The sequence below is a fragment of the Triturus cristatus genome, chromosome 6 (assembly GCF_964204655.1).
Source record: "Triturus cristatus chromosome 6, aTriCri1.1, whole genome shotgun sequence".
In the NCBI taxonomy this organism is placed as follows: domain Eukaryota; kingdom Metazoa; phylum Chordata; class Amphibia; order Caudata; family Salamandridae; genus Triturus; species Triturus cristatus.
The window spans coordinates 1437517418-1437589506 of record NC_140589.1 but is presented as its reverse complement, the minus strand read 5'-3'; positions in this window follow the sequence as shown (position 1 = coordinate 1437589506).

Below are 72089 nucleotides of genomic sequence, written 5' to 3'. Positions count from 1 at the left end.
TGGTAAAACTTCCGAACTCCTTTCTCATACGTTTCAGGCATGACTGAAAATAGTCCTTCAAAAATCTTTTGGGGACCCCTTAAAGAGGAGATGCTCTAATGCTAACCATCCTTCACCACCATCTTTGTGGGAGTCGAACTCCAACAATAATTTGAACTCCAAAATGTAATCATTCCAATATTTTAACACATATTGCTGCTCCAGTGTCTCCAGTTATCTAATGGTTAGAGACTGCACTTCTCGAAAACACAATTTTAAGTAATATGGACATAAAAATATTAGAAGCATAAAATAATGAGTTCTAGTTTAAACTTAGGGCAAAAAGTGAAATTATTAAAGAATAATCAAAATCTGGTACAGATAATGCATGAATGCCATAAAGGCACAGTTTCAGAAGTGCAGATAAATGGATCATTGACAGAATATTGGAAAGAAAAATATTGTGTGGACAGAAAATCATGTCAAAAATATCTAGGACCAAAATATGGAGACATTAGGTGCAAATAGGTAAGTATAGATGGGGAACAGTGTTTACAACGGTGTCATTACATCGCAGTACCATTACAACGCGGTTGTTACAATGACCGCATTGTTAGTACGCAATGCATTCACATCGCAAGTCATTACAACAACTTGCGTTGGTGGCGCTGAGGTATTGAAAATTAATTCCAACACCTTCCCTACTGTCGCGCAAACTGGAGTAGGAATAGTAAATAATACTATTCCTAAGTCCAGTGCACCCCCTACTGCAAGTCGTTGTAATGACTTGCGATGTAAATTTATCTCGTACTAACAAAGCAGTCACTGTAACGACTGCGTTGTAAAAGCATGCAATGTAAAACATCGCTTTGTAATGTGCTATATTCGTATAGATTTACTCTTCCTAACACCACGTCTACGTACTTTGAATATATACATATCGTCAAGGTGCATATATGGGGAGTTATATACAGTAAAACTTTGCTTCCCTATGGAAACTTACCTTCACAATAGTTTTGTCCTCGATATTGTTGACACGATATTTTGTCCCACAATATTTCTGTTTCCGATATTCTGTCTAACAACTCAGATAAATACAAAATCATAAAACTTAAAAACCCCTAGTTAAGCAGCATCAAAGCAGTAATTCTAAGAGTAACACTCATAAAGTGCTGCAACTGCATCCCAATAGCAATTTTAAACAAAAGAGGAGCATGGTAAGTCACCCATACATATAATAAGAAAAAGAGTGGACACCAAAAGACAAAAACCTGAAAGTTTTATAAACAAGTCACAAAAGCTATTCACAGCTTCTGCAAATTCAGCTTGGTATAATTATTGTTAGGGTTGCACTGGAAAATCACAAACAACAATATAATTCTATAAAACATTAGCACCAACCAAGGTAAGAGAAGTCTTCCATGTGCTTCCTCCTCAACTGGAATCTGGAAATGCATTGCACAAGTGAAATATTTCCTAAACAATGTCTCATAGAATTAGCACATCTACACTAACACTTCCAGTGGAAGTCCTTGAAAATAATACTTTGGGTACATGATTGAAGCTCCATTCACAATACACGATTTCAAACAATGTCATAAATTGTTATTACATTGACACTATTCACTTGATGCTCCACAGCAGCAAGGGGAGGGATGGTTTTCAGCAGGACACTGATTGGTTGTGGGAATGAACAGGAGCAGGTTCAGTAAAACACCAGAAGCTGCGTCCATTTAAAAAATAATGTTTTTTACATGAAAATGTGGCATAACTATTCATAGCTTTATTCACACTTCTAATTGACCTAGGTAACTCATTCTAAGTACTCTATCATGAGTTCATCGGTTCCGACTCTATGCATCATTAAAAGCTAAATTATCAAACATTTGCACATTTTGCATACTTCGAAAATGCTTCAATATGCCCAAAACTGAGGTGAAAGGTAACAATCATGCAATTTTCATCCATGCAAATTCCAATAGATGTCACTTAGCTAAATTTGCATGATGAAAAATGTAAAGATATGGTAATTAATAGAAAACTTGGATGCAAACTCCCCTTTGCTCCCAAATCGGTATTGCACTTTGTATTGTAATGAGGGCTTTAGAGGAGCCATGAGACTCTCATGGAACAACTTGTTTTTTTAAATTGTGTTGTGCCTGTTTAGTAGTAGAGGACTCGGGAATGGACTAGTAGCTTAAGTTAGTCTAAATGTAGTTCCGCATAGTGAAGTGTGAACCCCACTTGTTACACTTTCAGGCCTGGCATGAGAGTGCATATGCATAAATATGATTTTACATTCATTGTGCAGATATAAGTCTATCATATATAGGACAATTAATATGCTGTACCAAGCATGAGTCTTTACAATATGTTAATTGTTAAAAATCTAACTAGAATGTGGATCTTGCAGTGGTGCCTGGTTTCATCCCACACCTAGAGAAACCTACCAACCGAAGACATTTCTGAACAGTAGAGCCTTGAAAGCGTCTCATGAGACTGCATGAGAATGAGCACATGGCAGAATGTTCAACAATCCCGCTCAGGTATAGCCTCCTCAGGTTGGTGAAGGCAGCTCTTTATTCATAAGGTAACTATACAGTGCCCGCTTTCAAAATTGACCACTCCTGCTCCCCTAACACAATTAGTTGCCTAAAAGCAGCATGTAATGTCTGTGTATTAAATATGGCACAATGAACATATGGATCAAGGTGATCATGTGTCCCGCACCTTTGATTTTGCAGTTGATGCAGTATTTTGGGCCAGCTTTCTTACCATTCATCCTCTGATAGACCTTTCGTTCCGACTGAGAGGTGAGGGGAGTTAACATTTCGTCAATAAATTTCAGTTAACAGTGTTACTCATTTGGCTACACAATAAAGACCAGGAATCATTGCTAGAGTTAAGAAGGTTTATTCCGAATTAGCGATCAAGGTAAGATACACAAATCTCAGCACCATGCTATAAAGATACAGAATAACAACTGGGAAACCTCATCTCCTAAAGATGTTTAGGCGTACTAGTAGTGAACAAACAAGAAGTTCGCCACGGCAAGACAAAAGATCAATTGTACGATCTGGTGCTTAGAGAAGAATTTCCAGCACTCTCTTCTATACATGATTAAATCTAGAATCTTCTAAATAAAAGTGCAATTAAGAGGATGGTTCATTAGTTTAAAGAATCTCAAAATTCAGCAAAACTTCAGAAAAACAGGAAAATGTGGAGAAGTTGGGGAAGTGAAGGAAGGTGTCAGCATTGCAGAAGCTCAGTCAAGAGTCTCCTTGGGTCAGGGGAATTTTAAGTGATTAGCCTAAGCCACACTCATCAAGAAACTAAGGGAATAAGCATGGAGGTCTAAATCTCTCAATGTCCAAGGAAAAGTGGCTCTAGCATCAGCCTGTGTATACTCTAGTTATTCTCACTATAATCATTCAGGTAGCCCCCCCCCGTGTTCGCATCATCTGAGATTTCATTGTCCTTTTCAAATCTTACGTTGTAAGCTGTAACATCTGTGAAATATCCTCACACTAAACAAGGAACAACATTGTCCTTGCTCAAGCAAGCCATGTTGTAACATTGCTGAACAGGACTCTTTAGTTAACGCTCTGGTTCTCCATGTTCTTTTGTCAAGGCCTTTTTCTTAGGCTATCTCTCTATCGCTCATACAGTGTTGTATCTATTCTCAAACTAACATTGTGTGTGAATACACCTGCATGGGATAAGTCATGAAAGCAGAAATGGAAAATAGTGTTTTGTGCAGAATGGAAAACAGGCCTTGTAAGGGCAAGTTTACACTAATAAATCAATGTGCAGATTTAATATGAGTGTGCACGTTTAAACACAAATGAATATAACTTGTCAGTACATTAAATTCATTGCATGTGGCATACAGTGTAACATTAGTGCACACATTGCATAAATTCATTACTGTTTCTTGCGTAATCACATTCTATATATATAAGGCACAGAGTGTTATGTATGAATTCTCAAACTCTACAGTGAATGCACTTCAATAATGAGATCAAGTGCAATATTTCATATTAATGTTGTTAGGCCATACAGAAAACATACGATAATTACACAATTAGGTTATGTATTTGTGACGTATAAAGGTGGGGTCAAAGCTACACTGTACCAACCCTCCTCATATGGCAAATCAAGCCATCACAGCTAGTATAATAATCTTTTATCAGATGAACGAATCACAATTTGGTTGTTTTCATCATCTTTCTTCTTGAATCCTCCAGAAATGTCATGTCATCATAGTTCATGCTTTGTCTATCCTCTAGTTCTATGTCTGCTCTCTTTCTCTTCACTCACTTTTTCACTGGTGCACTTTTGTATCCCTTATAGATTACAAACAATTATAATCCACAAATTACAATTATCACTAAACTTTCAAGAAGCTTCCAACAATTCTATTCCTTAAGTTTCCAAACCATCTGCCCATAGCAGAAAATGCTATCTCTACTGCATCCCAAGCACCTGTTGCTTCTAACCCTTTCAAATCTTTTTTTAAGTCAGCAATGTTCTTAATGTATTTCTTCAAGTCCTTATTGTTGTCTGGAATGTAAGTAAAACATCGTTTAACTTCTAACATCCGACACACTCCACCCTCCCTCACAAGAAAGGCATCCAATGAAAGTCGATTTTGTAAAACCATAATTCTGATAGCAACCATTTCAGTATCTATCCTTAAACATTCTCCAGCTGTATTAGTAGATAACATATAAACTACAGCAGAAAGCTTTCTAATCCTATGTGAATTACGTATCACTCCTACCGATCCTAATAGAGCACCAAAGATGTCTCCTACAACTTCAATAGTACTGGCACCTCTCTTTGTTCTCAAATGTTCTCCCCCTATTGGGTCATCAAGATGTCCCACATGGTAAATATTTGGAAAAACTATCCCTAGGTAACATGTTCCATACCAACTCTTGGGTAACCTGTAAAATGCATTCTTCCCACAAATATAATAAACACCAGGAAAAACCTATGAACTTCAAATGTATGATCACATTTGCAGTTTCCCACATCATTTGTATTGATTGTGGACTGTCTAATGAATATGCATAATTTCCATTTATGTTGCCAATCTAGAGCTAATGCTGGTAAATTTCCTACTAACCTATGCTCACTTTCCTCTTTGGCCCACTGGGGTACTTTCAAATGATTCACTGCTTTAGTCAGTATACCTTGTTGTCTATCTTCTACTGAATCTGCAAATTTATTTTCCATACCTGTTAAGGAACAAGTTAAATTATGTCTACAGCATAAGCTGTAGCTAATGCCATGGCGGGTCTAATGAAATGTCCCATGATTTCTGAGGTTTTAGCATCAGGCTGATGATTCAGATGCTTCAACACAGGAACTTCTGAAAATACTAAGTCATGATTCAAGTAATAATATTTAAGATGACCCTTTCCATAAAATAAGCTGAGCAATCAACTACAGGTAACTTCAAATGTCAAGGTGAGATGATGGTATGTAATTCCCTCAGCACCTGAAGCAGGCAACTGCATGCAAACGTAGCAATGCCTAGCATCCATAGTGTCAACATACTCATAAAGCAATTTAGAGTGCATGTTCAATGAATAAACTCCTTTAGATGCATTTACATGTAAGTCTTTTTCATCTATTGCAGGTAAGCTATTGTCAGTAAAAAATGGTGTTTGGGGGGCACTTGTAGATCTAAGCTCCTCTTCAGAAGAAGGATGGGGCAGACTCAATATTACAAGCAAGGCAATCGATACTAAAGTCACAACAAAAACACTCCTACACATGAGGATCTACAGTATTAGGCCCAGGCTCCATGAGTTCTCTGATGTTCTCTGATGTTCGACTGATTAAATTGAAGACTTCAGCACAGTCTTTTTCATTCGTTTCCACTTGCTCAAGTTGCAAAGCAAAGTTCAAATGTCTTTTCAGCACAGTATATGCAAATAGTCTTCGTAAGACTTCCTTATCCCTACTCCGTGTTTTTCCAAGTGACAACATTGCGATCCTTCAGCAGACTGGGGCCTTGGTACTCTTCTTAGTAGTTTGGGCTAATCTATTAAGTTCTCTCTAAGAAATGCTCAGTTCAAACTCACTAATGATCACATTCAGGATAAACTGACTTAGCCTATTTAGTGGCAATGCAATTTCAAAACTCAGTTCAGCCAAAAAGTTTGATTCAAGGAGGCTCAATTGAAAGCGAATTGTTATAACAAAATGTCCAAAATGCTATCACCCAATCACTGACAGCAAGATATATCCATTCAGGTGAGGAGTACCTCTGTCAGTATACTCTAGCTATCTTTGATTTCTTCACTGCTGGCCCTTCCTCATCATTGTCACTTAGGCCAGATCCTTCAGTATTATCTGGGATAGTGTATGGCACATGCATCTCAGACAAACTGTGCCTTCCTCTCTCCTTTTTTGTTGACCACCGGTCTTCAGACACAACTCGTGCTACTGTTGCACAGGCCCTTCATCAGTGTCTGATTCTGGCACTGTCAACACTATAGGATGGGTCCCTTCAGCCCTGACTTCAACTGTTGACTCTCTCAGACCCTCTGCAGTTTCAACTAAGTGCTGTCCCAGCTTATCGCTGATCCCCAACAGCTTGACTATACTGCACCCTTTGTCTCACTGTAACTGCAGGCAGTTCAGGGACAGGTGCTGTTATCTCATCAAGGGAGCAAGGGACTCTGCGAGTATGCGTGTATGCTCCCAGTTTGGGAGACCTTCACACTTCACAGCTGTTTTAGTGACCAAAAACACCTGGTACGGGCCTCCCCACTGAGGTTCCAATCACGACTTTCACATGTGCATCTTCACCATAATCCTGTCACTGGGACTAGGGTCATGGAACTGCTCCTGGTGCCTCTCCAACCTGGTGAGACACAGAACGCACCGTCAGCTAGTCCTTTGCAATATTCAAGAATCATGTCATCGGTAATATCCACAAGCGCATTTGCAGGTACAGCTGGTAGGCTCATAGCTCTGCCCATGATGATTTCATGGGAGACAATCCTATTCTCCTATCTGGAGTACCACGTAGTCTTATCAACACAAAAGGCAAAGCATCAAACCATTTCAGAGATGTCGAGGCACACACTCTAGCCAATCTGGATGTCAAAGTGCCATTGATCTGCTATACAATTTCAGAAGCCTCTGGTCGGTAACTGCAATGTAGCCTCTGCCAACTTGCAGTGCTGTGCACAACATCTTCATGACCTCATTATTAAAATGAGTTCCTCAGTCTGACTCCAGTGAAGTCAGGAAACTGAACCTTGGTATTAACGCCCTCAACAACAACTTAGCCACTGTGATAATATCACATCTTCTAGTCCGCGGAAGCTTTAAACCAATATGAGAAAATGCACACAGTCACTAGGATATCTGTCAACCCATTGCACACAGGCATCTCAATAAAGTCCAGTTGCATCCTATTGAAGGGACCTCCTAATCTCCCTATCTGACTCAGTGTTCCTGCTGTTTTTCTGCCAACATTTTATTGCTGACATACAACATATCTGTGACACAACCCTTCAGCCATCGATCTGACCCTCGGATTGAACCAAGTTTGGCTGAACAAGAGCACCATGGTGTCTCTACCTACATGTGCAAGTCCATGGTAAATCTCACCTTTGGAGGTAACAAGCAAGACAGGTCTTCCATGTCCTGAAATTCAAATATCATCTCTCATCTCTTTTGAATCAACCTGCTCTAATCCAGCCTTGCTGTCTGCCTCTGACTTTCTGCAACCTCTTAACTTCCTCCCAAGTATCAATTGTAGTTAACAACAGATTGCAATTTGTTTCATCCTGCTTTTTGTTCTGATACTCCCCACTAAAGGTACAAGCATTCAGGGCTCAATACCGGGCAGTGTCATCCGCAATCCTGTTGCCCGCAGTAACATAATCAGCGCACTTCACAGCCGCAATCTGGGCAGGTAGCTGTAATGCCTGTAACAGTTTATGGACATTCTCGCCATTTCTTATGGTGACCCCAAAGAGGTCATAAATCCACGTTGTTATCATAACTGTCCAAAGTCATGAACGACACCAAAGGCATACTGACTATCAGTGAAAATGGTCACTCTCAGCTGGTCTGAAACACAACATGCCCTTATAAGAGCAATCAATTTGGCCACTTGTGCAGAAAAAACTCCTTGAAGCCAGGAGGCTATGACCACACCTGAGACAGTACAGACTGCATAGGTAGGTTAAGGTATGGGCAACAAAGTAGCAGTGTTAAGTACAGTACATTTCCTCAAAGTGACGCTATCTGCACCAAGTATGACTTGTTCATACTTAGTGAGATGACACTTGGTAAGGTGTTGGGTTCTGGTGTGAGTTAACAATACCTTCACAGAATAGGGAACAAAAACTGTCAAGAGGTGACGCATAACAATGCTTCGGACTGCTCAATACTGACACCTTTTGATCCCACAGCCGGGCAGAGTGGCAGCTACTGGATAAAGTGTGGCAAGTAGGCCTGGGTGAAGTTTGTGGAGTTCTGCTACTTGGAACTCCGTGAAGTGACCCAAAAACTATGTCGAGCTACGCGGAGTTCCGCAAGTGATGGAGTGCGTTATGTCACGTGTTTGCACTGATTTTTATCGCTTGGTGTTTGTCCCATGCTGTAAAATCAGCGGGAGCTACACCACACACAGCACAAGAGGGTGCTGCTTTTTTCTGCCACTTGAGTAGATGTTCTACTCAAGTGGCAGCTTCTTCAATGCAAACAAGGTTTCTCAACGTGAGCTGTAGCATCCATCCACGACTGCCCGTGTTGAAAAATCTCAGTGGGAGATGGTCTGGAGTAGGATTTTCCTTTCTCGCTTTTGCCAACTTAATGTTGGAGAGTGCGAGCGAGGAAAAAACTCTGCTCGGAAGAGTTTTTCAGAACTCCGTGCTCTATGCAGAGTGCCGAGTGGAAAATTGTCCTCAAGTGAAGTGGAATTTCACGCCCAGGCCTACTGAAAAGTAGGCAATGGGTTTGCGATCATTCCCATGCAACCAGGCTAGCACTGAGAGAGCGCAGCCCTCCCTCTCACTGCAAAGCAAAACATTTATTATAATCAGGCATTCCCTGTGCTAGGGCACGGTAGAGACATTCTATGGTACTGGATCTTACACATCTCTGTGTGTCAGCCTCTGCAAAGGCTTGTCCACTGGGGAAAAGTTGAGAATCCAGTAGCCCACCATTTCCAAGAACATCCTACTTCTCTCTGGGTAGTTTGTGGATTCATTTTTAAAAGCTCTTTTCTCAATGTGTCCTAGGTACTAGACTTCTTTTCGACAGTACTTTAATTTGGTCGGGGACACTGTATGTCCATTCTCAGCTAAGTGGTTCAACAGAGCAATTGTGTCTCATTTGCAAGACTCTTGAGTATTTGATGTCGCCAACAGGACATCAATGTATTGGACCAGAATTGAGTGAATGGACATTACCAAGTACTCCAGTTTCTTCTTCAGTGTCTGGTTAAAGATTGGCAGACTCTCTGTACACCCTTTTGGGACTCTGCACCATGCCAACAGTGGCGGTTCCTCCGTTATGGTGGAGGAGAGTCGCCCCCCGCTGAAAGCCAGCAGAGGCAAGGGCAAATAAAATGATAATAAACGTTTTTATTATCATTTTAATTAGCGTCCTGCAAACTGAGCCAAAGGGAGGGCGGGGACAGCCACAGTTACACTGCAGCACCAGAGAGGAGGGGGAGTGGTGGCACTGCTAAATGCACATGATGGTTTGGCCAGCCCCAGAGGGCCGGCCAAACCATCATGCGCACTTTGCCTTTCTCCACCCAGCTGTGTTGTACAGCTGGGTGGAGAAACCAATACAGGCTCCCACTCTATGTCTGAGCGCCAAATTGTGGCGCTCAGACCAATCCCAGTGCTGCTCACATGCTGGGAATAGCATTCCTAGCATGTGAGCAGCACTGGGATTGGGAGTGGGGAGCCTGCGCAGTGTGCACCAGGTTCCTGACATGGGCGCGAGGATCGTGAGAAAGGAGGCGGCCATCGGAGCATGTAAGTGCAGTTTTATTTATTTGTATTTTTCTTCTTTTGTGTTCCCCCGCCCCACCACTTCAAGGTACCAGCGGCCGCTCCTGCATGCTGAAACATGACTGCCGAACCAAAATGCTGAGAGGAATTGGCTATCCTCGTGCAACTGTACAGAGAAGAATGTTCGGCACAAGTCAATGACAGAGAACCACTCTGCCTCACATGGAATCTGAAACAAAATCACAGTTGGATTCGGTAGCACAGGACAACAGTGGAGTTTACCTTTCGCAGGTCTTGGACAAAGCAATACTTTCCACTGAGTTTCTGTAAACCCATGATAGGTGAGTTACATGGACTCCCCATATTCTTTGTCAGAATGCCTTGCTCAATCATTGAGTCAATCACAGGAGAAATCTCAGCAATGGTTTCAGGGGTCAGATTGTATTGTGGGATTCTCGGGTACTCGGCATTAGGTTTCACTGTTATGCAGACTGGTTCAACACCCTTTATGAGACCTAGATTTTTCCCTGAAATGTCCCAGGCTTCAGGTAACACTATGGGGGAGATTTACAAAAAAAGCACACAACACAGCGTTGCGTGAGAGGGAGGGAGCAGGAGAGCGCCATATCTTCAGAGATATGGCTCTCTCCTCCCCATTCCCTTGATTTCAGCGGCCGTGAGTCATGCACACACCTTAGCGCCATAGCCATAGGGTGTGTACATAGGTTTTGTACAGGAAGGGTACCCTTCTTGCACAAAATACTATGCCTAGACACGATGGAAAGCTTTTCCTACTTTGTATGCGTGCTGCACAGTGCAGCACGCATGCAAAGTCTGAAAAACACGGAGAAATGAAAGCATCTCTCCTGCTAGCACCTCGTTTGAAGGGGCATTTACTTTTGGCACAAAACCATGTCTACAAATCTTTGTAAATATGGTTTTGTGTTAAAAGGCATGGGTGAATTCATGAGAACGCTCATGTTACACCCATGTAACGCCCTATCGGCAATAAGGAACGCAAAGCAGTGCCTCATGCTGCTTTTCGCTACTTTAAAGGTGCTTTCCAGTGAAAAACAAGTTTTGCACTGGAAATTAAATAGCAAAAAATCATTTTGCGTTGGTTATCATAGATTTTGTTACGCTAACCCAGTGCAAAATGTTTGTAAATCTCCCCCTTTGTCTCTTAGTTCTGGGGGGCAAATCATCTTTTGTCAACATGGGGTAAAGTTCAATCCCTGTCCTCTGATTAAGAAGTTTAAAGGCAATATCTTCATAATGAGTTTGGAATTCTATGCCGTTTGGGGTGCAGTATATGGAACAATTTAGTTTGCACAATAGGTCCAGTCCAAGTTGATTTACTAGACTGGAATCACACACCACAAATTGGTGAGTCTCCTCAAAGGACCCTATTTTGACAGATACTGCTTCTGAAATGGGGCTAGTCATTTGTTTGTTTGCAACTCCTACAGCTTGGATTCTTTTTCAAGAGGAGTAGATTGGGAATTTTTGCTGCTCTCACGGTAGAGCGGCTAGCACCAACGTCTAACAGGAATTAAATGGGATAACCATTCACCCTGCCTTCCACGAACTGACCACTCTGGTCTACCTCTAAGGATGCACCAAACACGCAATCCTCCTTCCCTCTTAGGCCCTGTCATTGCGACAGGTCTGAGATGTAAACCTCATCTGCCTGTCTCATGGAGTGCTTTTGGGATGTACCCTGATTCACAAAAGGATTTGTCTTTACATCGGGGACTTGGTTCGAATTGAATCTCCGAACATTTGAATTTTGTTGTGACATTGGGACATGTGGAATCTGCATTTCCTGCGCTTGGGTCACACTGTAGTTTTGTACTCTCTGTATTTTTATTTGCTGTGCCTGAACCATATTATTACCTTGAGCTTGCACAAGGCCACAATTCTGAGACTGATTTCCATTTGCCATAATCTCAGGGTTCAATCCATTCACAAACCTGTACACAAAATATCCCATGTCTTTAGACTCGATCGTCTCTGTTCCACTATACTGCTTAAATGCCTGCAACATTTCCTCATAGTAAGGATGTATTATTTCTTTGGACTCTAGGGCTGTTTGGCAATCTTGACCCAACCAATATCTTTAGGAGATATTTTTGATTTAAAAATTGTAATCACCTGATTATACTTTTTCATCTCCACTGGCGATGGAGCATGTGATATAGGATGTCTCAACTGCTCCTTTTTGGGCCAATCCACAGCAACTTTGCATTCGACCGACAAGTCACCTGAAACCACAATTTCAAATAAGGTATTCAAATCATTCCACAGAACCTTTGATATCTTTACAAACCGACCAACCCGTCTGTACCATTCCACTGGATTCTCTCTCAATTTTGGAAAATCATTTCTGAATGACACAAAGTCAGTCCTTCTCCAAGGTATTTGTACATAACATCCACCAGGCACTTTTCTCATGGAAGCATGTGTATATCCTCATCCTCTTCCTCAGTTCCAAACAGAGGTAATTCTATTCTAACTTTCTTTGGTTCAGTCAGTCAGTCAGTCAGAATACACTTTATTCGATTTTTAAAATCATAAAAGCCATAAAACATCAATATATACAATTTAAAAATACATAGCTCATGATTTAACACGTCAAGGCACAATCATCATATACAAAGATACAAATACAAAAATACAAATAGGGAGTGCAAGACAAAACAAACTTATATGGTCACACTTCACAATTTTCCCAGTTCATACAATTTCCATAGTGGGCAAAGATCTTTTTTTAATTCTGTATGCTGCTACCAAAAAACTAGCCACAGAAAATATAATGGGAATACTGCCAAGAGACTGCAGATAAACTAAAGCTGGCCTAACTTGAACAAACCCAGCTTCTTTTAAAATGGGTAACAGATATTTGTTCCTAGCAACCCTATAAAAACTGCAAAACATCATAAAATGCATGGTGTCCTGGATAGAGAAATCATCACATTTACATGGCGGGCCCCTTTTTTGGTTTGCTCCAAGACTGGTAGCAGCCTAGGGTATATGGGATTAAATTAAATCTAAATTTAATTAACAAATATCTATGAAAGGGCTTTGTTACAAAAGTAAGGTAAGGCTCTAGGGACGGAGAAGATAACAACATATGATGAGATCTGACTGATGTTTTTGTCAGTTCATGTTCCTCACGAGCCAGTCTCGCCTTTCCCATAAAATGTATTTTAACCCAATTAATATCCTCCTTCCTAATAGAAGAAGGTAAATTAAATAGATTGGGGCGTCCTAACTGAGCAAAATTGTGTCTCACGTACTCCAACCACGGGATTTTATTCATGTGATCGAGAGACATAACATCCTGCAAAATGGCATGGTTAAGGGATAGTTCATTATTTAACCATGTCTTCAGCCAGCATAATAAGGGAGCCAGTCTAAGCTTATCTGTTACATAGTCTAGACCCACTTCCCCGTGGATCGAGAAGGTAGGAGTAGACTGAGGAACAGAGAGAAGGTGTCTTAAAAACCTATTTTCCACTCGTTGCAAGGTTTCCTGGGTAACATACCCCCATAATGACGAACCATATGTAGCTATGGAGATACACTTAGCGTTATATATTTTTAAAATGGCCTCCATAGGCCTTGCCCCCAGCCTATTTATAAAACCCAAAAGGGCCGATGTGGCTCTCGCCATTGAGAGATTCTTTATATTGATCTGATGACCCCAGGTACCCCTCACATCGAATGTTACCCCCAGGTAGGGAAAAGAAGCAACCCTGGACACTACCTCGCCCTTACAAAAAAAGGAGATATTTTTGCCTTTACTACAGAGGCGAGTCGCCACCATAGTGTGGGACTTGTTGGCATTAATTTTCAGGTCCAGCTGGTCCATAAACACCCCAAATGAGTCCAACAAACGCTGGAGTGCCATCCCAGTACGGGCTAACAGGACTGCATCGTCCGCGTATAGGAGAGCAGGTATTCTTATCTCTCCTACACACGGCACGTCCCCCTCCACGGCCTCGAGATGTTTACCAAGGCCGTTTATATGGATGGTGAAAAGGAGGGGAGCCAAGTTGCAGCCCTGCCGCACTCCTCTCTCCGATTTGAAAAGGCTAGTACATCTTCCCTCATTTGTAACCCTTACTTTTGCAAAAGGTTCCTGATGGAGTGATGCCAGGAAATTCACAAGCGACTTATCAACCCCTAGTTCTAATAGGGCAGCCCTCAGTTTTGACCTATTCACTAAGTCAAATGCCGAGGAGAGGTCCATGAACGCCAAGAACAAGGACCCCTCCTTTGCAACTGTGTATTTAGATATTAACATGTGGAGGTTTAAGCACTGGTCCACGGTGCCCCTCTTTTCCCTGAAGCCATATTGCACATTTGAAAGACCTCCCCTCCTCTCGATGTTACCTCTAAGTTGATAGAGTAAGACTCTGCCTAAGATCTTAATAGCAGAGTCTAGGAGGGAGATAGGCCTATAACACCCCGGGTCGTCGCGCTGGCCCTTCTTAAAAATTGGCACGATGACTGATGTGACCCAGCTGCTAGGAAAGATGTTACTGATAGCAGCTGTAAAAACATGGCTCAGGACCCCTGCCCAAAGTTTTGGGGAATGCATATAGAAGTCGCCCGGAACCCCATCCGGCCCAGGGGCTTTATTTTTGGACGTCTCCAAAATTGCTGTCTCCACCTCCGCTGAAGTGAAAACTAATGAGGCACACTCTAAAGGCTCCCACCCATTATCGGTGGTGCCCAATTCGCTAGCGCCATAGACTCTTCTGAAGTGGTTAAGCCATTTTTCGTCCGGGATAACACAATCTATTGTTTTATTATCCACCTCTGAAAAAAAGGATTGATTCACCGTGGCCCAGAACTGAGAGCTATCGCGCAAGACGTCATTTGACATTGGTTTCTCCCACGCCATCTGCTTTATAGCTTGCTTTCTCCCCGTAATGGTAGCCTTATATACCTTTCTTGCTTTAGTGATCTCAGTCCTAGCTCTCGGTTTTCTCTTCAGAGCCGTCATTAGCGCCCTATGGGCTTTAGAGCACTTAACATCAAACCACCTATGCTGTTTTTCCACCCCCCAGGTGCGTTTAGTAATTAGGGCATCGGAAACTTGCGCACAGATACCTTTAAATGCCCCCATAACTTCATGTGCTGGGACACCCTCCTCCTGACAAATCTCCAAAAGCCCCTCTATTTTAGGGAGTAGATCCAGCATAAAGTTTTCGGGCACCACATTCGTCCATTTAAGCCTTCTCCTTGGATCTATAGGGCAAAGGGCTGGTCTCGGAATACTGAGGTGGGACTTGACACCCAACCGTTCACCCCATATAACTACAAGCAAAACAGGGTTGTGGTCACTGCGGATTGATACTATTGCCCCATAAGACACTACTCTAGGTAAAAAGTATGCGCTCAAAAAAATATAATCAAGTATAGATCCAGGGATTGATCCTTTAAAAGTGACAATTCTTGCGTCTTTCTCCGAAGTGCAAGCTTCATACAGATTGTGATTAGCGAGTAACTCCTCAAGGGCTTCACCACCCTTGGAGTGCTCAAAGTGGGGGATCTGTGGGGCTATCATATTCTCCTGGTCTGCTGCCACACACAAATCGCTACATGGGTGAACATTAAAATCACCTAATAAAACCAACTCATAATTTGTGTGATTCTTTTGACTAAACATAGAAAGGAAAGTGTCCAGGCAATCTAAGTGACCTGTTTCCATTTCTCTATCCCAAGAATTATAAAAATCAATAATAAGGACATTGCGGTTCACTGAGACAGACCATTCTACAATTAAAAGGTTTAATGAACCACTTTGTACCTGCCTGAATGTACCTTTCAAATTCAAAGAAAAAAAAGACATAAGACCTCCCTTCGCCCTACCAAACTTACTAGGGACCGCTGGAATAGAAAAGGTAATAAAGCCATCTAACCAGAAATCAGTAGAAGTATCCCAGGTTTCCTGGCACGCTATGATGTCATGGGCACTGATAAAATTTGTCCAGACTGCGTCTCCCCTCTTGGATCTAGCCCCTGCGATGTTCCAGCTAATCAATTTGCATACTTCAGGCCCACCAAGACTAGGGGTTCTAGGGCTAATGACTTGTACGGGGACTGGCTGTCAATCAATTTCCTCAATATCAGAAAGTGGGGAAAATCTGTTGTTCAAGGCCAGTCCCTCCACTTCCTGTACTCTATGCATAGGGTGTCTGGTCAGGACTGGCCAAGTACCAGGGTCCCTCACAGGGGTATATTGTGTCAATAATGCTGAATCTGGCCTGCCCGCTATATAACTCGTACACCCCCTAGCTTGCCCTAAGTAGTTGTCCCGGGAGCCAAAAGGTGGCGGTGGGGGAGGGTAGAAATAACCCAGAGGGATAGGTCTCAAACAATCGGTCCCTAAGATATCCGACCCATCCCAAAATAATCTATCAGCCAGGTCTGGGCGATCAAAGTTAACAATAACACAATCACCCTGTACTTTCTTAGTTCTTTTCCCAATCCACCCTACCCTACTAGCAAATATCACATTGTTAGCAATTTCTGACCCACCGCAGCTTGCCTCCGCACACCATGACCTTGCCTTAGTAATTAAAGCAGGGGCCGATTCACCCATTCCTTCAGCCAGTGGTGGTACGCCAATAAAGACTGCAACTAAGGGGGCTGCTTCCGGGGGCAAATCGATGTTTAAGTTACAACCCTTTAGCCCCCTAACTGTAACAATCCCTCTAGGATTAGCACCCCTCATTGGAGGTCTTCGCTTGGTCCCTACTGACGCTGAACTTAGGTCAGTACTGTTGTTCATTGAGTTTCGTTCCCCCTCCATATCTGAAACCCTCCCACAACTAGGTGGACTAGGGTCAGATATTTCTCTAGTATTGCAAGACCTTATGTCCCGTAACACACTTCCCCCTGCTAGTTGAAGGGAAATTGTGGAGAAGTCTTTAGCTAGTTTATCAATAATGGAACATTTTGTCAATAAACCATTAAGGCAAGTATTCAAGGTCTCAACGATGTCCTTCGCGATACCCAACAGTAAAGGCTCGATACGAGCTGTAAACAATGTCTCTAACTGGTCTCCGAGTGTGGCCTCCCGCACTCGGGCTGTAGTTGGGTTGCTCTCCACATTCCTTCTCCTTTTTTGGACTTTCTTAAGGACATGAGGTCGTGGCTGTGTGTTCTCATGCGACGTCGAAACCTGGGTATCGTCAGGTAGGAAGGGCACAGTGGTTGGGGTACATATTGCGGTTGGATTGGCCTGTAAAATAGCCCCCTCCGGTTCAGTTGAGGGAAGTGGGGCAGCATCAGTAGCATGTGCAAGCGGTAACAAAGGGGTAGATAGTAATCCCAGCTCTAATTCAGCATTAGCGATTTCCTTAGTAAGCACTCCCACCGCTGAGGAAAGATACGAGATGATGGACTCGGACTGTCTTGGCACCTTGACCTTTTTGGCTCCCTGGTCTGTAGTTACATTATGTTTACGCTTACCCATTGCGCGTTATCAGAGGGCTGGCCCAGCCCTGCCTCCTCCTGCCCACGACTGCCACAGACTGCCCGCCCTTTGCCCGGGCTTCGCCCGGCGCCGCCCGCGCGCCTCCGTGACGCGGAGGAAGCAGCTGGTGTTTATGCACCTCCGGGCACGCTCAGGCGGTAAGTGGGCGGTGCAGGTCGCCGCTGTGCAGACTGGGAGCTGTAGTCTCCCCCCACAGCGGCCATGCGAGGTTAGGAGCAACGGCGGCGGGGGAGAACTCACAGCGTCAGGGCCCCAGCAGTGAGGATGTCAGGATGTCAGCCGCTAAGGATGCATGTCAATCCGGCCCCAGAGAGTAAGTGATTGGGACCCCTTTCTTTCTTTGGTTCCTTTTTCTTTGACCATCTACCTTCCCAGCTATCCAGCTCACTCCACTTTCGAACATAGGCAATTCATTCTTTGATCTGTAACTTAATTCCTGGTGGTCTCATGTTAGCAAATTCTCTGTCATTGAAGCTTAAATGGTAACTTCTCTGTAAGGCTTTAGATTTCTGTAAGTCAATTTCATGTCTGTGAGCCAATTAAGTCAATCTCTCTTAGCTTGTCCTGCACGTCTAGTAATGTTTTTACACATGAACAATAGCTCATCATCCTGATAGATATTTAAGTGAGACATGTCAAGAGTTCGCAGTATCATCTCTTTCCAATTCTAATTTCAATTTAGCCACATCTAGTGTTCTTTCCCTTACTGGGACTTGAGTATCCCTTCTACTTATTCCAGGGTTTCTGCTACTAGTTGGGGTATCTATACCTCGGAACCAATCATCGAGTTCTTGTACAATAAGACCTGGGTATTCTGCTGGAGTATTAAGAATTATCTCTCTGCAAAAGGACCCACGATTTACATCAGGTAGTGAATTCAAAAGGGACATGTCTGAATTTGGCGAACCAATAGGCATTCCTGTCCTGGGTGACTGTTATTAACGCTTGGAGGCACATTCGTGTTAGGCATGAAAAAGGGTGAGATCTTTTGGGTCAAATTCTTTCTGATTCAATGGATGATCTGCACTAGCAGCACATGGGGTGTTGTGTTGAAACCAAAAGAATTTGTAGAATTTGTCTCATTGTCAAGCCCACAGGATACTTCCTAAGGTGCTCATTCCAATAGGAACAGCCAAAGTATGTGTAGTATTTCCTACCGTTCCAGGGTTAAACAAAGGAACTACAGGACCAATTGTAACAGGATCTGTGAGTGCATCTGAGACATTTAGAGCAAACAAATTTGAAGGAGCTGTCACTCCTGAACTTTCTCCCATTAGAATTTAGAATAGCTGGCACCGTAGGCACATCAAATGTTTCACAAGTATGTACATTTCTCACTAATCCAGTAGGGTCATGTATGGTGGTGGACGATTTAACAGAAATTTGGTTATAAAGTCCTCATTTGAATCGCTATCACTGTCCTAAGCTGTGTCATCTCTCCTTCTTCTTTTTCTTATCCTTTCATTTACCTTTCCCTTCTTCCTCACTCGTTAATGCAGGATATAATCTAGCTCACTCAATCATATCAGTTCTCCAAGATTTCTGTTCTGCATCCCATCTAGCATCCACACAAGTGCGTATGGCTTTCTTGACCCTTCCTTTAAATCTCGCTCTCTGACTAAGATGAGCTGTATGTTCCCAGGCATTAAGTGCTTCGTATTGTGTAGGTCTAGGAGGCAGTTTAATGTCATACAGCATCCTCCTTGAATGTTGAACAATTCTCAAATTAAATGTCCCACAAGGAGGAAATGTCAAAGGACCATCATTCTCAGAGATCTTATGTCATTGTTTGAGCCAAATACACATGTGAAGACCCACTTCTATTGCCATAATATGACCTGGTGTATCTTCGGGTGGAGGCTCTTCCCCGTTTCTAATGGGTACAGTCACATCTCCCTTCATTACTTCATTAGACTTTGTAGTGCTTTAAAGAATTTCATTTTCGATCAAAATATGCACGATTTCCAAATTACTTTTAGTATAAACCAGGAAATGATTTTTTCACCCACAGTTCTGTTTGGTGATCACAACCAATACCAGTGCAGCTCTCTATGATGTATGCAACCAATTCCAGCGTGGCTTTACATCAACCAACCAATACCAGCGTGGCACAATGTGACGTCAATCTCACTCCTTGCAGCAGCTCACCCACCCTTACAATTCTCATGTGCGTGTTTCTCTCAGCAAATTTAAACTCTTTAAGAGGTCTCTCGTAAGCAAGGGGGGAATTTCTTGCGACTCATGTGAGTTTTAAAAATTGAGCTTTTAAACCTTTAAATAAGTGATTTTACCTGACTGATTGCAGTTGCTCATTTGCACATCGCTGGTTCCTGGTGTGTCCTGTCGGACCCCTGCGATACTGCGTGTTGCAGGGTGCAGGTGAAGCTTGCTTCTTTGCCAGGCGCCTCACGACTGCCATTTTGGAGAGGTTGGCGGGCTAGTTGTCAGGGGGAGTATCTACATAAAAAGAGAGCCATGTCGCGGACGCACAGAGGTCTCTCGTAAGGAAGGGGGAAATTTCTTGTGACTCGTGAGTTTTAAAAATGGAGCTTTCAAATTTTTAAATAAGTGATTTTACCTGATTGATTGCAGTTGCTCATTTGCTCATTTGCACATCGCTGGTTCCTGTTGTATCCTGTTGGCCCCCTGCCCGGCCGGGCCCAGGGGCCAGAACCCCTGCCAGTTGGAAGTCCCAACAAAGGATCAGGTACTCAGCAGATGAGTTATAAAAACTATCACAGCCTATCTCTAATCTCTGTAATCATAACATTGGTGTAGATAGAAAGCCGCTAAATTGTGGGCATTGTGATAAGAACTTAACACCCACAACCTATACTAAAAATCAGGCGGGTAACTTGCAACTACTTCTACTAAACTGTAGGTCATTGACTAAACACAAATACGAGATTTACGATATATTGAGGGGAAAAAAGTCCAATGCCCTTTTCTTGACTGAGACATGGCTCAGCAAGAGCTCTACCCCAGATGTTCTGGGTACGCTCCCAGAAGGCTACAATATATTAAGACAAGATCGAGTGGGACAAAGAGGTGGTGGAATTGCAATAATTTATAAATCCTTAATGAAGTGCAATATGAAGGAAGCAAATTCAGAAAACTGTGGGGTGTTCCTATTTACACTTTCAGCGGTAGAAGATAATTCCATAGTGGGTTTTCTAATCTACCACCCACCAGGTCCAGCAGCCCAATTGATGGCGAGTCTGGGGGAGAAAGTGGTACAACCAGCCCTACGGTACAAAACATCTTTATCCTGGGCAACTTGAACATACATTTTGACAAAAAGCAGAACCTGGAAGGTCAATCTATATGTAAGGACCTTATGCCACTTAATGTAGTGCAAAAAGTGGAAACGTTCAACACAACAAGGAGGGCATATTCTAGACCCTATATTTACCAACCCTACGGTGACAGAGTTGGGAATACCATGGCCAATTCCCTGGTTAGACCATCACTTAGTTCCTTTTACCACACCCTCTCACAGACCTATGGCAGAGAAGCCAGTACAGAAAGTCACTAGTAGGAAATGGACCAGATTCAATCCCAACTCATTTGCACAGGCATTGCGGAAAAACAATCTTAAATTAGAGAAGGATGTAAACTTAGCCAATAGCCAACTTGAGACATGGATAACGGATGCACTAGATGAGATAGCACCGTGGAGCACCAGGAGCTCCAGGAGACATAAAGCATCGGCGCCTTGGTTTAATGTAGCGCTGATGAGAGGCAAAAAAGAGTGTATGCAGCACGAGCGCTCATGGCGTAAGGACTACTGTAGCAAGGCCTAGGAGAGCTACAAAAGAGAATTAAACAAGTACCATGCACTAATCTAAAAATAAGGTGCGACTTTTACACAGAGAAAATTGGAAGGGCCAGTAACTCCTCTAAAGAAATGTTCTCCATACTGAAGTCTCTTGAATCACGCGAAAATCTAAATAACGAAGCAATCTCCTCAATGAAAAGTTGCAATAAAGTAGACGAATACTTCGCAGATAAAGTGGCGATAATAAATGACGCTTTCCCAGCAGAAGCGCCTCAGGGGAAGAGCACAGCATGTAGACTAGACACTACATTCATAGGTGAGATCCTAGATGAATTTAAGGTACAGGAGCTAGAAGAACTGAAGTTCACAGCAAAAGGAATTAAATCAGGGTCTCCATTAGATCCTGCCCGCCCTGAGATATTGATGTAGGTAGGTAACCTCATTATGACATACATCTCTGAGCTAATCACATGCTCCTTTCAGACAGGAGAAGTTCCCTTAAAAGGGAAGCAAGCAATAGTCCGTCCATTAAAAAAAAATCTTCAAAAGATCAAGCAGTATTAAAAAATCTAAGCCCCATTTCGTTACTACCGTTTGTTGCGAAGATCGCAGAGAAAATAAAGAATAAGCAGCTAATGAACCACATCAATAAGAATGATCTATTGCACCCCTCACAATCGGGTTTTAGAGCAGGGCACTCTATGGAGTCAGCACTACTCCTGGCCACAGAAACAATAAGACAATATGCTGATGAAAGACAGACGGCTGCAATGATCCTGCTGGATCTCAGCGCGCACCTTTGACATTGTCTCACACGGTTTGCTCCTCCACAGACTAGAGGCATGTGGTATCAGGGGCAACGCACTGCGCTGGATGACATCCTTTCTCTCGTCGTGAAGTTTTCAAGTGTTACAACAGTTACACCTATCTAAGAGCCTCCCCCTGTCTCAGGGTGTCCCACAGGGATCTATTCTGAGCCCCACGTTATTTAATTTGTACGTGGGACCACAGGCTGAGCGAGTGGAAGATCATATTGTGACCATTGTGTCATATGCTGACGACACTCAGCTGTTTGTGATGCTGTCTCAAAACAGTGAACAGACAGCAATCCAATTCTCCAAGTGTCTGGAGGAGGTAGCAGCATGGATGTCTAACCATTGCTTGAAGCTCAATGGGAACAAAACAGAGGTGATGATTGTGGGCAAGGCCTCAACTATTTGGTCATCAGCTTGTTGGCCTGAGACACTGGGCCAACTACCCACCCCAAAAATAGAAGTGAAAAACCTCGGAGTGTGGTTTGACTCTAAACTGGCATTAGACAGCCAAATTAGGAAAGTAGCAGGGAAATGCTTTGGGACCATGAAAATCCTGAGAAAGCTCCTCGACCTACTACTGCCTAATGCTAGGAAAACCATAGTACATGCCTTGATAGCTTCTCTAATGGACTATGGCAATGTGCTTCTAAAAAAGGTGCTTCTAAAAAAGGGCTGACTAAACTTTAGCTTGGTGCTAAGCCTCCCTAGAAGAACCTTCACAAACAAAGCCCTAGCAGAATTGCACTGGTTGCCGGTGGAGAAGAGAATCTTTTTCAAGGCATTGTGCTACTGTCACCGAATTCTGTCAAAAAAAGGCCTCCGGTATCTACAACCACTGATAACACAATACACACCAAGCCGGAACCTAAGATCCAAAGGTAGGGCATTGGTGACTGTGCCGAGAATATTTAAAGCAAGAATGGGAGCACGCTCCTTCAGATATCTTGCAGCTAAAACGTGGAACACGTTGCCGGTGGACCTAAGAACAGATCCTTGTGAAACTAGATTTTGCAAACAGCTAAAGACATGGCTATTCTCAACAGCACAATAGAGGCATTGTTTAGGGACTAGGGGTTGTTATATGAGAATATTCTTCGCTTCCTTTCAGAGTGTCTGTTTTAGTGTGGGGACACACCGGTGGTGTAACCATGTGCTCTATAAATGGATAAAAAAAAAAAATACAAATGCTAGCAATTTCAGAAACAAACTGTCTGCTCCTGTAATGAAATTAAAGATTTTTATATGCACAAGAACCAGTTCGGAGCAACACTTTCCGACCTACTCTAACATTCACTTCAAATGAAACCGAGACCAGTGGGATTTCACCTAGTTTGATACAGTCCCTACCTCTGCTCTGAGATCAACTATACCAACCACACCTCACAATCACACAAAGATAAAGACCCTATCTCAATAATGATGTCGACAACATCTCATGACCAGCACTACAACACAGCAGACAACTACAACCAGTGTCTTCCACACTGACAATCTGACTTTTAGCCTCTATATCCCGAGATCTTAGGCCACGACGGACCCGATAACCACTTCAACTTCTCTGAATTAAGCACCACATTCACTTAATAACTTAAATCATCTCTACAAAACACCACACAGCCACTGTAAAATACCACAATCTAAGCATAAGCAATTGCAACGTACAACCCTAATAATATTCACACTCCTTCGCTGCTACAACTCATTTCTGAACTGCTGAAACCCCATCAATTCTTTGACCGGACATGGGCTTTTGGGGATTGGACTAGGTTTGGGAAATTTCTAAATAGGAAATAGGACACCCTAACTCCCTCACGTCAGTGGAAAATCATCCGATTTGCTACCAAGTTTATACAGTGCTTTGCGACAACCCTCTTACCATTCATCCTCCGATAGACCTTTCTTTCCGACTGAGAGGGGAGTTAACATTTCATCAATCAATTTCTATCAATAGTGGAACCCATTTGGCTATACAATAAGGACCAGGAATCAGTTGCTAGAGTTTAGAAGGTGGATTACAAACTTCCAATCAAGTTAAGGTACAAGAATTCTCAGCAACATGATATAAAGATCCATAACAACTGGGAAACCCAACCTCCTAAAGAAGTTTAGGCATCCCAGTATTAAACAAACAAGAAGTTCACTCCCCTCAATGCAAAAGATCACTAGTAAGATCAGGTGGTCAGAGAAGAGTTTCCAATCCTCTCTTTGATACATGAGTAAATCTAGAATCGTCTAAGTTGAAGTCCAACTAAGAGGATGGTTCATTAGTCTAAAAGATCTCAAAATTCAGTGAAACTGCAGACAAATAGGAAAATGTGAGAAAGTACAGGAAGTGAAGGAAGGTGGCAGCTTTGCAGAGGCTCAGTCAAGAGTCTCCTTGGGTCACAGGAAGTTTGTGTTTAGCCTAAGCAACACTCAGCAAGAAACAAAGGGAGTAAGCATAGAGGTCTAAATCTCTCATAGTCCAATGAAAAGTGGATCTAGCATCAGACAATGTGACTCCAGTTATTCACACTGTGTTCGCATCATCAGGGGTTCCAGTGTGCTTTTCCATTTTTACGTTGTAAGCTGCAACATCTGCAAAAACTCCCACACAAAATATGGGAACGACATCGTCCTTGCTCAACCAAGCAATGTTGTAACATTGCTGAATAGGATTCTCCAGTTAAAGCTCTTGCTCTACACGTTCTTTCTTCAAGGTCTTGTTTTCAGGCCCTCTATCGCTAACACAGTGTTGTATTTGTTCTCAACCTACCAATGTGTGTGAATACACCTACAAGGAAAAAGTCATGTAAATATAAATGGAAAGAGTATTTTATGCAGAATGGAAAACAGGCCTAGTAAGAGCAAGTTTAAAATGTTAAATTAATAGTGCACATTTAATATGCATGTGCACGTTAAAATACAAATGAATATAACTTGTCAGGACATTAAATTCATACTGCGTGTGGAATACAGTCAATCTTTAATACGCATGTGTAAGTATGACTACATTTTATATGAAATATAGGTGTAACATTAGTGCACACATAACATACACCCATTATTGTTTCTGGAGTAATCACATTCTATATATGTGAGGATGGTTTATTCATCAAGTCTTCAAAGAAAACCTCACTTAATATGGTCAAGGTACACAGTGTTATGTATGAATTCTCAAATTCTACTGTGAATGCACTTCAATAATGAGATCAAGTGCAACATTTTATATTAATGTTGTTAGGCCACACTGAAAATATGTGCTAAGTGCATGATTAGGTTATGTATTTGTGACGTATAAAGGTGGGGTCAAATTTACTTTGTACCACTATCATGCAGCCTAACTCAGATACCTAATTAAATGGTTTCAGGGAATAGCAGAGACACTTTGGTGCTTCATCACCCAGGACATATCAACTCGTCCCCTACGGGAGATGCCCTAGATTTCCCGAGCTGAACAAAGAGAGGGGCATATCATCAAGGGCTTTAGCTCTGCTTTTCTGGCTTTAAAAGCCAGAAAAGCGGAGATAAAACCAACGCCCTATCAGCAAGAGGGTGCTAACATGCGTATTCGCATGTTAGCACCCTTTTACACTACACCTACCTTTGTATCTCTAATGAGATGCAAAGTGGGCGTTCCTGACATACACTACATGTCAGGAGAGCAATAACGCGTCTTTGCGCTATCAGCAAGGATGCCCTTGCGTTTTAGCAGATGTTAGTTTTTGGAGAAAACTGCTGTTTTCTCCAAAAACTAACGTCTGCTAAAATCCTGACTAAGCCACCCCTAACATTGGGGGTTGATTATGCTGATACGACCACAGGGTCGTATCAGCAAGGTTATCGCCCTTTTGCAGGGAACATCGGTGGGAAACCAGCGATGTTCCCTGCAAAACGGCGATAACATCGCTATCTCTGGAATTTTTATCGCCCTGGAGCAGCGCATTGATGATAACGCGCTACCAGAGCGATAAAAAGCAGAGATAGCCAGCGATAAGCAAATTATCGCTAAGCACGGCCAGCGATAATTATCGCTGGCCGTTGCTAATATGGCCCTTAGAATCTACACCTGTACCGTCTTACTAGGGCCACTTTGGAAGTTAGCATAAAAAGGCAATTAACTTCATATGCTTTGCCTATCAACCTTTTTAGGCAATGCAGATTTCTCTCTGGCCTTAGAAAAAGCAATGTTTAAGGCATGGGAAGAAGGAGGGAGTGTCTGACTAGAAGTCCTGTTTGGCTGGGGTGAGATCATGTTTGTCAAGGAAGTGAAAGACCATTTGCGCCCCTGAAATGGAACGATTTAATTATAGGCATCTGAGGCACTCCACCCTTCAACCTTTTATCAGGCAAGGACGATTAAAGGGCTTACTCCATATGAGAAATGTACACAATCACTTGCAACAACGCAGCAGCGTATCTCTAAACTATATTGGCTACTCAACACAACAACAGAGGCACAGGTTCTCATTCCAGCTTCAATGAGGAAAGGAAAACAGTATTACAGTTGGCAGAAAACGGTGGGGGTGTGTGAAATAATTTCTAGGACCAATAACCATGGCAAACACTCACAGGGCATAGAGGTAATGTCCAAAATACAATATAGGTGGCCATGTACACCACACCTCTGCCCGTTAAAGACCAGACTGTCTGACACATGATGGATGATATGTGGTGGGAAAGCTAATCTGCCATAGTCTATAGAGTTGGCCAAACAAACTAGACTGTTAGACCAATGTTTGGAGGGTTTGACAAGATTGCGGTGAAAGAGACAGAGCTTTGCGCTGAGGTCATACTACTGCAATGCCCGTCTAAACATAAACTTTCCTCTCCACATACGCAGTGGGAATATCATTTGTTGGGCTCCTAGTGGATGGCAAACAAGTAATATTACCCTGCTGGTGTGGAGGACAGCTGCCAGTGATGGATCAGTGGATGCAGAAAACTTGACAACCACTTGTGAAATCGGTGTATAGTGCAATGAAAAAGGAGCATACATTATTTAAACTGTGGGATCCAGTCCTCTGATAGCTGAACTAGGACTATTGAGGGATGGCATGCCCAAAGAGAGTGCTGGGTCTTCTCGACAGAGATAAGTACTTGATGTAAGGCTCAAGAGATGGATGGTGATGCTCCTTCAAACTGCATGGTTTGGGGAAAAGTCACACAGGGGTTCGTAGAGAGGAGTGGAACTAGGTGTAGTGATATTAGGAGAAGATGTTAGATTGTTTTACAGGTAGGGATGTCCACCTCATGTTGTTTGTTTTAATTAAAAAATAATAAAAAATATTGAAACTAAAAGAATAGGCTCTAAAAGCAGTACTGAAAGGAACCTCACTACAAATCCCAAATATTTCATAGCGTTCCAGACAATTCTGATCCTCTTCATTGAGAAAACCTAGTAAAATAATTGAAGCTAAACAGTGCAATTTGTCAGTAAAATGTCCCTAAAAAGTAGTTAAAATGCTATGTTTTACAAGCAATTCCAATATTCAGAGTATGGAATTTGATATGGCCTCTTTTCATTTTCCAGAATGACTATAGCTCAGAATTTTAGATATAGGGACTTGATAATCTGCTTTAAACCAAGGAATATTTGATATTTTTTGTTTTCTTTCTGGACTCACTTTGGATTATTTGTGACAAAAGCAAGCTGGATTGGCCCTCTTGCAGTCTTCAATTCTGCTTCACAGTTAGTACTGGTAGGAAGGTAGTGCTTCGAGGGGCCAGTGGGTGTCCTGGGGAAGGGTGGACAACATTGGACACACTCTTTCAAGCACTTACTGTCCCCATATTATTACGCTATCCACCCATCCACCTAGCTCCTAAAAGGGGCATGCATTCTACATTCCTGCACATAAGATGTCTTTCCTTCATGTGAGCAACCTCCAGACTCTTAGAATATTGTGCCAGATGTTGGGTTTGTGTTTGGGGAATGCTTGATGTGTTCACTATTCCTCGCTATAAAATGTATGCTGGGCTCTTCCACAGTTTCTGGCATGTTGACAGCCTGCTTGGATTATATTTTTCACTTGACTGGGCTTCAAGAAGGCAATCAATCAATCAATCAATACATTTGTGAAGCGCGCTACTTACCCGTGAGGGTCTCAAGGTGCTGGGGGGGGGGGTGATGATGCTACTGCTCCTGCTCGAAGAGCCAGGTCTTGAGGAGTCTTCTGAAGGTTAGCAGGTCTTGGGTCTGTCGTAGGGGGATGGGGAGGGTGCTCCAAGTCTTGGCGGCGAGGTGGGAGAACGATCTGCCGCCGGAAGTCGCTCTTCGAATGCGGGGTAATGTGGCGAGGTCGGCGGAGCGAAGCTGGTGGGTGGGGGTGTGGAAGCTGAGTCGTCTGTTGAGGTACTCTGGTCCGGTGTTGTGGAGTGCTTTGTGTGCGTGGGTGAGGAGCTTGAAGGTTATCCTCTTGTTGACGGGGAGCCAGTGCAGGTCTCTCAGGTGGGGTGTGATGTGGCTGCGGCAAGGGATGTCGAGGATCAGACGTGCAGAGGCGTTCTGAATGCGTTGAAGGCACTCATGGGCAGTAACAGTACACATTGATATTAATGATGAAGAGATAATAGAAATATCACATTCATATATAATTGTGATCATCCATTATTGTATTCAGAATTCAACCAATTACTGACTGTGGAGGGATTGTACTACTGAATGTCAACATCAACAATATTGAGATTGAAGAATATAGACGGCAGAACATGGAGGAACACAATATAAAAAGGCAAGTGCATACAGTTAGGTATAGATTTACTGTTCTTCCACATCTCCATACCTTGAAAATATATGTACCTCATAGGTACATATATATTGAGTTAGGAATAGAGGATCTAGGCATACTTACCTGTTAATATATTTTCTCAATATTCTGTCCCTCAGATATTGTGGGGATAAGGCAGGGAAGAGGAGTGCTAAACAGGTGATGCTGAACCTATTGTTATTTAGTGCAAAGAAACATGTTTCACTGCATAAATAAACTTAGCATGCTAAAGACATATTCATCCTTCAACATCACTGAAAATTGTAATAACTGCAGCACTGTAAAGAGTGTTGTTGGTGAATCTCAGCAGTTGAAAGCATGATCCTTAATGGTCCCCAAGGACTTAATCTGAATCTAGCAAATAACCCAAAGGTGGGGAACAAATTAATCATTAGATAGTTATGGCTGGGAAATCCCTTTACCTTTGAAACCATTTCAAGGAAAGATGTTCATAGGTTAAAGCTTTTGGAATTTGTACAGTCTATGAACTTATATCAGATGAATGGAAGGACGAAGCCAGATGTTCACTATAGTTATACCAAATTGGCATTGTTCAGAAAATCAGTTTTAGATTACACAACTATGTCTGCTCCTTTTGCCATCTGCTCTATTGTTTCCAAACAATACATAAAGTCAAGTTGACCATTCAGCCCAGCTTATCCAAATGAACTTGTATAAATTTACAATGGAGAATTTTAAAATGATTGGGTTTCATTATGCATTAGAAAGAATCAGGAGGATTATATGGCATGGTAAAATGGGAGCGCAACTGCAGGTGTGGGGGGAAACTGTGCTGATGTGTGGAAGATCAGACTGTGATTTGAATTTCTCCTAAAATGCAATATATGTGGGAATACTTTGGAGATGCTGCAAAGCCTCTTTCGACCTTCTTTAATTTTCCTAGTTCATGTGGATATAGTGAAAGAGGATATCAAAGCTCAAATTTTTTTTTAGTTTAACCCTTCTACTTAGGAGAAAATTGAAGGGAAAACATATGTATTTACGGAAATTACCTTTTTCATAAGTATTGATTGGTAGTCTCTTGTTAAAAGTCTTCATATAAGTGCCTAATTTGAGATTTATGAACAAGGGGTGACACAGAAGGGTTCTGGCATTTGTGAAACATTAGGAGACACTTTGAGATGGTGGGGGGATGGGGCAAGGCAACTCAGTTTCCAAACAAGAGTGGGTAAGGCATATAAAGCTCCTATATATTTAAAGAGAACGTCACTGCTACTTTACATTATTTAGAAGGAATGAAAAACTGCAATTACTTCCAAAGAGGTGGAACGTATTGTAAGAGACTCAAAGACTGATGGTGCTCCAGCAACTATGGAATCCGGAATACTATATTTAAGGCTGATCCAGGATTACGGAGCCGGTGGCTGGTTCCCTTTGGGTGTAGGCATATGCACTCAGTCTGAAACAGACAGGCGAAACAAAGCAAAACAAGCATTGGCATAGCCAATAGGTCTCGCCTTTGGGACCTTATAAGTGCATAACTAAATACTTATAAGGTCCCAAAAGCGAGACCTATTGGCCTTGCCATGCGGCCGGGAAATTGAAAGTGATCGCGATCACGCTCAAACATCAAAGCGGCCGTGCGGCCGCTAAAGTGAAAGTAATCACGGTAAAGCGCGGCGCGCGCGCCCGCGCACATGCACTGTAGCTCTAGGCTGGCCTGGTAGCACTTTTTGGAGCCCTCTCAATAAGTCTTGCCAGACCAGCGCATGCGCTGGGTCAGGCGAGACCTAAAAAACTCACAATCTGAAAAGGACATTGGGGGAGCAAGAAGTGATCCATATGGCTATTGTTTGTTCTCACTGATCACTGCAGCTCCACTTGCAAAGTGGAAACTGTTCTTTTACTGACAATTTTCAGTGTGAGAATGGTTACTAACTTCCATGATCAATCAGTAGCTTTTCAATGGTTTGCGATTGCTACAATGGTCACAAATGATGGCCACATTTTCCTGTGACTAAAATTGAGGTAAGGATGCATTTTTATCATATTCTTTGCCTCGCAACTTGCTGGAAGTACCGAACTGAAAAATTGACATTAGAAGTTGCCAATGTGTTTACAACTCACAATGTCACTTTTGCACATTGCTCTGTAGCATCTTGTAATTGTTAAGCTTGCTGATTTTTGTGGGTTTGGAATTTCCAAAAACATTTTGACATCTGGCCCATAGAATTGAGTGAGTTTTGCCATGGTGGCTAATTTTTTTAATCCAATAGATTTTGCCGTTTTTGAGAGTTTTATCTATAAGGGGCTGCTTTCGATGACTTGGTCTTCATTCAGCGGTAAATGGTAGTGGCCAGGGACATCCAAAAGGGGGCATAGGGATCATTTTTGGGTATTGCCTACTCATTGAATGTGCTGTGCTGTTAGATGTATTGTTTATAATTCAGTGGGCTTACAACCCACCCACAGCACACTATTAGTTGTGTTTGTTGTCACTCTCATTTGCAATATTTCGATTGCTTATCTCCTGTAGGCTTCCGTTCCTTTCTTGTGTTAGCTGCTTTCTGGAGCAAGGACCACATACGTGTATTTTTCCTTATCTTGGTTCTTCCTTGTCTTTTTGCAGCACACTTTTTTTCTTTAAGCATTTTGGAATTATTCCTGGACATGCAATGTGCTTTCCTACTTTTAACGCCGGCATACAGCTACTTCTTTATGTTGATTTCACCCAATCTGCCTTCTCTATTGCCGCTTTAGTTACTAACAACCACAACTGTACTATTCTACATAAAATATTCCACTTTGGAAGTGGTAGATAAGTCCTTAGAAAATGAAAAACACATATGCCTGCAGCCATGGTGCCATTGCATGGCAGACCGGTCTTTACTGTTTTTTTATGTTTGAAACAGCTCCCACCATTGAGACGGGAGACATATCAGAGAGAGAAAACAGCTAACCCGGCAGCAGAATTTAGACTTTAATACACCAATTGACGACTTAAAGTATTTACTTCTCTATGATCATCATTAAGGCGCATCAGCTAAGTTTGCTTCAATCCTTATAGCATAAACAGCAATATGGGTGCAAGATGAATTTTGCTACATGTATCTCAGTGAAACGTTTACTTGATATGGCCACTGGTGTGCCTGGCTCCTTGGTGTGTTATCTGCAAAGGATCAGTAACATGTTAAAGGATTACGCCTTGAATGTTCTTTCCAAGTAATCTTTCCTCATATCGGTGGATTCCCCCTTTCCAAATAAATGGAACATTCCTTTTTAGCACCCCAAGTTAACCAGTATCACTCTGGCCTGTCTTCGTGCCTCCCCCACCTCACCAATTCAGTTTAACCCCATATAAAACGGAGAGCACAGCTTTCATTTGTGACCGTTTCTCATGCATTTAATTAGTGGCGCGGCAGCCTTAAAATGTAAGCAACAGGGAAAAGATTCTGTTTATTATGTCTTTAATCGCAGATTTTGATGTACTAAGCCAAAGCTACCTTCCAGCTGCTATGTCTTATTAATTTCAGGATCAAACGAGAAATTGCTAATTAGTGAGTTAATGAGGATAAGTTCGCATGAATATTTAAGTTTGCAATTACACAAGTTTCAAAGCAATTCAATACTTAATAAGACACCAAGTTGTTGCTCTAACATTGTGTCTATAATATTTTCTTTGTAAACACTTTTGAGAAGTGAACGCAGCATGTGTGGGGCCTTGCTTTCAGATGGAAATTGTGCCTACCATAATTGTAGTTAATGAAAGAGATGAGATTCTTTCCTCTGTATAAGGTCTTCAGTTGCACACTTCTTAGGTTGACATGGATCAGACATGAGGACCCTACAAAGCGCTGTTTAATCTGAGGGCATTTTTCATCACTGACACACTTCACACCTCATGCTACATTATTGATACCTTATGCTTTCATAGGCTCCATCCTTATCTGTTCTATTGTATTACAGCAGCATCACGGGCTGCAATCACTCTCTAGCCCAAAGCACTTTAAGAATGTCAAGGAAGTGTCTGCTCTGCTTGTAATGTCTATTTGGAAGAGTGTTTGGGGCATATTTACAAGCAGGTGATAAAAAATTATCGGCGCTTTTGCGGCCGTTTTCGGTCGAAAAGCGGCGATAATTTGATCGCCTCATTAGCAAGGCCACTCTAACGCGTGAAACCTTGCTTTAGCGTCAGGATTCCTAACGCCCAGCTTTGCATCTCTAATAAGATGCAAAGCTGGGCATTCCTGACCTAACATGACAGGAGAAATGTCGCTAAGCAACATTTCTCCTATCATCAAGCCCCATGCTATGAAGCATAGCGTCAGGAAAAGTAGCGATAACCCCTGTTATCGCTACTTTCCTTACGCCTGCTTCAGGACTGACTTAGCCATGATATCCTATGGAAGGTGGATATCATGGCTAAGTTTGTGAGTCCCTATCAGCAAGCTAACACCACATTGCGTGAGATTATCGCTGGGTTTCCAGCAGTTAGCGTGAGGATTTTTATCGCTAATAGCGATCTCAGCGATAAAAATCCACGTTACCCGGCGATAATTATCCTCACGCTAAGAGCGCTGAGCGATAATTATCGCTGGGTGTTGCTGATATGCCCCTTAGTTTGTTTGTTTAATTTAACGCGGGGCATGAGATTCAAGGGGAGCTCACATGTGTGTGGGCAGTCATGTTCCAGCACATTATTGCAAGAGGTGAGGTGCAAAGGAGATTGAGAGGGAGGATGGCAATATGTGTATAGAGAAAAGTACATGTTGTAGCCTGAGACAAGTTGAAATCAGGTTGTAAGGAATAGCCATGTCTTTACTTCTTTTTCGAATTTCAGGTAACTGCTCCCAATCCTTGTTTGCTTTGGAAAGGTGTTCCACAGCTTGCATGGGTGCACAAAAAGAAGCTCCAGCAATTGTGGAGCCTTCCAAATGAAGGTCTGAAGAAGAGAGGGGCCATTCCTCATCGAAGGTTCCTCCTTGATTCTAGAGTCTGAATTAGGATTGTAGGAAGATGGGCCTTACCATATGACCTTGACTATAGGGGTAAAGCGATCACATCGGCTCAAGTTTAGAACTTACCAAGCTGTGACGTTCTGGTTTTGTTGAAGTTTGCAGATTACGTGCCTCAGGAGTCCAGAGTAGAGCCCATTGGCAAAAAAAACAGATATGACAGTATTAGACCTCTTGAAAACTGTGCCCTTTGAGGGCAGAACAGGTACAGAAAAATATTGAGTTGGTATTTTCATTGTGTAAAAATCACTTGATTAATTTGAGTTCGGAGAGAAAGGTTGCACTCCACGGTCATGTTCAGGTTCAATACGTCCTTCAATGTGGTTGGGGGGAGGGGGGCAGTCTAACTTCTGCAGGCCAAACAATTATTGGGTTTTATTTTTGCTATGGTTTACATTTTTATGAGTTAATCGTCAGGTGGTGTGGCATTGAATGGTCTACCACCTAGAAGCCTTGGAGGAGGCCCAAGGTGTCCAAGTTAGAGGGCTTTTCCAGTTATTGGATGGCATGGGTATGTATCATCAGTGTCGGTATAAGAGGTGAGCTTCAATGGGTAGACGAGTATCAGGAGTGGAGACAGGTATACATTGAAGAGTATAGAGGTGATTGATAATCTTTAAAGGATACCAAGCTGATGGGTGAATGGTGCTGAGCGGAAAGGACACACAATGGCTTGGGGGCTGTCTGTGAGGTAGGACTTAATTCAATTAAGGGTTGTGCCCTGGATTCCTGTTTTGCTTAGCCTTTGACAGTGTACTTTGCTCAACAGCATAAAAGGCTAATGAGAGGGATCGAATACGCAGAGGGCGGTCACTCTGTTTGAATCAATGGTGTTTTGATGTCTTCCAAGATTGCAATTAGTGTAGATTAAGTATCTCTTCCGTATCAGAAGCCTGTCGCTCTGTCTGAGAGCGGGTTGTTTTGTTCAAGGAGGTTTGAGGTCTGAAAAAGAGCTGCATTTTCAATGGGCTTACCCACAAATGGTCTCTTGGAAATAGGCCTGCGATTTACTCAGTCCAACTGGACAAATCCTGTCTTCTTTAGGATCAGCTTGATGTAGAATCTTTTTAGGTGGCTGGTGAACACTCTAGTTGAAAACGATGATTTATTGATCACTCTGGGATCATTCAAAATATATTTCAGCTGTTATGAATATAACATTATACCTTTTCAGTAATGTAAACCTCTTACAGTTTCTCATTATTATATGCTGCACCATGCTTTGGTATACTATGCCATGCTATTCTATTGTATCCTAGAAATACTTATTAAGTGTACCAGCGCCTCTAAATTGGTTCCTGGTGCTCCTGATCTCAGTTTGACATACACAAGGCTGACTTTGTTTAATGTTCTATAAAGAGCTAAATCTGGAAAGGCATCTGAATGTTAGTTTGCACCTTTCTTGTACAGCCTAAGAAGAGATTTCCAAAGAAAGAAGGGCTGGACTCAAAATGATCTAATTCAAGATAAATGGGAAGAGGGTGCCACCAGAAGGCAACTGGCTAACAATCTCAAAAGTTAATATAGTATATTTTCTGTAATTTGGCCCCCAAAATAGAAACTCTGTGTCAAAGAATGCTATTTGGACAATAAAATTGCCTTATGTTAAATGAACTTCTGCATTAGGAGCCGTGGCAGACAGTGAGGACCTCCTTATTTATGATATCATTTAATAAGCTTGAAAAGAGGTCTTGAAGCAGAGTTATCAACATGCTGTATTTGATGAATATGCAGCAGTTCCTCGCTTCAAACAAGCAGTAACGAAATTGTGTTGTTTTGGAATAGTTTATTAATTGGGCTAACATCATAGAGGATTTTGATACATCCCACTTGACAAGTTTTGGAACAGTTTCAAGGCACATAATGCCAATGATTGAGACTATTCTGATAGAAACGAGGAAAATGCAGCTCAGATCGACTGGAGTCACTGGAGTAAAAGTGAAGCTTGAAGTATCAGAGGCACCAATAAGAACCTTGACACTGATGCCATCCACCACAACCATCGGATCAACAAGAACTGAGAGGGCAACACACTTGGTGCCCATACCTGGCCTAAATTCAACCTGAGAGAGGTCAGATGTTAAATCTCTTTGCACAGATGTGGAATTGTGTTTTACCTGCGCATGCCAGTGGCTTACCTTGAAATGGGAGGAGTAGTATTTCAAGACATTCAAGAAGTCTATGCCATCATGTATCTGGGTGATAGTCTTCAAACCTGGATGAATATCTTCTTGATGGTAATTTACATGAACACGAGGTGTGTGCTATATTTAAAATGTATGAGGTTCATTTACACACTAAGCAGTTTCAGTAATACACCATCACTTCTCAAACTGTTGCTAAACATAAATCCAAATTAGATTCAACATTTTATACACATCAGACTAAAAGAATTAAAGATTTTCATGAAGGTGATTATCCCTACAATTATTAATTACTTTGTGGAAGATTGTGCAGCCCCAACGTATCATAGTAAGTCATCCAGCTCACCTGGACGAAGCCAACTAAAGGGCTGTCACCTCAAATATATATATATATATATATACTGAAAGTTTCGCCACAAAGATCCCAGGAATCCCAAATCTCTTGGAAACCGGAACAGACGATAACAGACCCAGCTGTAAGTGCAAGTGAGTATTTTTATTCAAAGCTCAGCATGCCTGCCATGACGTGTTTCAGCCTACCAGAGGCCTTGTTCACATAGCGCCTTGTGAGTAGTATGCCAATATTTAAAGTGCAAAGTAACACACAACGTGATTCGTTGCCTACACCTACAATGGACATAGAAAAAATAAATATTTTACCATATCAAAATAGATGGCTGTTCGACATAGAGCACCACAATAAATAGCGTAAAAATACTTTTTGTTTAAGAACACTTAATATGTGCAATTGATCAGTATTTCAAAGTACAAGCAGTAAAAAAGATTTTATAAAAAACATTTATTTATAAAAAATCTTGTTTAAACATAGTGCAAACACTGTTGTGCAAAATACGCAAAGAAAAATACAACCCTAATGGGTTAGGATTCCCATGAAGAACAACTCAGGCTATTTGGTAACAAGACTAATGGCCCACCACTCAAAAATAGGACATCAAATGGTTGTCAACTATTTATAATGAACATGAGAGGGGACCAACATGTTAAAGAGTTTAAAAATACCTGATATAACGATTTGGTCACGGATCATGTGTTCACAGATTGCAATATCTGCTTAAATCACAGTATTTGTACATAAAAAAACTGCTAAGTATTGTAGGTGCTGCAGTCGTATATGTAAAAAAAACATCACTATATGCCCTGGTGGACAAGAATAGATCTATGTCCAGATAGAAAGTGTCAGTGCGAATAAAGTGCAAAAAGTGCATGTAATAAAAAAATGGTGTTGAAAAGTTAAAATTCAGGAGGTAGCAAAGAAGAGCGGCACTGGAATTAACCTATGGTAAGCAGCAGAAGCACGTGAGAGGGAGGCAAGATGGCGCCTGAGTGAGAGGTCGAGATAGCTTCACCTTGTGTGCCTCACTTCTGTGTGTAAAATTGTGAAGGAGAAGACGGAAAGATGGGCTGATGGGCTGATTGAGAGGACGAGAGGACGAGAGAAAGCGATGATGTAGTAAGGATTACGACCTTCAACAGAGGACTTGCAAACTGTTTGCTGCGAAAATTTTCTTGCGAGAATTACTTGCTTGCGCTCCTGAGCCTGTCTCTGTGCCTGAGTCCATATCTAACTACCCACTCGTTTGTCGGTCCGATAGCCATCTGCTGGGTGCCAGACATCGTCTTTTTTTCCATTTACCCATTTATTGCCTGCTCTTGCTGTCTATCTACTATCTACCATTTGCTGTCTACATACTACATACTGCCTGCCTGCCTGCCTGTACTGGGTTCTCGAAATCTCGGGAGGTCGGGAGTAGATGCCTATAAAGCAGGACAATCTGTGTTCCTAGAGAGTGATGCTAAAAGACAATAACGCAGCTGAGCTACGGGACACGATTCGCATAATCAAAATTACAGTGAGCGTAGTACGTGCAACTGATTAATGGTAACTCACACTTTCTTGGCTGCTTTTAAGGCTCGCGAAAGCTTGTGAAAAAGCTCCTGTCTGGAATCTCTGTGGAATCCGTGGTTTTTAACATCTCCCGGTGTTGAGCACGAGCAGCGGCTGGTTGGTGGCGTTGTGCTGCCTGTATACGTCCTAGCGTCATCGGCAGACTTGGAGCGTTCGCACTTATTCTTGCCCAGGCAGCGTACATCCTACGCGTCACGCGTCACGCACACCTACGAATCTCCTATTGTGTTGAGCGTTGTCAAGGAAACTCCTCGGCTTTCGAGCACTTCTGAATGTTCTTGACAGACCCAAGGAGTGGGGGAGAGATAACAAGGAAAAGCGTCGGTTCGGGATTGCAATCTTATGAACCTTTTGAACTCTCTGAGCCCTCTGATTCCACGGCGATAAAAAATAAGTTAAACAATTTATGCTTAAGTAGTTTAAGCTTCCTTATAAAAAAATTACATAAAAGCAACAATCAGAAAATAAAAAGGAGAAGGAGAAGGAAAAAGAAAGTCTGGTTAAACTGGGCAATTAAGCAGATAACCCCTAAGTCTTTCTTATCCACTGTGGAAGGGACTGACTCACTTATATTATCTTCATCAAAGGCGAGAAAAGTTAGAAGGGCAAAGAAGACAAAGGGGGCTGAAGGAATCGCAGTACCAGTTAACCGTACCAGGAAGGTACAGAACAGCAGCTCCATTCGGATACAGATTAAGATACAGATACAGGTAAAGACACGGTTCATACCAGATATGGCATCAGCAGCAGTAGAGGATGACACAAGCACTCTGACACAATATGAACTTATAGAATCTGCTGAGAAACACGTCCCTGTAACGCTTACTCAAATGATGGGCGATGAGCAAAACTCACAAAAAAAACAAAGAGTGTTGGACCCACAATTATTTGCAAACTCTAAAAAAAAATTGGATAACGTAGAAGGTGTACATAATGTACATGAGGCACATGATGTACAGGACGCTGGGAATTCTATGATTATTCAACCGATGTTAATATCGCCCATAACGCAAAAAAACAATGGGCGTCCAAAGGGACCGGAAACAAGAGGGTCTAAGGCTAAAGAGAATTATGCTGAAAGAAACACAAGACATAAGGTCCAAGAAACTCAAGAGCGAAATAAAAAAATAGAGAAACGTAAAGAAAAAGACAAAAATCTACAAAAAGAAAAAGAAAATGAAAATGAAAATGAAAAGGCAAAAGCGAAAAGTAGACAAAAAGAATGCACGGATGAGAAAAGGAAAGAGGCTAATTCTGATACGGAATTGTCAATTAAGAAAGCACAAAGACTCCAAGCAATCAAAAACCTAAAAGCGGCAGCTAAAATCACTGGCCAACCGATAATCTCTCAACCTAGAATATTTATTATCTTTAACCCTCTACCAAAGGATTGTTTTACTAAATCCGGAGATAACGATAAACATGATAAAAATTCTAATGATCAAAATAGCGATACGAATAGTCTGAGAGATGAATATACGGGATCTGCTGACACGGCGGGTCTTGGACCCCTAAATCCTGAGAAAGACACTGATCAACATCCCGCCTCGGGCAGATCAACTCTAGCACCCATTCAGAAAACAGAAGGGGCAAAGATCTCAATAACGGTAAACAAAACAAGAACTAAGCATCTAGTACCAAACAATAGCAATAAGGATCAGCTAACAGGATTAATAATACAGGAACTTGCCCCCGAACCTTCCTCAACTGAGACTCAATATCCGTTAACAAATAAAGCAACCACTGAGGAAGATTCGGATTCCGATCTATACGAAACTGGATTGTCTACTTCAAGCGAATCTAGTGCAATTACCGACACAAGCGATTTGAGTTCTGGACAAAGTGACGATGATTTAAACTCCCTTGATTCTCGTAAATCTGGCAAAATCAATTTAGATACAACCCCTAGGAAAAGATTAGGGAAAAAAAGGTCCAAACATCAAAGACATAACAAAGCAAACCACCATGAAAGTAATGACCCCGGTATTGAAACTGACATTGTCAAAGGAAAAATAGGCTCCACACGGAAAAATCCCTTTTCACAGAGTATGGATGAAAGGAAACAACAATATTCAGGCTTGGAAGAGATAAAAGGGGGGAACTCTAATTTGCAAAATTCTGGTCCAACAGCAGAACCATCGCTTGGTGAAATTTTGAGCTCAATTAATCATTTTCATAAAGATCTTAAGAAAGACAACCAAAGAAATCATGCTGCTATCGAAAAACTACAAGGTGCAATTAAGAAAGTAGGTAATACATGCACTGAGATTTCAGACAGATTGGTTTCTGTAGAAACACGTACAGAAAACCTGGAAACCGATGTTATTGATCTTCGCAAAAGAGAAAAAGAACATGATGGGATCATAAAAGACCTCATGCTTAAAATCGAGGATCATGAAAATAGATCAAGAAGAAACAATCTGCGGTTTCTTGGAATCCCTGAAGGATCAGAAGGAAACAACGTACGAGATTTCATGATCAAACTTCTTAAATCTACTTTCCCGGAACTCGAAGGTTGGGATATGGACAAGGAAATACAGAGAGCTCATCGATTTCCCTTGATGTTATCTAAATATTCTCAGAAACCTCAACAATATCCTAGAGCGATTCTAATTAACTTTGGGAACTTCCTTCTTCGTGAATCTATTTATAAATTGGCCAGACCAACATCCCAAAGGGAATACAAAGGGTTTAAATTCTTTGTTCGACCAGATTTTGCGCATTCCACCATAGAGAGACGATGGAAGATGCGACAATTATTTACACCCTTTGAAAAAATCGGCGCGACTGTTTACCTTCAAAACCCAGCGAGACTAAAAATAATTTATAAAGGCACTACGAGAAGCTTTATAAATGATATCCAAGCACAAGAATATTTATAGGAAATATCTGAGTCCGGACCAAGAAATCCTGTTAATCCAATCAAGGGGGAAAAAAAAAAATAATACAGACAGAAAATGACATTTATGTAATAATGCACCCTAAACTAGATTGTTCTAAATACAGGAGGGCCAATATGCTGGGAGTCTGCTATTGTAACATTCTATGAATCTAGAGTACAATAGAGCATATTCAGTTAGTAGATAGAGATGAGCTATTAAACTTTTCGTCACTCGTATTTTTAAGGGACACAGGAGTGGGCCACTTGGGGGCTGAATCGGGTGAAACACTCAGACGCCCACACTTGGGTACCTTGGCACCTAGGATGCCTCATTTGTTGGTGTGGGGGGTGGGGGGGTGTGGGCTGGGGAGAAGGAGTAAGAGAGAGGGGGGGAACAGGCACTCACTTAAAGGGAAGGAGAGCAGGAATCAATATTATTACAAAATATATAGTCAGCATTTAGAGATTATTAAAAAAGAAAAACACAGTAAATCTGAACGTGTCAGGAGAATAAAAAACTATAATGGCTAGACTCAACATATTATCAATGAATGTTTGCGGTCTTAACGATATAAAGAAAAGAAGAAAGTTTCAGAGGGTCTTAAAGCTACTGGGGCTGCTATTGTGTGTCTTCAAGAGACACATATTGAGGGGGCTCAACATTATCTACTCAAAACGTTAGGATACCGAATTATTGCAGCCACAACTCAGGGGACACGCACTAAGGGGGTCACTATCTTAGCAAAGGGTGGGGGAGTGAAATTCCCGCGAGTTGTAGCCGACACACTAGGACGATTTGCAATTGCCGAATGTCATATTAACAATGGGGAAGAAAAACTAACTATATGTACAATATATGGTAACACTAGTGACGATCCAGAGGTATTGATCCAGATTTCTAATGAGCTAACTCATTGGCCGCTACCTATGATTATTTGTGGAGATCTAAATATCCATTTATCTAATGAATGGCTTACGGATCAAAGGTTTATCTATCAGGGTAGGAAACGTAAAGTTTTTAATGCTCTAAAAGAAATGTGCATGCTCCATGGTTTAATCGATGGGTGTTCAACAAAATATCCTACAGATCCTGGTTATACTTTTTTTTCATTCCCTCATTCAACATAAGTACGTCTCGATTATATGCTTATATCCAACTCTTTGAGATCCAACTATCAAATCGACAAATTACCTAGAGTACTGTCGGATCGTAATCCTCTAATGTTCAGCCTCACGATTTTTCCAATGAGATCTAAAATTAATACATGGACATTTGAAAGAGCGTTACTTTATAATGATGCATATTGTCAACAAATGAGTACATGGATCCCGTTTTTTTTAGAGGATAATATTGGATCTACTTCAATCGACGTAGTATGGGATACCTTGAAGGCCTGTGTCAGGGGCGAAACTTTGAAATTCTCCTTAAACAATAATAAATGGGAAAAACAAAATATGGCATTGCTAGAGCAAGACCTACGAAGAGCTGAAGAGGATCTAACTAAAGCCATACAGGAAGGCAGGGCGATAGATAATGAGATGGGAAAAGTGACAATAGCTAAAAATTATATTTCCGCAATATTTGTTGGAAAAGCTATCGTTCGGGCTAACACCAATTTGAAAAAAATATATGAGCTCAACGAAACAGTGGGGCATCAGCTAGCTGTTAGAACCCGGGAAGAAATCTCATCCGCATTAATCAAAGAAATTAGAGATCCAGATATGGGCCTAAGATCTGAACCCGCAGAAATTAGAATGGCTTTTCAGAAGTTTTACAGGAAATTATACCAAGAAGACGACAACGATAGCGGGGACCCTAAAACATATTTAGATCTGTCAACTCCAAAATGTTTGCAATCAGAGGACCAGGAATTTCTAGATAGTCCAATCTCTTGGGAAGAAATATTAATGGCTATAACCGGCCTATCCAAGGGAAAAGCATCGGGCACGGATGGAATTCCTACCGAATTTTATGCTAAATTTGCCCCACAATTAAAGAGTATTTTAACATTACTTTTCCAACATATTTTTCAGGGAGGGAACCCACCGAAATCCTGGTCAAATGCTCAAATTATTGTCTTCCCGAAGAAAAATAAAGACGCTAAAGAAATGGGCTCTTATCGCCCGATCACTTTGATTAATGGGGATTCAAAAATTTACTCCAAAATCTTAGCAGCTCGATTGGCACCCATTATTCATAAAATTGTATTGGAAGAACAACACGGTTTTATTCCCGGGAGATCCACAACCGATCATATACAAAGAGTTATCTCCCTTTTTGATTACACAGGCGTGACAGGAAATTTCTATGGGCTGCCATGGCAAACCGCGGGATTGGAGAAATATATATACAGGCATTAAAACAACTTTATATAAACCCCACTGCCCGTGTTTTGATCAATGGGACTTTGTCTGATAGCTTCACCATCCATAGGGGTACAAGACAGGGATGCCCCTGTTCACCCCTTTTGTTTGCCATCTATATTGATGTATTTGTACAAAGACTAAAATTCAAAACTTTAATACCTCCCATTAAAATACGAGATCTAGAAATAAAATGCTTGTGCTATGCAGATGACATAGCTATTGTCACAAGCGATCACATCGAAGCAATGAAACATATAGAGCTAGAAGCATTGGATTTCGGCCAAATTTCTGGATATAAATTGAACTCCAGCAAAACCCAGATAGTAGTAAATATTAAAATCATTATGAATGATATGAGGATTGTTGATAAAGCAATATATCTTGGGGTAAGCATTAGTGCTAAAATCGAAAATATCGTGGATGACAATATTCAGCCCCTAATAATCCAAACTAAAAAAGAACTATCTCGGCTGCACAATCTACATTTAACTATTGGTGGAAGATCCAATGTGGTTAAAATGTTATTCTTTCCTAAATTCTTATATTTTTTTAGAACCATTTGTCTTGAATTCTCCCCATTAATTTTTAAAAACATCGACTCTATGTTTTCACATTTTATTTGGGGATACAACAAATCACGTAGAGCACTTAGATGGATCACTTTACCTAGAGAACGTGGGGGATGGTCATTACCTAACTTTAAATTATATTATTGGGCCACTGTACTAAAATACAGCAATAGCCTCCTAATGGAGAATTCAATGGGCCACAATACACCCACCCCACAAGAACTTATTCTGGGCGATGACAGTATCGGTTGCCTGTGGCGCCATATGAATGATGATTATTTCAAAAAAGTAAAATTTAAAACTATCTCTTGCATTTTTAAAGTATGGTGTAATATAAAAAAATTGATCGAGATAGGCCGATATTCATACTATACCCCCATATTTCAGAATGCGGACCTTCCCGAAATATTTCATGACATATTCATACAACGATGGACTGTGTTAGGTGTTAAACGACTTGGATGTTTTTTTTCTGACAGGGGAATAAAATCATTTGATGAATTAAAAATTGAGTTCCATTTGACAAATCAGGATTTTTTTAAATTTCTTCAAGTGAGAGATTTCTTGTGTAGGAAAATGGGTGGCAGTATCAAATTTCAGCGGTGTGATATTATAGAAAAATTGAGATTAGTCAAGACCCCGAGAATTGGGGAGATATATGCAGGACTAAATGCTTTATTACCCGACGATATGAACAAACATCTGACGAAATGGCAGACCAGACTGGGGGTCACATCTCAACTCCCCAGCGATGCCTACGATATGTCATTATCTCATTTAATGTCTATGAAACTTCAAGCGCAATTTTTCAAAACATTTTTTTCACTCTATTACACTCCTGAAAAAATAGCAAAATGGGGGACTGGGATTGGAACGTTTTGTCCGCGATGTGCCCTTCCAGCGGCAGATATAACGCATATGTTTGCCTCATGGCCCGCTTTATTCAAAGTCCTCTCTGAAATCTCTGACTTTCTATCAAGGATTTTACATTGTAAGATTCATATTGCCAATATAGAAGTAATGTTGGGTGTCTCTAATAACACATGCTCTAGTGAACAACAGGGACTGATTTTTGTTGGCATGGCCATCTTCAGGATGTGTGTCGCCTCAGCCTGGATAGATCCAATACCCCCTTCATTCTTTGAATGGAGAGCTCGGTTATTGGCGACCTGCAGTTTGGAGGTCGCCATATATAAGAATAAAGGGAGGGATAAGAGGAAGAAGGGTATGAAGATCTGGGCACCATTGATTACTTGGTCACAAGAAAATTGATTGTGGAAACGGGATGTTGATCTGTGGTACACAGCAAAATTTTGTCTCTCTTTCATGTTTTTTTTTCTTTATGTATAAATATGCTCTCTGCTAGTAAAAATGCTTTTTGATGTTCCTGTTCCTGCTCCCCGGGTGAGGGGGGGTGGGTGGGGGGGGGGGATGGGGGTTAATGTGATGTCTTTGAAAAAAATTAAAAAAAAAAAAAAGTTACAATTCTATGGATTCAAGGGACAAAGCCGATGTTTACGGATATGTTAAATTAGTGCAGTATTACAATGATGGGAGCCCTTTTATAGACATGTATAGAAATCTTCGCTGGAGTTTAAACCCAGTGGCGTCTTGGTATCAAGTTCAAGGATGTATGTTGTCTCCAGAGCTTGCAAGAGGGCTTCACGGTTGCCTCCTCGTCTGAGGGGCAACACTGAGTCGATGACAAAGTATTTTAGAAACTCACTCTTGTTGTCATGGTGTTCCTTGAAATGGCGAGCCACTGGGTAGGATGCATCACTCCCGCTGATTGCCCTAATGTGCTGGAGTATCCGTTTGTGGACCTGCAACTTGGTACTACCAACATATTGCAGGCCACACGGACACTCCAGGACATAGACAGCTAAATCAGTCTTGCATGTAAACATCCTATAGATTTGTCTTGGGGCATCACAGAAGGGGATCTTATATTCTGTTTTATTGACACCATGTCTGCAAGCTTTGCAGCTGGTGCATCTTCTGAAGCCCTTACTGGAATATAGCCATGATTTGTTAATGACTAGCTCAGGACTGGTTTTCACTAGTACAATCAAGCCACTTCAAGCCCAAATCGAGATTTCTGCCACAGATTCATAATGAAGCCATAAATGTTTTTGAAAAAGGCGTCATCCATGAATTTAAAAAACTAGAAAAATTGAGTAAATACAGACACGACAATCTCACCCTTAAACAACGAACAGCAATCAAAGAATTGCAAGAAAACAATGATATCATCATTAAAAAAATTGGATAATGGTGGGAATGTTGTGATCTGGCCCACACAAATGTACTTGAAGGAAGGGAGGAGACAATTGAGTGATGTCAATAGTTACGTGATTAGTAACAGATCTAGATATGATAAAAGCAATGAAAAGTATCAATCTCAATTGCTACAATGGAAACAAAATAAACTGCTATCAGAAGACGAATACAAATATCAAATATCTTAAATGTGAATATCCTAAGCTAGCGGCGATGTATCTGTTGCCCAAGCTACACAAAGGCAGTCTAATTCCACCTGGATGTCCCTTTGCTTCCTCGATTGGAAGTACATATGAAAACACTTCAAAGTACATTGATTACTTTTTGCGTCCATTTGTTCAAGCTCTTCCTTCGTATTTGAAAGACACTGGAGATTTTTTAAGACTAATTGAGAACGTAAAGTGGGATCAAGACGTGGCTCATGACCCTAGATGTCAATAGGCTGTATACATGCATACCGCATGAATCAGGTATTAAGGCAAATTAACATTTGCTAAGACAAAGGGATCTCAGTTATTATTTGTATACTAAAATGTTGCTAAGTATGATGCAAACATGTTTATCAAATAACTATTTCTTGTTTGACCATGACATCTATTGCCGTTCCAGGGAACGGCGATGGGAACCTGCTTCGCTCCCAGTTATGCGGGTTTGTAGCTAGGCTGGTGGGAGGAGCAGGTGGCTAGTAACATCAGGGCCTTTACTCAGAACGTCATTCTCTGGGCAAGGTATATTGATGACGTGTTCTGTATTTGGAGGAGGGAGAAAGAAGAAGCTCTGCAATTTGTAAATACATTGAATGACAATGAATGTAATCTGAAATTCACGAGTACTATACACAAAGAAACCATTGAATTTTTAGGTGTGGAAGTTAAGGTACATGACGATAAATTGGAAAACAAGCTGTTCCGTAAAGCTGCACCTGGAAACAGCTTGCTACATGCAAAGAGTTGTCATCCTAAAAACTTGATTCATGGTATACCTTAAGGCGAGCTCCTTCGAGCAAAAAGAAACTGTAGCTCAGAACAGGCCTTCCAACAAGAAATGCTAAACATGAAAAGTAGATTCCTGGAGAGAGGGTACCCCACTAAAGTGATAGAACAAGCCTGCACCAAGATTAAGGTAGTTAAGAGAGCAGAGTTATTAAAATCCAAACCTGCTGTATTGAATGAGGAACAACCTATATGATTTACAACGGCATTTAACAATCAATCTTGGCAAGTTAGTAAGAGTTTAAAGAATTACTGTCATGTTTTAAACACTGACTCTATGTGGAAAACCAGCCTAAAATAACTTTTAGAAAATGTACAGCTCTTAGTGACATGCTTTGCAGTAGTACACTTCAATAGGTGAGGGAATCCAGAGGCATACAGCGTTTCTTCACTTGTAATTCATGCAAAGCATGTAAGAACAGTGTCAACAAAAAAGAGTTTAGTTTGTCTAAAAATCAAGAGCCGTATGTCATCACTAAACATCTCACGTGCAAATCAGATTATTGTGTCTATGCACTTAGCTGCCCCTGTTCATTGGTATATATAGGGAGTACCATCCACCAAGTAAAAAAGCGAGTGTTGGAACATACTAGGGCCATCACGAATGAGGATAAGCAATATCCTATTGCAAGACACTTTAAAGATCTGCACAATAAAAATACTAGTCTTTTACAATTTTGTGCCCTAGACAGATTCCAAAATCTGAGAGAGGTGGAAACAGAATACGAGAATTAAGACGTCTAGAATCAAAATTGATCATTAAGTATGGCACAGTACATCCTTTAGGATTGGACAAAGATGAAGAGCTGTCAGTCCATTTGGGTTAACTCCGCTTTTGATTAATATTGTTAAAATGTTGTGTCACATTACAGAATGATCTTGTGTATATACTGGAAGTCAAGTTTGTGTTTTTAACTTTTCATGACATATTAGTGATATTATTATGTTTAATTTTTTAGGAGACGAAACTGTCAGCTCACCTTGTTGAAGAAAAGCAAAAGAGTCTATTGATATCGCCTGGCAATCAAAATAATGTGTAAATAATTATTTTTAGAACTTACCAAATTAGCAGTTTTTTGACAAAAAAGTTGAATAGCACATGGATGTAATAAGCCCACTAGGGCTGAGAGAGACAAATGTATTTTTCTCTAACAGGCAGAAAATAGCATTTTGCCATAGTAATGTATGCCCACATGGGCGTAATTGTAATTCAATGCGAACAAATTTGTCCGACAAAATTGGTCGAAGATACGGCTTGAATGTATAAATATTGTAAGATTGCACAAAATGAAGTTAAACACTAGTAGGCGATTTCTGAGAGCTTAAAAGTAAGTGACGGTACATCAACTTTACCGCTCGAAAATGGATGCCATATTTGTATGCTTCACATCAGGGTTTGGGACAGGTAATCCTACTTTAATTTTGATTATATGCACTATTTGTTTTCACGATGCACAAACTATCGTTGACCTGTGACCACGGTGCAGCAGCACCAAAATGCGTCGGGCGCTATGTTTGCCAGCTGTTTGGTATAAACCACGCTATATGGATTTGAGCTCAACAGTATTTTGTGATAAGCAAAGTAATTTTGGATGTTAAGTGAGGCTTGCGACCTCGCTTGAGCCCCCCGCCTTCAAGAGGCAGAGAGACCCGCAAACCTGTTTGGATATATATATATATATATATATATATTCAAACCACCTCCGATTCCACCGCAGAAATCAGACTCCGACACTTGGGTGAGCTTCACCATTCAGCTTAAGTTTATTAAATCAGCTTATATATATATATATATATATTACCTACTGGCGGTCGCCAGTAGGTAGTTATAGTTATGACATATTATCCATAGGAAAATCGTAACATTCTTTTCCCAATAACTTTGGCATCGGTTGACGAATCTTCGCGAAATTTTCAAAACTCGTGGGGCGCTCCAGTCAGCTCCGATCTTAAAAGTTTCGGGGTGATTCGGCAAGCAGGGGCCGAGAAAAAAGGGGGGTCCCAAAACATGTTTTCTCCATGTTAATTCCTATAGGAAACTTTAGACACAGCTACAGCCCGAACTGCTGAACGGAATTACACCAAATTTGGCGAGAAGGTAGCCCTTGGTTCAGAAAGATCCTTTTTTGTTAAATGGTGTAAATCCGTTCAATAGTTCATGAGAAATTAGAAAAAGAAAAAGTTTCAATATCTGGGCAGAGCCTAACGACACATCTCATCGTGAGATCTGATTGGCTGTCAGCACTTCATCCTGGAATTGCTGACAGCCATCTTGGGACCAATAGACATTATAGTACCCCATTGAAATGCATTGTAGTGAATTGAAGATTTTGAGGGTTATCAAAAGGAGAACAATAAAGGGTGATAACAGACTTTAGTTACATTAGAATTCATTTGTTGATGGTACCACAATAATTTCAGGAATTGTGGTCTGTTCTAAGGTGATTTTACCCTGTGAAAAACCTTCTGCTGGGATCTCATGAATCATGTTTGAGAGAAAAATGAAGCTAAAATGAGAGCATATTTTCTGTAAATTCACATTATCTTTCTCAGTCATGTGAGAATGAAGTCTGTCATTCTCAGGAAATCATGTACATCCAACAAGGGCAGAGACTGTCAGTTGATTCCTTTGTGTTCAACTGCAGCTTCCCAGAGTGTTATAAAGAACAACTAGAGCACTAACAGCCTTACTTATGACAAAAGTATGGCACACCTGAAGCCATCTTGATTGCAATAAACTAATAACACTTAAAACATTTAATTTAAAAAGGAACAAAATGATGGGGTTCATTTTGTCATAGAAATTATGGTTAGTGATGTAGAAAGAAAAATTAGGACATGTTTCAAGTGTGCTCTCAATTATCTTCCTGTTATATTTCAACAGGAGCAGCCTGTCAGTTGATGCCTTTGTGTTCAACTGCAGCTTCCCAGAGTGTTCTAAAGAACAACTAGAGCACTAACAGCCTTACTTATGACAAACGTATGGCACTCCTGAATCCATCTTGATTGGAATAAACTGGTAACACTTAAAACATTTAATTTAAAAAGGAACAAAATGATGGGATTCATTTTGTCATAGAAATTATGGTTAGTGCTGTAGAAAGAAAAATGAGGACATGTTTCAAGTGTGATCTCAAATATCTTCCTGTTATATTTCAACAGGAGCAGCCTGTCAGTTGATGCCTTTGTGTTCTACTGCAGCTTCCCAGAGTGTTCTAAAGAACAACTAGAGCGCTAACAGTCTTACTTATGACAAAATTATGGCACACCTGAAGCCATCTTGATTGGAAGAAATTGGAACTCTTAAAACATTTAATTTAAAAAGGAACAAAATGAGGGGTTCATTTTGTCATAGAAATTATGGTTAGTGCTATGTAGAGTGAAAAATTAGGACATGTTTTAAGTGAGATCTCAAATATCTTCCTGTTATATTTCAACAGAAGCAGCCTTTCAGTTGATGCCTTTGTGTTCTACTGCAGCTTCCGAGAGTGTTCTAAAGAACGACTAGAGCACTAACAGCCTTACTTTTCACAAAATTATAGCACACCTGAAGCCATCTTGATTGGAAGAAACTGGTAACACTTAAAACATTTAATTTAAAAAGGAACAAAATGATGGGGTTCATTTTGTCATAGACATTATGGTTAGTGCTGTAGAAAGAAAAATTAGGACATGTTTCAAGTGAGATCTCAAATATCTTCCTGTTATATTTCAACAGGCGCAGCCTGTCAGTTGATGCCTTTGTGTTCTACTGCTGCTTCCCAGAGTGTTCTAAAGAAAAACTAGAGAGCTAACAGTCTTACTTATGACGAAATTATGGCACACCTGAAGCCATCTTGATTGGAATAGACTGGTAACACTTAAAACATTTAATTTAAAAAGGAACAAAATGAGGGGGTTCATTTTGCCATAGAAATTATGGTTAGTGCTGCAGAAAGAAAATGTAGGGCATGTTTTAAGTGAGATCTCAAATCTTCTATTTCATTAGAAAATTCTGGCATGCAGACTGAAACAATCACTTTCAATACCAGCAGTAGACTTCCAGTTAACTCCCTGGTGAGCAGTAGCTTTACTACAGTGATCTAATGAACAACTAGAGTGCTAACATTCTGAATTTATGGCAAATGTGTAACACATCTGAAAGCCTTCTTGATGGAATCAAAGTAAAAAACTGAAAGCATTTCCTACTGAGGAGACTGCAGTAAATGAGGAAATTAGGAAACTTCATAACAAATAAGTCTCCCAAGATGGCCACCAGAGAAAAAAGAGCCCAAATGTAGCACAAATATCAGACAGATGTAGCCCACACATAGCCCATTGACAGAAGTGTGCAAAACACTTTTTATTTTTAGTTTTTCTGCAGTTTTATATAGTGCAGACTGGTCAGGTATTGGAGCGTTACATCTTACTTGGACCCCTTATTGCGTATTTTGCACGAAGTACATGAGATTGATCTTGCGATACATTGAACTTTACGATTCTGTTAACCTGAAGTTGCTCTGAACCGGGCTTTGTATCACCCGTTTTTACCTACTGGTTTTAATTAATTCTCACTATATTGTATTAGGAAAGAGGATTTACTGTTTTTATGTACAATTTTATGATCTATGTTTCTAAATCAGAATGAATAAAGTTTAATGAATTCTATGGCAGAACGGAGGCGGGGATTATGCATATCTTTCCTCACTTTATTTGCATAGCAGTTCAAAGAAAACGTAACACAACAATCATTAAACAAAAGACTTCTAAGCCCATGAACCATTAGGGGGGCAGTCTCCAAGGCAACTATAGTCCAATCATATCATAGTTTATTGTATATAATATCGTAACGTCCCTCTGCTTCCTCTTTCTTCACTGCTCATCAGTTAAGTGCATTCCTTACATTCTTGGCTTAATCTGACGTTGTTGCTGTTTGTATAGCGGTTTCTTGTGCACGTTATTAGCATTATTGCCTGGTATTGTTTCATATTCCCTGCACAGCAGGCTCTTGTCCGAGAGCGTTCTCCCCCTCGCAGTTTCTCCCGCTGTGAGCTCTGCGCGTGGTGAGATCCTGTCAGGTGCGTCTGGTCCGAGCGAGGCAGTTCCGTCGAGCGCTCCCGCTGGTCTTTACGCACGTTTGGGAATCCGGTCACTCCTTTAATGTCCACTTGATTCCCGACCAACCCTCGCCTAATTTTGACACCGCTACGCGGTGATTTCCCCACACGACCACGTTAGTGACCAGCGCTACCTGGTGGTAGTAAATGGTATTTGCGCCTCAGTCTATTCTTATAACAGCTTCGGGGAAAGCCCAGCTGTTGGAGCACCGGCGAGGGGGCTGCCTTAAGGATTTTAAGGGCATTTGTTCTGTGCTCACACCCTCTGCTATCATGTCTTCTCCAGAAGACCATTTTTACTCCTCCTACCAGGAAGTAGAGGAGGAATGGACCCCCAACTACTCCCTCCAGCAGTGGACCAAGCCCTCTCTCTGGCTATTTCTAGGGCGCTGGCTCCTCTTAGGGATCAGGTTGATAAGATGGCGAAAAGCATTCTTGGGGTGTTCAGTGACCCAGATCTGGTGGTGGCGGGTCCCAGTTGCTCCCAGATGGGGAATAAAAGGGCTGTTAAGCATAACGTGGGGCACTTGGAAGGATTTGACAAACTTACAGAGACCTTCCTCAAGAGTGCGCGAACACTAAAACATGCACCCTGCCGAGAGGAGGAGTAGTCTGGAGAAAATTGCGACGCTGTCACCACTATTGTAGACCCCAATGGCGGGTTTCCCTTAGAGGGAGAGGGTGTATCGGAGGACGATTTCTCCTCCGATGAGGATAAGGACTCGGGCGTCCCTGGCATCCAGAGTCCCGGGTTGGGGACGGGGTCCACTCGGACATGTTCAAGCCTACCCAAATTTACCATCCTAGGTCGGCGGAGTGGACCCCTGACACCAAAGTGGCAGAGTATGTGGTGGGGAAAATCCATCAACCCCTTGAAAGGGAGGTCAGGAATAGGATGAGGGGAGAATGCCCCAGGCCCTCACTGAGGGGGAAGGTGGCACACATGCCTGAAATTGATGAGAAACTATGTACCTTTTTCTCCAAGTATATGAGGGATCCCAAGAAAGGAATTGATAGGTCTTGGAAGTGGTAGGGCTCTTGATCCAAATTATTCAATTGGTGGAGCGTTAAAAAAAGTCAGGATCCCTTTTGTCCACGGATATTGTGGCTGGTTGGGCGCACTACCCTAAACCCTAAAACACTACCCACAGCACGACACCCTACACCACCCAAACATAACTGCACTACCCTAAACCCTAAAACACTACCACCAGCAAGACTCCCTACACACCCCAAACACCACTGCACTGCCCTAAACCCTAAATCTACCCCAGCACAACCCCCTACACTACACAAACCCCACTGCACTACCCTAAACCCTAAAACACTAACCCCAGCATGACCCCCTTCACTACACAAACACCACTGCACTGCCTTAACCCCTAAAACACTACCCCAGCAATACAATACAATACAAAAACACCACAGCACTACCCTAAACACTAAATCTATCCCCAGCATGACCCCTACACTACACAAACACCACTGCACTACCCTAAACCCTAAAACACTACCCCCAGCACGACCCCCTTCACTACCTAAACACAACTGCACTACCCTAAACCCTAAAACACTACCCCCAGCACGACCCCTTCACTACCCAATCAACACTGCATGACCCTAAACCCTAAAACTTGACCCCCTACACTACACAAACACCACTGCACTACCCTACACCCTAAAACACTAGAACCCAGCACGACCCCCTACAGTACACAAACACCACTGCGCTACCCTAAACCCTAAAACACTACCCCCTACACTACACAAACACCACTGCACCACCCTAAACCCTAAAACACTACCCCAGCACTACCCCTACACTACCCAAACACCACTGCACTACCTTAAACCCTAAAACACTACCCCCAGCATGACCCCCAACACTACTGCACTACCCTAAACCCTAAAACACTACCCCAGCATGACCCCCTACACTACCCAAACACTACTGCACTAACCTAAACCCTTAAACACTACCCCAGCATGACCCCCTACACTACCCAAACACCACTGCACTACCCTAAACCCTAGAAAAAAAAACACCCCATGCCCAATCCCCCTTACCTCTCACTCCTCATGGTTCCTCTCTCCTCGTGGTTACTGCTTCACGTCGTCTCTGAGAGGCGGTGCACGTCGTTGTGAGGAAACGGAACAGCCTCTATTTCCTTACAACAACATGGATCGTCTACATGTTTTTTAGAATGCATGGTCATTTACCATACATACCTTTACAACAAAATTTGTTATAAAGGCATGCGTGGTAAATGACGTGCGTTCTAAAAAAATGTGTAGTAATAACTTTGCGATGTACAACGCATGCATGTTAATGCATGCGTTGTAATGGTATCGCGAAGTAAAAAAGTCGCTGTAACGGCTGTTTACCGATCGAAGCTGGCCCCTGTTCTTCAGTGAGACATTTATTTGATTAATTAGGAGGAAGGAATGTGTTTTTTTTTACTGAAAAGTGCATTCCCAGCTGTTATATTGTGAAAGTGTCCGCGTGGCCTGGTTTCACTTCCGGTGAAAAAGTGGAAGAGTCTGTTTGGATCTAAAGGAGTTCAATTGTTGGACGGGCCGGCGCGACATGTCATCAGAAAAAATAGCTAATGGAAAGCGTCCTCCCTGAAGTGTGGAGCAGTGCCATGAGAGGTCAACAAGTGTTTGTCCCACCGCAGTATGACCGTACCGCATGACCCATGTGCCGCCTCCAGGGTACGGGAGGCAGAAGCGGCATTGCAGGTCCTCTTGAAGACTGTTGTAGCACTAATTCTACATTTTGGTACTAGGGCATTTTAACTTTGTTGTTCCTGCCAGATACAAAGAGAAGATCCTGTGTTATTCAGTGCCATCGTTACCTTTTTTGTGGGTTGTGGTGCTTGTCGCTTCGTAATAGTTAGTAATGTTTAAATATGTAAATATCTGTATCAGTCTCTCACTTTGTGTATAAGTGGCTGCCTGTGTTGGTGAGTAGCTACATAAGTGTCTATATGGGTTATTAGTTGGTTTTTTGAGTATCAGTATGAGTGTCTGAGTGTCTGTATGGTTCGGTGGTGGGTATTACTTAGTGCATAGATGCATGAATGAGTGACTCACTGTTTGTATGTGTTGAAGACAGCATGTGTGCAGGACTGTATAGGTGGATGAGTGTGTGTATGGGTGTGTTAGTGAGTGAATGACTGTCTCAATAGTGTCTTTATGAGTAACTACATATGTTTTAAGCTAGTATATGTGAGTATTGGTGTATATGAGTGAGTATATGTGAGAGTGAGAGATTGGAAGAGTTCCTGTACAAATAAGTAGGTATTTTTTATATGTGATTGTTTAAGAGAGTAAGTATGTGTAAGTATCTGTAGAAGTAAGTGTGGTAGTGTGTGTATAACTGTATATGCAAGTAAATGGATGTTTGATACTTTGTTTGCATGTGTGACTATGTGTGTGAGTAACTCTATGGATGAGTGGCGGTGTGTAACAGGATGTATAGGTGTGTGAGTACATATGATGAGTGAGTACATGTATGAGTGACTATCTAGGGAATGTTGGTGAATGAGTGGATGTGTGTGTAGATCTTGGAATTACTGAATAGGTGTGTTGTAACTGGTATTGGTATGTCAATTGTTTGAAAATGTTAGTTTGTATTTTTGAGATTGTGTATCAAAGGTTATATTAGTGTGAGAAGAGGTCTGCCACTCTATCACAAGGATGATGTCAGCAGTGATGTCATCAGTGATGTCATTTGAGATGCCAACAGTGATGTCATGAGTGATGTTACTGACCATGTCATGAGTGATGTAACATGTGACATCATCAGCAGTGCATTGCGGGCGCACAAGTTATAGTTAGCTGAACTAACTATAACGGGGGAATTTCTTTGGTTTTGCACGAGTGAAATGTCCAACTAACTATAAAGCCCCTGAAATCTATGTCTTTTTCAGTGAATCTATATATATATTCACTTAAAAAACCATAGGTTTCACACATGTTATAGTTAGCTGGACATTTCACTCGTAAAAAAACAATGAAATTCCCCCGTTATAGTTAGTGCAGGCAACTATAACTCACGCGACCGCAATCCTCTGCTGATGACGTCAGATATTACATCACTGTATTTAGACACTTATTTACCCATGTCTTCTTCCATTAATCTTTAGCTATACATATATTACAAATATTTATTTTTCAGAAAGACACATATGTCATCAGTGATGTAATATCTGACGTCATCAGCAGAGGATTGCGGTCGCGTGAGTTATAGTTGCCTGCACTAACTATAACGGGGGAATTTCATTGTTTTTTTACGAGTTAAATGTCCAGCTAAATATAACATGTGTGAAACCTATGGTTTTTTAAGTGAATTTGCAAGGTTTTTTAAATGCTAATTCGTAACTATAACGTGTGTGAAACCTATGTTTTTTTCAGTGAATTTGTACGTTTTTTTAAATGCTAAGGTATGTATTTACAAAATTATTTTTTTTCAGGTTTTTCACCGTGCGCGCACCGTGCGCGCATGGTGAAAATTCGCGCACCGTGCGCGCGCTGTGGGCGCTCTGTGCGCTTCACACACCGAGCGTCCAAGGTGCGCAGTGCGTGCCGTGCGCGCACGGTGCGCGGACCCCGAGATTTAAAATAAAATAAAAACATTTTTTTTTTCTCCCTTGGGGGTCCTTCTGTGACCCCCTGACCAAGGCTAGGGGGACAGGAACTGTCCACCCTGCCCCCTTTTCACGTTCTCCACCTTTGTTTTTCACCCCCTCAGACTGCGAGAGACAAAATGGCGGCCGACACTTCCTGGTTTCGAACTATTCGAATGTTTACCAACATCTAACAACCAATCAGAATTGCGCTCGCGCACGGCAGGGTGCGCGCACTGTGCGCGCACGGTGCGCGTGTATAGATATGGATATGGTTTTAAATGCTATTTTCTCAGGAAATACTGAACAGATTTACACGAGACCTTCAAAAGGCACTTCCTTGACATTATGACTACCTCTTTGCCAAATTTCACGTAATTCTGTTCAGCCGTTCGGGCTGTACCTTCGACTAAAGGTCCTATGGAAAAATGCATGGGGAAAACGCGTTTTGGGACCCCCCATTTTTCTCGGCCCCCGCTTGACGAATCACCCCGAGACTTTCAGGGTAGGAGCTGAACGGAGCGCCCCATTTGTTTTGAAAATTTCGTGAGGATTCGTCAACCGGCGCCAAAGTTATTCAAAATAGAATTTTGAGATTTCCTGTGGAAACTTGGTTGTAACTGTAACTATCTACTGGCGACCGCCAGTAGATAATATTATATATATATATATATATATATATATATATATATATATATATATATATATATTAACAGAAAAAACCATAGGTTTCAGGCACGTTATAGTTAGGAATTAGCATTTAAACTACCTCAGAAATTCACTGAAAAAACCATAGGTTTCAGGGGTGTTATAGTTAGCTGGACTTTTCACTTGTACAAAACCATTGAAATTCCCCCGTTATAGTTAGTTCAGCTAACTATAACTCGCGCGCCCGCAATGCACTGCTGATGACGTCACATATTACATCACTCATGACATGGTCAGTGACATCACTCATGACATCACTGATGACATCTCAAATGACATCACTGATGACATCACTGATGACATCATCCAGTGAATGTGTGTTATTCTGAAAATTAAATATGTTTTATATATGTATATCTCAAGGTCGATGGAAGAATAAATGGGTATATAAGTGTCTAAATGGATGATTTGTTTTTGAAAAATTGATTGTGTAACTGACTGATTAAGTGTATCATAGTGAATACATGGCTTAGTGAGTAATGTTTAAATATGTAAATATCTTTATCAGTCTCTCACTTTGTGTATAAGTGGCTGCATGGGTTGGTGAGTAGCTACATGGGTGTCTATATAGGTTATTAGTTGGTTTTTTGAGTATCAGTCTGAGTGTCTGCATGGTTCGGTGGGGGTATTACGTAGTGCATAGGTGCATGAATGAGTGACTCACTGTTTGTATGTGTTGAACACAGTATGTGTGCAGGACTGTATGGGTGGATGAGTGTGTGTATGGGTGTGTTAGTGAGTGAATGACTGTCTCAATAGTGTCTTTATGAGTAACTACATATGTTTTAAACTAGTATATGTGACTATTGGTGTATATATGTGAGTATATGTGAGAGTGAGAGATTGAAAGAGTTCCTGTATGAATAAGTATGTGTTTCTATAAGTGATTGTTTAAAAGACTAAGTATGTGTAAGTTTCCGTAGAAGTAAGTGTGGTGGTGTGTGTATAACTGTATATGCAAGTAAATGTATGTTTGATTCTTTATTAGCATGAGTGACTATGTGTGTGAGTAACTATGGATGAGTGGCATTGTGTAACAGGGTGTATAGGTGTATGAGTACATATGATGAGTGAGTACATGTATGAGTGACTGTATTGGACTGTTGGTGAATGAGTGGATGTGTATGTGGATCTTAGAATTACTGAAGAGGTTGTTGTAACTGGTATTGGTATGTCCATTGTTTTGAAAATTTTAGTCTCTATTTTTGAATGTATGTATCAAAGGTTATATTAGGGTGAGAGGAGGTCTGCCACTCTATCACAAGGATGATGTCATCAGTGATGTCATCAGTGATGTCATTTGAGATGTCATCAGTGATGTCATGAGTGATGTCACTGACCATGTCATGAGTGATGTAATATGTGACGTCATCAGCAGTGCATTGCGGGCGCGCGAGTTATAGTTAGCTGAACTAACTATAACGGGGGAATTTCAATGGTTTTGTACAAGTGAAAAGTCCAGCTAACTATAACACCCCTGAAACCTATGGTTTTTTCAGTGAATTTCTGAGGTTTTTTAAATGCTAATTCCTAACTATAACGTGCCTGAAACCTATGGTTTTTTCTGTTAATTTCAAAGGTTTTTTAAATGCTAATTTCTAACTATGCCTACAGAGATAGGACATGTGAAGAAAAAATGCACAGAAAGAAACAAAAGAAGTGCAGAAAGAAGCAACAGAAGTCCTCAAATACGAAGATAAGTGCAGGAAGAAGGATAACGTGCAGAAAGAACAAAAAGAAGAGCAGAAAGAAGCCTTGTTGCAAAATCATCCTGTACCCTCAACTTTTTCAGACGGATACTGGTGGTAACTGAGTCTGACTAACCAGTCCTAGAGCCAGTGCTATGTTAAAAGACACTTAGAATACAGTGAAAACACCTACATACACTAGGGAACATTATGCGTTGGGGTCCCCCTGTGATTAGCCTTACCTCCTCTATAAGCCCCTAGTATATAATAGGGCATGGGGATTAAAACTACCTCTTAAAACAGGCCACAGGGCGTTTTTGCACACGTTAACTCAGGCCCCGTCCCCTCCTTTCACCATTGTGTAAACACGCCCTGTGTCCGTTTTTAGTTGAGAGATTAAGTTCATTTGAGTCCTGAGGGTCCCTAGGGTCCAACTAGCCCACTAGGTACCTCCAGTAAGTGCCACAGAGCTGCGTTGCAGAGAGGTGTAAAAAGTGGCACGGCCTGGGCCACCTCTCTGCAATGCAGCTCAGTGGCGCTTACTGGAAGCACTTGGTGGGCTAGTTAGCCCCCAGGGGCCCTCAGTATTGAAGGGAAATTATATCCCCAATTTAAAACGTGCCATGGTGCGTGTTTGCACACGTCACCTCAGGCCCCGTCCCCTCCCTTCACCACTGTGTAAACGCGCCCTGTGGCTGTTCTAAGTTGAGAGATTAAGTCCCCTTGAATCCTAAGGGTCCCTAGGGTCACACTAGACCACTAGGTACCTCCAGTAAGCGCCACAGAGCTGCGTTGCAGAGAGGTGTAAAAAGGGGCTTGGCCTCAGAACACCTGTCTGCAGCGCAGCTCCCTGGCGCATACTGGAGATGCCTGTTGGGGGCGCGTTTGCAGAGTGCTGCATGGAGGGGGCATGGCCTCCGGCACGATGCCAGTCTTTTATTTATTTTATTTTTTTAAGAAGGGGGGCTGTGTGGTTCCCCTTCTTATTCTAATTTATTGGCCCTGATGACCCCATCCCCCAGGGCCTGTCTCCTAATTATATTTTTTTGACCCCAATCCCCAGGGCCGGCCACTGTTTTTTATTATTTTTAAAAAATATATATTTATAGACACACCTAGGACATGCTGGACAAACCGTACGTACCTATCACCATGACGATTTGCGTGATATTCATTAAAAGGCGACTATGCATGAAATTAATCCACGTGGAATGTATTTACACCACTAGTGAAGCTCTGACATGTCTGATGCTCTACCGTGCCTAATCCCGGTAGACACCCTTGTCGTTTATTTATACAAACATGGGTAGCTATTGACGGGCACATTTAATACACATGCACACCAAGCCATTCAAAGGGGATTCGACAAAAATTCGACCAAAACTATGCAAGAAACCCCCCTCACAGTTAATAAAACACACATCCACTGCCGGATGTGTAATACTTTTTATTTTACTCTCTGGAAAGGGGACGAACATCACTTGCGAGTCACAGCGCGCTCCTGACAGAGCCCAATGCTGTGTTACACCCACCATTGCCTGCCGAGTGCCACACACCTCTGTATTGTATTCCACTAGCTAGTGCATATGCTATGACACTCTCTAGCCCATGTGCACTGTAACACCACCCTGTGAAAATGTCATGCCACACTTGTCTTCGCACGGGTTATATTGCCCCATCTAACGTGCCTTCCTCGATGCCTATGTTATAACGCACAGTGCTATGCCATACATATTACAATTTGGGATCCATATCTTTGTCACAGTGCATATGCAACGTTACACTCCCCAGCACATATTTTATATTACAACTTTAGAGACTAGTTAGGTTACACAACACTGCCCTGTGCATATTACACTCCAAGGCGCATATCGCATAGCACACGCTAGTGCCTGTGCTATCTCGCGCTCTCCAATGAATCTGTCATTGCGCACAATGTATTGCATATTATATTTCACGCCTGGTTCATCTTATATCACACTTTTTGGTGCATAGTTTATACCATACACTATATCTAGTTTTCATTTTCAATCGTGCTCTCAGGACTATGTTCTATATAACACTGTGTTCACCTACCCTTTTCACGGGCATTACATTTTGCGATAGGGGGTGGAGGGTCAGGGGGTGTTTTTGCCAAGTGAGCCCGGAGTCACAGTCACTAACGTCTTCTTCTTCCTGAATAAAAGTGAGATTATGCTGCATACTTGTTCATATTTTAAGTAGTTTGCACAGACAAAATGTTTTAAAAACAATAAAGTTTCTAATACCCGCCTTCTCTGAACAGTTAGCTTGCTGCCCCATCCCCCTCCTCCCTATCCTCTGTTGTGTGAATCCATGGACTAGCCTCCTCCCTCCTGCCATGCATGGTCTGATGTGCTGCCACTGCCCTCAATTTAGTATGATGTACCAGTCCACTCCTCCTGCCCTCCATTGCCCAATTCTATGCCCCATCATTGACCTCCTGCTTAAACTCTGTGCTTAGCTTGCTGCCCCTATTCTCCTTCCCCCTGCCCTCCGATGTCTTTGTGCATGCCCCTGCTCCATCCTTTTTGCCCACCATGTCCCATGGACCTGCCACTCCTATCTACTCTGAGTGTTCTGTTGAGCTGCCACTCCCCTCCCACCTGCCTAGCATTGTCAGATGACTGTAACCTGTCCCTGCCACCTCCACCCTGCCTGTCCACATGCCATGCCTCTATCCTCTTCCTCCTGTCCTACATGGTCCATTGTACTGCCACACCCTTCTGCCCTCCCTGGTCTGTTGTGCTGCAACTGCTCCTCCTGCCTGCCCCGTGTGGTCTGTTGTGAGGCCCCTTCCCCTGAACTTTCTTGTCTGTGCACAGGTCCTGACCCTCCCTTCTATCCTCCATCGTCCTTTGTGCATGCCCCTGCACCCTCCTTCTTGCCCATCATAGCCATTGTGCTGCCACTAACCCTCCCACTTGCCATGCATGGTCTTCTGTGCTGCCATGGCCCCTCCCACCTTCCCTGTGTGGTCAGTTAGCTGCCCCTGACCCCCTCCCACCTTCCCTCCATGGTCTGTGTGTATGCCATCACAGTCTCACTGTTGCTCTTCATGTTGTGTCTTGCTTCTAGTGCCCATCCTGCCTGACCTCCATGGCCATCTTGCTGCTCCTGCCCTGCCCCCTTGCCCCCAGCCCTCTGTTTACATGTGCAGACCCCTACTCCCTCCCTCCTGGCTTGTCTGTTCCATTGTAATGCCCCTGATCCGTCCCTCCTGCCCTTTATGGTCTGTTATGCTGCAGCCTTCTCTCCTGTCTGTCCATTATGGTCAGCTAGCTACCATTGCCTCTTGCCCCTCTGTTCTCTGTTGTCCATGTGCATGGTCCTGTCCCCTCCCTCTTGCTTTCTATGGATTGTTGTGCTGCACTCCCGTCCTGCATGCCCTGTGTGGTGTATTGTGCTGCTGCAAACCCTGATGCCTGCCCTGCAGGGTCAGTTTGGTGCACCTCTCCATGTCTCTCCTGTCCTCTGTTATCCAAGTCCATGTCCCTATCCCATTTCCTTCCATGATCCAATGTACCATACTTGCGAACATTTTGAACTTGGTAAGAGGGAGATTTTGAAAAAAAACTGGGGTATTGATTTTCCCCTTTGAGTTACATTGAAAAAGAGGATATTGTAGACAGGAGACAGATCAAATAAAGCCCATTTGAGCTTAAAAACATTGGACGTTTCCTGGCTGAATCGGGTCTGTTGGCATGTATGGTTGTACTACCATTGCCTCTTCCTTCTGCCCACAATGGTCTATTACATTGCCACAGCCTTGAAGGAGGGTAGATTTTGTATCACAGGGGGCCCCTGGCCCGTTCTGTCCACACCTGAAGTATGAGACCCTTGTCCTTGCCCTGCCAGCCGCATTTGTAGGCCGTATTAAATTGACCAGCGGGTCCTGTGTTGCTATATAATTATCCTGAGACATCCTTACCACTCAGCCAGCATAAAACCCCTGTGTAGGCCCTTCTGTTCAAAATGTAGGCCTCTTTGTTAAATTGACCATAGCTCTGCAATTTTAGTGTATAGCAGTCTGAAGGCAGGTCTGCGAGGCCTTCTGCTCCAAACTAGTAGCCCCCACCCTACCCGAGTGCTCCGTGCTCGGTATCAAAGTTCAACATCCCCCTGAAGCTGTCGACATACAGTAGGCTGCATCCTGGACTGGTACTTGCTTCCTGGGCAGGTTTCCCGCTTTTAAGGAAGTGGCAACCGCAGAGCATCAAGTTAGGAGAACTGAGGAGATTTTATACATGAATATATTGAATTCCTGTACAATACCCATTATTTTCTGCTTGCTCTATGGAACTTACGATAAGCGAATGGCCTGAGAGACTGACCTTTTCACCCAGTCCATTGTCAGCATTAAGTGGGTAAATGACGAAATGTCTGGTAAAATCTGCAGACGAAGCTTTTGGGTAGCATACGTAGGTAGATGTAGCGTGCAAAGGAGCCCACAAAATGATATAAAAAGGGAGCACCCACAGATATCGACGGACAACCTCGCCGTCTGTATGTAGGTTAACAGGCTGTGCAGGTTTTCCCCAAGAACTGGGAGCTCTTGTCTTCCTTTGCTTAAAATGTCTTGCTCGGCTTTGCTTGAAGTATCTTATTCTATTTTACCTATATGAAATGTCATGTTATGTTTAACCATTGTTCTCTTTACTTTTGCATTTAAAAGATGTTGTATTGTAATTGCAGGAATGCTTGCTCTAAGAGTAAATGTGAGTGTCCCTAGGTAACATTTTCCTTGGTGTAACTTGTTTCTCATGATGCATTTATAGATGTGTTTTCTCTCTCTCTCTGTCAGTCCATTAATTGAGATACAGAGAATATCATGACAGCTGTATGATTATCTGGATTCTGTATTTTGTACTTTAGGTCTCTATTCTGCGGTTTCTTTGAAGTTGCATCTTCTCATTAAACTGCCATTGTATTCTGCCTCCAATTCCATGTCTCATATGTCTGTTTTCTTCATTTTTGGAGCAAGCGTTCCTAGGCACCCCGGCTCAAATTAAGGTGCCGCTTTTGTCCCTGACTCACTCTCCTGCTCAGTTCTGTGGTGGCTCCCGGGGCTCTGGGGACCGCCCCTAGCTTCCTTGACCCGTAATAGATCTTCCCTCCAACAGCCTCTCTTGCAAGTCCTGTATTGTTGGTTTGTTGCCCCTGCCCCCCTTTCCACTGCCCTCCATAGTCTGTTGTGCTTCCACGGCCCTTCCTGCCTGCTCAGTGTGGTTAAATTGTTGCCTTTGCACCCTCCTACCTGCCTTCAATTTTCAGAGTCCGTGCCCCTGGCCTCTGCCTCTCAACAGTATCCTAATGAACAACTAGATTGCTAACATTCTATATTTATTACAAAAGTGTGGAGCGCCTGACATCATCTTGATGTAATCAAAACTGTAATACCTAGAGCATTCCTTTAGAAATTACATATATGAGAGGGTCTTATTGGCATCAAAATTATGGTTAGTGCTCTAAAAGACTAAAATAAGGACATATTTTCTGAGTTTTCAAATAGCGACAAAGCACTTTTAAATTATTTGTTATCTTTATGTTTTTTTATCTAGTTGACAACTTGATTAAATGTTGCACTTAGGGGAGAGGATGTGGTGTTACTTCCAGAACTGCAGACTTTGCAACTGGGGAACCAGGTTGAAGTTTCTGCTTCAGCCCGACATTCTGTGATTCTGGTCAAATCACTTAGTCTCCCCATGTCTACAACCAAAATGAATTTGTTCTTGTGTGATGTAACCAATGCTCATGTAAAGCACTTCAATACCTGACAAGTCTGCACTATATAACACTGCAAAAACACAAAATAATAAGTGTTTTGCACACTTCTGTCATTGGGCTATATTTGGGCTATATCTGGGTGATTTTGGGCTACATTTGGGCTCTTTTGTCTCCGGTGGCCATCTTGGGAGATTTATTTGTTATGAAGTTTCCTAATTTCCTCATGTACTGCAGTCTCCTCAGTCGGAAATGCTTTCAGTTTTTTACTTTGATTCCATCATGAAGGTATTCAGATATGTCACACATTTGCCATGAATTCTGAATGTTAGCACTCTAGTTGCTCATTAGATCACTGTAGTAAAACTACTGCTCACCATGGAAGTCTGCTCCTGGTATTAAAAGTGCATGTTTCAGTCTGCATGTCAGAATTTTTTAATGAAATAGAAGAGGATTTGAGAAGTCACTCAAAATGTGCCCTCATTTTCTTTCTTCAGCATTAATCATAATTTCTATGGCAAAATGAACCCCCTCATTGTGTTCCTTTTTAAATTAAATGTTTTAAGTGTTACCAGTTTATTCCAATCAAGATGGCTTCAGGTGTGCCATACTTTTGTCATAATGAAGACAGTAAGTGCTCTAGTTGTTTTTATGGACATTCTGTCATTGGGCTATACTTGGGCTACATCTGGGTGATATTTGGGCTACATTTGGGCTCTTTTGTCTCTGGTGGCCATCTTGGGAGACTTATTTGTTATGAAGTTTCCTAATTTCCTCATTTACTGCAGTCTCCTCAGTAGGAAATACTTTCAGTTTTTTACTTTGATTCCATCAAGAAGGCATTCAAATGTGTCACACATTTGCCATAAAATCAGAATGTTAGCACTCTTTTTGCTCATTAGATCACTGTAGTAAAGCTACTGCTCACCAGGGAAAACTGCTGCTGGTATTGAAAGTGCATGTTTCAGTCTGCATGCCAGGATTTGAGAAGTCACTCAAAATGTGCCCTAATTTTTCTTTATGCAGCACTAATCATACTTTTTATGGAAAAATGAACCACCTCATTTTGTTCCTTTTTAAATTAAATGTTTTAAGAGTTACCACTTTAATCCAAGCAAGATGGCTTCAGGTGTGCCATACATTTATCATAAGTAGGACGGTTAGCGCTCTAGTAGTTCTTTGGAACACTCTGGAAAGCTGCAGTAGAACACAAAGGAATCAACTGGCAGTCTCTGCCCTTGTTGGATGTACATGTTTTACTGAGAATGTCAGACTTCATTCTCACATGACTGAGAAAGATAATGTGAATTTACAGAAAATAAGCTCTCAGTTTAGCTTATAGATCACCTTCCAAACCTCTGTGGTAAAAGCATGAGAAAATATTTTTCTCTCAATCATGATATCCCAGCAGAAGGCTTTTTCACATGGTGAAATCACCTTAGAACATACCACAATTCCTAAAATGAGTATGGTACCATCAACAAATGATTTATAATGTAACTAAAGTCTTAAAATCTTCTATTAACTGCAATGCTTTTTAATGAGGTGCTATCATGTATATTGGTCCCAAGATGGCTGCCAACACTTCTTGGATGAAGTGCTGACAGCCAATCAGATCTCAGGATGAGATGTGTGGTTAGGCTCCGCCCACATATATATATTGATTTAAATGCTATTTTCTCAGGAACTACTGAACAGATTTACACCAGACCTACAAAAGGCACTTCCTTGACCTGAGGACTACCTCTCTGCCAAATTTCAAGTAACTCTGTTCAGCCGTTCGGGCTGTAGCTGTGTCTAAAGGTCCTATGGAAAAATGCATGGGAAAAAGGCGTTTTGGGACCCCCCTTTTTTCTCAGCCCCCGCTTGACGAATCCCCCCGAGACTTTCAGGGTAGGAGCGGAGCGTAGCGCCCCACCTATTTTGAAAATTTCGCGAGGATTCATCGACCGGCGCCAAAGTTATTCCAAATAGAATGTTGCGGATTTCCTATGGAAACAGGGTCCTAACTATAACTATCTACTGGCGACCGCCAGTAGATAATATATATATATATATATATATCCAAAACAAAACAGTTGCCTGCTGTAAGAAGTCCCACACAGGTAAGTCGGTTTACGCCTCTTTATTCAGTTGAAAGGAACACAATCTCCAAACATCAGCTGTGCCTCGCAGTCATAATTCAACTCGCCCTACGCGTTTCGTGAATACACTTCGTCAGGGGCTGGGCATCACAGGAAACAAAGTTACAGCGAATTTCATTGCACCAATTTGAATTAAATGTCTTCTTCCCAAGTGTATTCACGAAACGCGTAGGGCGAGTCGAATTATGACTGCGAGGCACAGCTGATGTTTGGAGATTGTGTTCCTTTCAACTGAATAAAGAGGCGTAAACCGACTTACCTGTGTGGGCCTTCTTACAACAGGCAACTGTTTTGTTTTGGATACTAGTGGCCCAGCCTGAGCCGTGAGAAGGCCCTGCTGTGCCTCAGTGCAGACTGACTGCAGCGCCAACCGACGCTGCTAAATGAAGACAGGTATGCCGTTGGGAGGATGGATCGGCATTCCCTGCATCGCTGTTTGTTATCGCAACCCACTTGGGAAGAAATTTCATGAACATTTGTGAGCAAATATGCAGCGCCTCACTGTAGGAATACATGTTGCACTACAAGATCCAGCAGGCTATGCCAGTAGCCATGCCCACTGAGGCGGAGACATTTAATTCAAATTGGTGCAATGAAATTCGCTGTAACTTTGTTTCCTGTGATGCCCAGCCCCTGACGAAGTGTATTCACGAAACGCGTAGGGCGAGTCGAATTATGACTGCGAGGCACAGCTGATGTTTGGAGATTGTGTTCCTTTCAACTGAATAAAGAGGCGTAAACCGACTTACCTGTGTGGGCCTTCTCACAGCAGGCAACTGTTTTGTTTTGGATACTAGCGGCCCAGCCTGAGCCGCGAGAAGGCCCTGCTGTGCCTCGGTGCAGACTGACTGCAGCGCCAACCGACGCTGCTAAATGAAGACAGGTATGCCGTTGGGAGGATGGATCGGCATTCCCTGCATCGCTGTTTGTTATCGCAACCCACTTGGGAAGAAATTTCATGAACATTTGTGAGCAAATATGCAGCGCCTCACTGTAGGAATACATGTTGCACTACAAGATCCAGCAGGCTATGCCAGTAGCCACGCCCACTGAGGCGGAGACATTTAATTCAAATTGGTGCAATGAAATTCGCTGTAACTTTGTTTCCTGTGATGCCCAGCCCCTGACGAAGTGTATTCACGAAACGCGTAGGGCGAGTCGAATTATGACTGCGAGGCACAGCTGATGTTTGGAGATTGTGTTCCTTTCAACTGAAAAAGAGGCATAAACCGACTTACCTGTGTGGGCCTTCTTACAGCAGGCAACTGTTTTGTTTTGGATACTAGCGGCCCAGCCTGAGCCGCGAGAAGGCCCTGCTGTGCCTCGGTGCAGACTGACTGCAGCGCCAACCGACGCTGCTAAATGAAGACAGGTATGCCGTTGGGAGGATGGATCGGCATTCCCTGCATCGCTGTTTGTTATCGCAACCCACTTGGGAAGAAATTTCATGAACATTTGTGAGCAAATATGCAGCGCCTCACTGTAGAAATACATGTTGCACTACAAGATCTAGCAGGCTATGCCAGTAGCCACGCCCACTGAGGCGGAGACATTCAATTCAAATTGGTGCAATGAAATTCGCTGTAACTTTGTTTCCTGTGATGCCCAGCCCCTGACGAAGTGTATTCACGAAACGCGTAGGGCGAGTCAAATTATGACTGCGAGGCACAGCTGATGTTTGGAGATTGTGTTCCTTTCAACTGAATAAAGAGGCGTACACCGACTTACCTGTGTGGGCCTTCTTACAGCAGGCAACTGTTTTGTTTTGGATACTAGCGGCCCAGCCTGAGCCGCGAGAAGGCCCTGCTGTGCCTCAGTGCAGACTGACTGCAGCGCCAACCGACGCAGCTAAATGAAGACAGGTATGCCGTTGGGAGGATGGATCGGCATTCCCTGCATCGCTGTTTGTTATCACAACCCACTTGGGAAGAAATTTCATGAACATTTGTGAGCAAATATGCAGCGCCTCACTGTAGGAATACATGTTGCACTACAAGATCCAGCAGGCTATGCCAGTAGCCACGCCCACTGAGGCGGAGACATTTAATTCAAATTGGTGCAATGAAATTCGCTGTAACTTTGTTTCCTGTGATGCCCAGCCCCTGACGAAGTGTATTCACGAAACGCGTAGGGCGAGTCGAATTATGACTGCGAGGCACAGCTGATGTTTGGAGATTGTGTTCCTTTCAACTGAATAAAGAGGCGTAAACCGACTTACCTGTGTGGGCCTTCTTACAGCAGGCAACTGTTTTGTTTTGGATACTAGCGGCCCAGCCTGAGCCGCGAGAAGGCCCTGCTGTGCCTCGGTGCAGACTGACTGCAGCGCCAACCGACGCTGCTAAATGAAGACAGGTATGCCGTTGGGAGGATGGATCGGCATTCCCTGCATCGCTGTTTGTTATCGCAACCCACTTGGGAAGAAATTTCATGAACATTTGTGAGCAAATATGCAGCGCCTCACTGTAGGAATACATGTTGCACTACAAGATCCAGCAGGCTATGCCAGTAGCCACGCCCACTGAGGCGGAGACATTTAATTCAAATTGGTGCGATGAAATTCGCTGTAACTTTGTTTCCTGTGATGCCCAGCCCCTGACGAAGTGTATTCACGAAACGCGTAGGGCGAGTCGAATTATGACTGCGAGGCACAGCTGATGTTTGGAGATTGTGTTCCTTTCAACTGAATAAAGAGGCGTAAACCGACTTACCTGTGTGGGCCTTCTTACAGCAGGCAACTGTTTTGTTTTGGATACTAGCGGCCCAGCCTGAGCTGCGAGAAGGCCCTGCTGTGCCTCGGTGCAAACTGACTGCAGCGCCAACCGACGCTGCTAAATGAAGACAGGTATGCCGTTGGGAGGATGGATCGGCATTCCCTGCATCGCTGTTTGTTATCGCAACCCACTTGGGAAGAAATTTCATGAACATTTGTGAGCAAATATGCAGCGCCTCACTGTAGGAATACATGTTGCACTACAAGATCCAGCAGGCTATGCCAGTAGCCACGCCCACTGAGGCGGAGACATTTAATTCAAATTGGTGCAACGAAATTCGCTGTAACTTTGTTTCCTGTGATGCCCAGCCCCTGACGAAGTGTATTCACGAAACGCGTAGGGCGAGTCGAATTATGACTGCGAGGCACAGCTGATGTTTGGAGATTGTGTTCCTTTCAACTGAATAAAGAGGCGTAAACCGACTTACCTGTGTGGGCCTTCTTACAGCAGGCAACTGTTTTGTTTTGGATACTAGCGGCCCAGCCTGAGCCGCGAGAATGCCCTGCTGTTCCTCGGTGCAGACTGACTGCAGCGCCAACCGACGCTGCTAAATGAAGACAGGTATGCCGTTGGGAGGATGGATCGGCATTCCCTGCATCGCTGTTTGTTATCGCAACCCACTTGGGAAGAAATTTCATGAACATTTGTGAGCAAATATGCAGCGCCTCACTGTAGGAATACATGTTGCACTACAAGATCCAGCAGGCTATGCCAGTAGCCACGCCCACTGAGGCGGAGACATTTAATTCAAATTGGTGCGATGAAATTCGCTGTAACTTTGTTTCCTGTGATGCCCAGCCCCTGACGAAGTGTATTCACGAAACGCGTAGGGCGAGTCGAATTATGACTGCGAGGCACAGCTGATGTTTGGAGATTGTGTTCCTTTCAACTGAATAAAGAGGCGTAAACCGACTTACCTGTGTGGGCCTTCTTACAGCAGGCAACTGTTTTGTTTTGGATACTAGCGGCCCAGCCTGAGCTGCGAGAAGGCCCTGCTGTGCCTCGGTGCAAACTGACTGCAGCGCCAACCGACGCTGCTAAATGAAGACAGGTATGCCGTTGGGAGGATGGATCGGCATTCCCTGCATCGCTGTTTGTTATCGCAACCCACTTGGGAAGAAATTTCATGAACATTTGTGAGCAAATATGCAGCGCCTCACTGTAGGAATACATGTTGCACTACAAGATCCAGCAGGCTATGCCAGTAGCCACGCCCACTGAGGCGGAGACATTTAATTCAAATTGGTGCAATGAAATTCGCTGTAACTTTGTTTTCTGTGATGCCCAGCCCCTGACGAAGTGTATTCACGAAACGCGTAGGGCGAGTCGAATTATGACTGCGAGGCACAGCTGATGTTTGGAGATTGTGTTCCTTTCAACTGAATAAAGAGGCGTAAACCGACTTACCTGTGTGGGCCTTCTTACAGCAGGCAACTGTTTTGTTTTGGATACTAGCGGCCCAGCCTGAGCCGTGAGAAGGCCCTGCTGTGCCTCGGTGCAGACTGACTGCAGCGCCAACCGACGCTGCTAAATGAAGACAGGTATGCCGTTGGGAGGATGGATCTGCATTCCCTGCATCGATGTTTGTTATCGCAACCCACTTGGGAAGAAATTTCATGAACATTTGTGAGCGAATATGCAGCGCCTCACTGTAGGAATACATGTTGCACTACAAGATCCAGCAGGCTATGCCAGTAGCCACGCCCACTGAGGCGGAGACCATTTAATTCAAATTGGTGCAATGAAATTCGCTGTAACTTTGTTTCCTGTGATGCCCAGCCCCTGAAGAAGTGTATTCACGAAACGCGTAGGGCGAGTTGAATTATGACTGCGAGGCACAGCTGATGTTTGGAGATTGTGTTCCTTTCAACTGAATAAAGAGGCGTAAACCGACTTACCTGTGTGGGCCTTCTTACAGCAGGCAACTGTTTTGTTTTGGATACTAGCGGCCCAGCCTGAGCCGCGAGAAGGCCCTGCTGTGCCTCGGTGCAGACTGACTGCAGCGCCAACCGACGCTGCTAAATGAAGACAGGTATGCCGTTGGGAGGATGGATCGGCATTCCCTGCATCGCTGTTTGTTATCGCAACCCACTTGGGAAGAAATTTCATGAACATTTGTGAGCAAATATGCAGCGCCTCACTGTAGAGATACATGTTGCACTATAAGATCCAGCAGGCTATGCCAGTAGCCACGCCCACTGAGGCGGAGACATTTAATTCAAATTGGTGCAATGAAATTCGCTGTAACTTTGTTTCCTGTGATGCCCAGCCCCTGACGAAGTGTATTCACAAAATGCGTAGGGCGAGTCGAATTATGACTGCGAGGCACAGCTGATGTTTG